This window comes from Aquarana catesbeiana, linkage group LG08, assembly GCF_042186555.1.
Source record: "Aquarana catesbeiana isolate 2022-GZ linkage group LG08, ASM4218655v1, whole genome shotgun sequence".
Classification (NCBI taxonomy): Eukaryota; Metazoa; Chordata; class Amphibia; order Anura; family Ranidae; genus Aquarana; species Aquarana catesbeiana.
In genome coordinates, this window is record NC_133331.1 from 218,170,571 (window position 1) to 218,242,659 (window position 72,089).

The window sequence follows — 72,089 nt, forward strand, 5'->3', positions numbered from 1 at the left end:
TATAGTTATAGGCTCATCCAAACTGCTTTTTTGATTCTGAGATAACTCAGGTAAGGTTATTTTTGAGAAGAAGGATTCAGCCTCTGTAGGATTAAATTCATTGTTTGTCTTGTATAAAGTTGCGAGATGTGAGTGAAATTTATGGACTATTTTAACTGGATTACAAGTATAAACATTTTTTGATAATTTCAAACGTATTGGTTTGAAAGATTTGTTAGTTGAATTTAATGCCCGAGCCAAATATGTACCTGGTTTATTTGTATTCATGTAGAAATTGTGTTTGGGGCGTTTGAGGGATTTATCAACTGACTCAGTGAGAAATACCGTATTTATCGGCATATAACACGCACTTTTTTCCCCTGAAAATCAGGGGAAAATCGTGGGTGCGTGTTATAGGCCGATCCCCCCCCAATTGTGTGTGATCGGAGCGATCGCGGCACTTGCCGCGATCGCCGCCGCCATACACAGCCGTGTGGAAATTCAAATACGGCGCCGAGACTGCAGGGACTCGGCGGAGCGGAGCTACACATAGCCGAGAGTCCTCGGGTTTTCTCGGCGCCGCTTACAGTCCCACCCATAGGGCGGAACTGGGCGGGACTGTAAGCGGCGCTATGTGTATCAGCGCTCCGCCGAGTCCCTGCAGTCTCGGCGCCAAATTTAAATTTACACAGGGCTGTGTATGACGGCAGGGATCACGGCGATCCCACAAAGCTGCACGGGGGGGGCAAGGCTGCATGGGGGCAAAGCTGCACTGGGGCAAGGCTGCACTGGGGCAAGGCTGCATGGGGGCAAAGCTGCACTGGGGCAAGGCTGCACTGGAGAAAAGCTGCACTGACAAGGCTGCACTGGAGAAAAGCTGCACTGACAAGGCTGCACTGACAAGGCTGCACTGACATGGCTGCACTGACAAGGCTGCACTGGGGCAAAGCTGCACTGACAAGGCTGCACTGGGGCAAAGCTGCACTGACAAGGCTGCAATGGACACTGGGGCAAGGCTACACTGACAATTCTGCACTGGGGCAAAGCTGCACTGACAAGCCTGCACTGACAAGGCTGCAATGGACACTGGGGCAAGGCTGCACTGACAAGGCTGCAGATGGACACCGATAACGCTGCATTGATGGGCATTTTAATGTAAGTTTTTCTTCCTTAAACTTCCCTCCTAAAAGTTTTTTTCCTTAAAATTCCCTCCTTAACTTGGGTGCGTGTTATACGCCGGCGCGTGTTATACGCCGATAAATATGGTAGATCGTATTCCAATCTAGATTTTTCCAGATGAGATTTTGTACTCTGAGATGGATTATCTTGGAATGATATGTAGGCTGCATTAAAATTGAGTTCTAGTTTTTTTGCTAGATTTTTGCGTTCCCGTTTAAATAGTGCCATTTGTCTTTGTATTGTACCATGCAAGACAGGCTTATGAGCTTCCCACAGTGTTATTGGGGAGATGTCTGTTGTATTATTAATTGATATGTATTCCTTTAAAGCTTGTTCAATGGCCATCTGATGTAGTGGGTGTTTGAGCATTATGTCCGGTAAGTATCACGTTGGGTCATGCGCTTTTGGTATGGCTGAGGCTATAGTAGTGTATACTGCATTATGGTCAGACCACGGAATCGGAATTATATCTGATGCAATAATTTCTGGTAACATTCCTATTGTTAGAAAAATATGATCTATTCTGGTGAAGGTTTGATGAGGGTGCGAGAAATACGTGAATTTCTTTTTCATTGGGTTACTTTCTCTCCACGAATCTACCAGATTGTATTTGGAAAGAAGTTGAGAAAAAGGTAATCTAGAGGTTATTTTGGATGGTGTAAAAGGTGATTTATCTAGAAATGGGAGGAGGACCTGGTTCGAATCCCCACACATTATCACTGTTCCTATTTTGTGTGTATTAATCACTTGTAATATATGTGAGAGGAATGGTGTAGGTTGTTTGTTAGGAGCGTAGTAGGAAATCACCGTGATTGCTGTATCCATTATATAACCCATGAGTATCAGGTATCTACCTTCTGGGTCTTTCATTTCTGATGATAAGGTGAATGGTGTGGATCGGTGAAATGCAATTAGAGTTCCCCTTTGCTTGGTACAGGCAGAAGCCGTGTAAATTTGTTGATAAAAAGGAGAAATATATTTTGGAGTAGAATCTTTGGTGAAGTGTGTTTCTTGGAGGCGTACTATGTGAGCCTTCTTGTTATGGAAAGTACGGAAGGCTTTGGTCCTTTTTTGAGGGACATTTATTCCCTGAACATTCAGGGAAAGTATATTCAGTGGTGCCATGGCAACAGATCAAATAGTTTTGACTTACTTTTTGTTATGCAGAGCTGACTGCGCAAATCAACCTGTGTGGACTGAAGAGATGAAAAGATAGAAAAGAAACCAGTGAATTCTGGAGTAAAGAGTAAACAAAAAACATGATATTAGATGATACATTGTATAACTTATTTTTTGCAAGTAATCACAATTTACCCGTGAAAGAGAATAAATATCTCTCTCAGGGGAATAAGTGGCTTCGTCACACTCCCACATAATATGGTTGGGAGAATGAGGAGGGCTAATGGGGGTACACGGATCTTCTGCTTACAGGAGAGAAGTGCTATGTCAAAAGACATCAAAATGATGTTTCATTAATTGGAGTGCAGAATATAGTTTTTGTTGAAATTATTTATTCCAGGGTGGTTGTATATGGTTAGTCTTGCCCTAGGCTAAATAATTTAGTTAGAAAGGTACTGTTAATGACTTTGGTATTGATGAAGATAGTTTGAATTATTTTGGGATTTTAACCCTTTTAGAGTAAACAATTACATATTTTATTCATATGTAACTGTTTAGATATGTTAACTCATAAAATTGAGGTTGTATTGCTTCAGATTAGTATAAACAAAAACATAATTCTAGGAACTAGTTAAGTAATAATATATTTGTTTTAAGAAAAAAAAGAAAAAAAAAAAAGAAAAAGCTTCCATTACTTTTGGATTATTGAACATATTTGTCCTAAAAAGTAATAAATCTATTGTTATTACCTGATAATATATAACTGAACAAGAATTTCCTTATTTCACTTATATATTCTAAGGCTATATGAATCAGAAGTAATAAGAAATATAACTGGAATGTAACATGATCCCACACAGTGTATGACTATCAGAATGCAGTTACATTCAGTTATAAATACAGGTTTTTTATTGAGAACCATCTCTTAGTATAATAAATGAAGAGATATCAGGAATTAGGATGTCAGTCCATTGAATCTTCTTGGTCCATGGATGATGTGGCATAACGGCCTCTTTTGTGAGAATGATGATTCCCATTTTGTTCTGGAATTTTCTGGGTGCTGCCTGAAGGTGAAGATGATGCCATTCTTCTGCGTGTGGGGGTGTTGCTGCTTGTGGGTTCTGTCAGATTTAATTTTAAAAGGGTTTGTTGTAGTTCATCTGCTGATCTGCTTCTGTAAATTGTACCTTGGTGTTTAAATCTGACTGAAAAGGGGAAGCCCCATTGATACATAATGTTGTGGCGTTGCAGTTCCATTAGTTGGGGTTTCATGGATCGTCTTTTAGTAATAGTAAGTTGGGATAGGTCAGCAAAAATTTGATAATTGTGTCCTTGAAATTTAAGTTCCTTTTTTTCTCTTGCAGCAATTAGTATTTGTTCTTTCGTTCTGTAATAATGAAATTTTGTGATTATATCACGTGGGGGTCCATCTTTCTTTTTGGCTGTGAGGGCTCTGTGTACTCTGTCCAGTTCTAAACGTTCAATAGGGATATCTGGCTTTAGTTCTTGTAATAGAGCAGTAATAGTAGATTGCAGGTCTGTCACAGTTTCAGGTATTCCCCTTATGCGCAAGTTTGAACGTCTGGCTCTATTTTCGTAATCTTCGAGCTTAGTTTGAAGTATTAAATTCTCTTTTTTTAATTGTTCCAATTCTGTTATATTTTCTTGGGTTGTAATTTCAATTTCATCCATTTTTATTTCTAAGGCTGCGGTGCGGTTTCCCAGCTCTCTTATTTCTTTGGTTAGACTTTTTGTTATTTGGTCTGAGGTTTGTTTTAAAGCCTTATGAAGCATCTTTTCAAATTGTAATAATATTACTGGGGATGCTGAGGAGGCTTGTGGAGAAGTTTGTGAGAGGATTTGTTCTGTATCTGACTCAAATGGAGAGTCTTGCTGTGACATTTTCTGTCTGTGAGAGCGCCCTGATGCAGTATCTTGTGAGGTGACTGGAGCTGCTTCAGCTGCAGTGAGTGCCTGTGAGCTCTTTGTGAGGTGATTTTTATTTCTGCCACAGTTTCCTCCCAGTATCATATTTCCGTCCCAAACTTTCACAGTTTGTTCCCAGGGGCAAAAAGGTTCAAATGGATACCTTTTGAGCCTGCAGGCTCCGCTTTGTCCTTCTCTTCTCAGAGGTGTGGAGCTCTAACAATGCATGTCTGCTCCGCTAGGCTCCGCCCCTCCCCTCGATGTCAGTCTTTTCAATTGATGCTCATCATCACTTTTGATCCTTGTCCCTGATATTTTTCACTTGTTTTTTCACCAGGTTTTTGTACACAATTTCCAGTTATGTTTTTCATTGCACAATTTTTGTTGGCACTTTACACAATCTTTCACTGTGATATCTGGCTTTCATTCCTTTCACAGACACCTTTCTCAATACATTCACTCCTATCCTTCTCTTGGCCTGAATGTCAATCATCTTCCTTGCACTTCATGTCTTCCTCACTCCTTCATTCTGGGTGTGCCCTCTCTTTCGTTCTTTTTATTTCTCCCCCTTCCTTCGTCCTTCCCTCCCCTCCCCTTCCCCCTATCTCCCCCTTTTCCTTTCTTTTTCCCCTCCCCTGCCTTCCTCTCCTCTTATCTTTTCTCTTCTCTTTTTCCTTTTCTCCCCCTCTGTTCCCCCCTTTCCTCCCCCCTCCCCCCACTCCTTTTTCTTCCCTCTTTTGTCTTTTTCCTCTTTTCTTCTCCTTTTACCTCCTCCCTTTCTTTTTCCTTCTCCCTATCCTCACGTTATCCTGTCCATTCCAACCTTTTCCCCCTGTTCCCATTTTTCACTTTGACACAATTTCCTTACACACTGGCCTGTTCTCTCTACCCCTGCTGTCTAGCTTCATCACCATGACTGACACCTGCATTGATCATATGATCTTTCACCTTTATATTTACTTCATTCAGACTTTGGCTGGTATTTCATATCCCCTTCCCAATCGCCGGGGGAGACCCAGCTGGGCTACCTCATTGCTGTACACCCCCCAAGGCTCGGTTAAGCAGCTCCATCACCCTCTTTATCACCCCCATTTTGTATTTGTTTGTAAATGTATTTATGGTATTTATTTTTGTATTTTGATATATTTCTACAGATGTATTGTCCTGATGAAGCGGTAATACCGCAAAACATGTCGAATTATCATGTCATCTGAACCTTTTAAATTATATGTCTTGATGTTCTCTTTGTCATTTTTGTATAAATAAATATTGCAAATTTTATCAGTGATTCCTATTATTAGTCATACCCTTTGTATATGTACCGCAATAGTCCACTTGCTGTCTTTCTATTGGTGAGTCGGAGGTGGGGCCCATACTCCCAAATCTTTTTCCTCTTAAACTAACTTGGACGATGGTACATTGTATTAAGATTTATTTTACTTATCTGATACTGTGAGGCCATACACCCTTTAATGTTGGGCCTCTGTATGTAGCCAGGCTGTGTAAAAGTCTAACACGTGTGGTATCATCATACTCAGGAGGAGTAGCAGAATTAATTTTGGGGTGTCATTTGTGTTATGTACATGCCATGTGAGAGAAGTAACCTGTTATATTGACAATTTGGTGTGAAAAAAAATAAAAATAAAAAAAATCTTAATATTGCAAAGAATTGTAGGAAAAAAATGACAACTTCAAAAAACTCACCATGCCTCTTACTAAATACCTTTTTTTGTGGGTATTTGTACTTTCCTGGTTTGTTAGGGTCTCAAGAATTGAGATAGGCCTCAGTACATCAGGTGTGGTCAGATGTGATCAATTTTCAGTGATTGGCACCATAGCTTGTAGATTCTATAACTTTCACACAGACTAAATAATATCTACTAATTTGGGTTATTTTTACCAAAGATATGTAGAAGTATAAATTTTATATCAATCATGGTTTTATTTCCTACATCCATACTCCTGTTTCTGTTGCTGTCTATATGTCACATGTATATATATATGAATTTACCCCATGCAATGTATTATTGAACTGTTTTAGAAATATCATACTTATGCAATCTTTTACCCATGTCACACCTGTATGTTATGTGTGGGTGGAGCTAATATGAATTATTGTACTGACTGTATATGTGGTTTTAATATTGACATATTCTCTATAATGCTCTTCATTAATAAAATTTGCAATTTTTTCAACTTTGCCTCCACAAAGTCATCCATCTCATTCAAAGTCCCACTTTTCCTTCTTTTTTGTATACATTTTAGGGATGGAGGCACACCGCATATGTGCCTCATCTAAAGTCCCAAATCCCCCCCTTCCATTCGGCAGTATAAATTTTGGCCCAAATTTATGAAGAAAAATTCCTTATTTGCAAAATTTTATAATAGAAATGAAGAAAAATTCATTTTTTTACAAAATTATCAATCTTTTTTCATTTATAGCACAGAAAATAAAAAAACCCAGAGGTGATCAAACACCACCAAAAGAAAGCTCTATTTGTGTGAAAAAAAGGACAAAAATTTCATATGGGTACAGTGTTACATGACTGAGTAATTGTCATTCAAAGTGTGAGAGCACCGAAAGCTGAAAATTGGTCTGGTTAGGAAGGGGGGTTTAAGTGCCCAGTGGTCAAGTGGTTAAACAAAAATTATTGCCAGTAAAAGGCAAAGAATTACCATGAAAAGAAAAATAGTCCATGTTATTTGCTGTATATTGTATGTTTTATATGGCTACAGTTCAGCTTTAACTGCATTCATTACTTAAGAACAAGGTCTTAAGTTGGTCTAATATGTAGTTATGCATGACTGAATGTTTATATTAGTGTGAGGCTTACAAGTTTGAATTACAAAGGTTAACATTTGAGTGCAGGTCTACACTGACGTGACTTAATTCAGTTGTATCAACCAACCTTGTATCCTAATACCAGTATAAAATCTATGCTCAAACATTAGATTATAAGTTTTAAGAGAATATATGGATATAGTGGTTGGACAGTTTTCATAAACAGACACATTTCTCACAATCCCTGGTAATAGCAAAAATGAAGGAAAGAGACAAGGCTCTCTCAAAGAGTACTGGGATTTTTGTTTGGAGATAGTGTGTCTGTTATTAAGGTGAGCACCAAAAACAACAATTAATTAAGAAAATATAAGTTTATTAAAGGGTATCAGATTAAAAACAACACAGCCATAATACATATCTTAGACCGTGAGTTAGTACTTGATGCATGAAATCAGATGTGTGGATATGTAGGGGTGGCCAACATGTTTTGCAAAATGCTTCATCAGGGCACCGCATACATCTATGATTTCATCTGGGTTATATAAGACATAAAACATGTCATTAATATAATATCAAACATACAGTTGCCAATGCATTAACAGAGATAAAAATAGTTTTTATACATACATAATATATATATATATATATACACACACACACACATTACATTTTATATAGTGACAACATAAGCTACATATGCTCACCTCTTCTATAAAAAACGAACGATTTGAACGCAACAATATACAGCCATCCACCCATCAAGGACTACACTACTGGGGCTAAGTCCCAATGGAAGTCAGATCCAAACGGGAGTACTAACTCACGATCTAAAATATGTATTATGGCTGTGTTGTTTTTAATCAGATATCCTTTAATAAACTTATATTTTCTTAATTGTTGTTTTTGGTGCTCACCTTAATAACAGACACACTATCTCCAAACAAAAATCCCACTTCTCTTTGAGAGAGCCTTGTCTCTTTCCTTATTTTTTATTCTAAGTTATTATAAGTTTTAAAATGTGGGTACATTCTTCAAAAGATAGTGCATGGAAATACTATACATATCCATACAATCCCATGTTTTGATATGTTCCATGGTACTATGTTGTTCTATAGATAAGTATGATTAGCTCTCTTCTACAACCACAGAGCAAAACAATGAGCTCAATGAAAGAACTGGGCCCTGAGTCCAAAATACTACTAGCCACAGAGCAAAAAGCACAAGTGTAGAGGAGCAGGTTACACAACCCTGTCTAATATTATATCCACACACAGCCAGCACTAAAAGACAAAATATATGCTACAAATAACATACAATGCTGAAAAGTCCGAAAGCTTTCTGTGTAAAGGTTTCATTCATCACATAAAATTGTCATTGGAGATGGATCCACCACCTTTAACCAAATACATGATCTACATTACAGCATGTGTTCTTAAATCCACATCAAATGTGCTCAAACCATTATCCACTACCACCATAAGAAAGGCTCACTCATCAGATGGGTTGTACCTTAAATTATAAAAGGTCAGATGCCCATTTTCACCATTATTTCCAGATTGTTTAAAGGAAAAAAAGATGAATCCGGATAAAAATATCCAATTATTTCATAAAGGATCTCTTTTTCATAATTTAAACCCCATCTCCATTCCTTTAACCCTTTCATGACTAAGCCTATTTTTGAAATTTGGTGTTTACAAGTTAAAATCCGTATTTTTTTGCTAGAAAATTACTTAGAACCCCAAATATTATGTATATTTTTTTAGCAGAGAATCTAGAGAATAAAATGGAGATTGTTGCAATATTTTATATCACACGGTATTTGTGCAGCGGTGTTTTAAACGCAAATTTTTGGAAAAGAGACACTTTCATGAATTTTAAAAAATCCAAACAGTAAAGTTACCCCAATTTTTTCATATAATGTGAAAGATGATGTTACGCCGAGTAAATAGATACCAAACATGTCACGCTTTATAATTGCACACACTCGTGGAATGGCGACAAACTATGGTACCTAAGAATTTCCATATGCGACGCTTTAAATTTTTTTTACGGTTACCAAGTTAGAGTTACAGAGGAGGTCTAGTGCTAGAATTATTGCTCCCGCTCTGACGATTGCGGCGATATGTCACATGTGTGATTTGAACACCGTTTACATATGCGGGCGCGACTTCCACATGCGTTTTCTTCGCTGTGCGAGCTCGCGGGGACAGGGGCACTTTAAAAAAAAAAAAAAATTTTTCTTATTTATTTTATTTATTTTTAAATTCATAAATTGTGTTTTAAAAAAAAAAATGTTTTGATGACTTTTATTGCTGTCACAAGGAATGTAAACATCCCTTGTGACAGTAATAGGTGGTGACAGGTACTCTTTATGGAGAGATCGGGGGTCTAAAAGACCCCCCCATCCCTCCTTTACACTTCAAAGCATTCAGATCGCCGAAAACGGTGATTCTGAATACTGTGTACTTTTTAAAAACCGTCGCCATTGGCAGCCGAGTAAACGGTAAGTGACGTCATGATGTCGCTTCCGCGTTTACAATTTGAAGGCTGGAACAAAGCCGCCCACAGCTTCATTTCAGCGAGCCCAGAGCCGTCGGAGGCATCGGATTGGTCACCGAGCCTCCGGATCGACCGGGAGGCCCAGTAAGAGCGGCGGGAGGCGGCGGGAGGGGGGGACGTCCCCTTCCGCTGCTCCAGTATAACAGCCGAGCAGCTTTTAGCCGCATCGGTTCATATATTACACAGATAGCCAATCGCTGGCTCTAAACAGCGGTACCTGCAGCTGCGGGCATCATCCCGGTATAACCCCTGAAAGCCGAGTACGCATATCTGCGTACGGTCGGCGGGAAGGGGTTTTAATGTGGAAAGGATATGAACATAAAATTCTATATTTACAGTTCAATACTACAGAGGGGTTGATTTACTAAAGTTGGAGAGTGCAAAATCTGGTGCAGCTCTACATCAGCTTCCAGGTTTTTTTTGTTAAAGCTGAATTTAAAAAGTGTAAGTAAACCACCCTATCATTTTCAGCCAAGGAAGCTGCCATCTTTGCCTATGTTTAACCCCTGCCTGACCAGCAGCCACAGTTGTACTGCGACAGGTTGGCTCCCCTGGGCGAAACAACGTTACCTTAGGTCGGTTCGCCTTTTGACCATTAGGGGGCGCGATGACTGCCAGGCACCTGCGATCGCTCCACACAGAGACAGAATGGAGATCTGTCTGTGTAAACAGACAGATCTCCGTTCTGTCAGGGGTGAGGAGAGTGATCTGTTGTTTATACTAAGTATGAACAACAATCTGTCTCCTCAGGCTGTCCCATCCCCCCCCAGTTAGAATCACTCCCTAGGACACACAATTAACCACTTGATCTCCCCTACTGTTAACCCCTTCCCTGCCAGTGACATTTACAAAGTAAACAGTGCATTTTTATAGCACTGATCGCTGTATAAATGCCAATGGTCCCAAAAATGTGCCAAAAGTGTTCGATCTGTCTGCCATGTCGCAGTCATGACAAAAATCGCTGATCACCGCCATTACTAGTAAAAAAAAAATAATAATAATAAAAATGCTATAAATCTTTCCCCTACTTTGTAGATGCTATAACTTTTGCGCAAACCAATCAATATATGCTTATTGCGATTTTTATTACCAAAAATATCTAGAAGAATACATATCAGCCTAAACCGAGAAAAAAAATGGGGATATTTATTATAGCAAAAAGTACAAAATATTGTGTTTTTTTCAAAATTGTCGCTCTTTTTTTGTTTATAGAGCAAAAAAAAAAAAAAAAAAATGCAGAGATGATCAAATACCACCAAAAGAAGGCTCTATTTGTGGAAAAAAAAGGACGTCAATTTTGTTTGGGTACAGCGTCGCATGAACACGCAATTGTCAGTTAAAGCGACGCAGCGCTGTTTTGCAAAAAATGGCCTAGTCATTGAGCAGCCAAATCTTCTAGGTCTGAAGTGGTTAATTTACAACTGCCATAATGCTGCACATGTAACTAGTTGTGACACCAGCCATTGGATGGTTTGGCAGTTTGGTTGAGAGCAAAACACCAGTGGGAGTGTTTCATTTCCCACACGTGCCAGAAATGAAACCCTTTAATGGCTGGGTTTACTTTTGCTTTGCCAAGCTGAAGTTAAAAGCCAATTGGCTACCATGCAAAGCTACACCAGATTTTACACTCTCCAGTTTTAGTAAATCAATCCCATAGATGTGATTACATTACATAAGTATATTGAGCACTATGATAAACAGCATGCAAGTATAGAAAGACTAATCTGCATATAATCCAACCAGAACATGAAAGCTCTGGCTGCCTTGAGCAATTTTAAGGCTCGATTCACAATTGAGCATTTTTTGGGGGGGGGGGGGGATTTGTTGGGCAGATTTAAAAAATGCAAAATGCGGCAAAAATCACAGTGAAAAACGTGGTAAAAATGCACTACAAGCTTTTCTGAAGCTTCTTAATTGAAATTTATTAAACAAAAAGAGCACAGTTTCTGACCTTTTCCAAAAACACAGAGGCACAAAAAACCACGGGGTGGGGTTCGTCAACTAAGGCAAACTGCTGAATGCCTGGCTTGCCATTTGACAGTTCTTAACTAGGTAAGGGGCGGAGCCCCGCCCTTACCTATACAAGAACTGTTCAGCAGTTTGCCTTTATTGACAGCTGAGTATTTATTTTTCATTTTACGGGTCCAGCGGTGGTGACGGCGGCATGATTGATGGATTTACATTCAGGGGCGCTTTTTATTTTTAATAAAAGGAATTGTCAAAAACTGTCTACTGTTTTTATTCACTTTTTACACTTATTTAGTGAATGGGTAGCGGTACCATGTACCCCATGCTCATTCACATGGGGGAGGGGGGCTGGGATCTGGGGGCCCCCTTGTTAAAGTTGGCCTCCAAATTCTGATAAGCAGACCCCCATAACCACCGGTGTCAGGGAAGAAACCAGAATCAATCCTGTCAGCTTCGCCGTTTCCCTGCGCGCATGCGTGGCGGAACGACGCTTTGGCGCACGCGGTTCAGTTGAACGACACGCGCGCATGCGCACTAGCGCATGCATAATGTGAATCCTCTGCCGGCCTATAAAAGATGCCTGGCTGTTAAAGCAAATTGCTGGTTTGTCTCTCAGCTTTCCTGTGATCTTGTTCCTGTTTCCTGCTGATCCATTACCTGTTGTGACCCGGATTGCCTTGATCTACTCTGATTCTCTCCTGGACCTGACCCCTGGCTTGTTTAACGGACTCTGATTACCTCTGGTGTTTGACCCTCAGCCTGTGACCCGGATCTGTCTTCAGTCTCCAGTGCCTTGACCCTCTGCCTGTTTTTGGATTATTCTGCTGTCTCCTGTGTTTGACCCTCAACCTAGTCTTGGATTTCTTCCAGCCTTATACCCCGGCTTCCAGCCTGTCCTGGACTTTGTTCTCCTACTGACCCGCTGGGTCCAACACCTACCAGCACCTCGCTGACCTTCACGCAAGATCTGCCCATCCTGCTGGTAGCTTGTGCCTCTTTGTGCAATTCACCCTCTGTACCATCTCCAGGGGGTGGAGTGCGCTTAGTCGCAAGAGTGAACCGCTCTCTGCATCTTGGCCTTGGTGAGTACCTTTATCTGACAGTACAGACCAGACATGTCAGAGGCCAACAGAGCATGTTCCCCTCTTGAAGTACTGTGCCAGCAGGTCACGGCCCTCAGAGAAGCAGTCCAGAAATTACAAGAGGGTTACGTCCAGATCGATGGTCACCTTCAGCAACTTGCCAGAACACCTGCACCAGCATCTACAGCTCCAGCACCTACCAGTGGGGCCTCCTCTTCTCAGGTCCAGTCTAGCCCTGCTGTGATGAGAGGCAACGGAGACGCCAAGCCAACCTATGCCTGTACTGCGGAGGGACACGACATTACCTTTGCAACTGCCCTGTGAGTCCTAGTAAGTTGTTTCCACTGTCTATTATGAACTAGCAAGCCACAGGTTTTGCTCAGTCTTACGTCACTCTTTCTGTCTCCCTATAGTTGCCGGAAGAGGAGATTCAACTACTGGCCATCATTGACTCAGGGGCGTGCAGTTGTTTTCTGGACATTTCCTTATCCCAAAAGTTGCACGTTCCGTTCCAGAATAAGAAACAAAACCTTCTGGACCATCTGGCTGATGGATCCCTTCCTTGTTCCGGACCAATCTCACAAGAAACTCAACCCATCCTTACCACCACAGACTCCGGTCACCGTGAGTACTTACGCTTTGACCTCATCAGTTCTCCTATGGTGCCTATTATCTTGGGGCTCCCCTGGCTGCAGGCCCATGATCCCCAAATTAACTGAAACAAGAAAGAGATCTCCTTCTCCTCTACCTATTGCTCCCAGCATTGTCTTATTCCAGCTCCAGCTTCCTGCCTGACAGTGGTTCCCATACCTGACAATCTCCAGTACATTCCTCTAGTATACCTCGAATTCAAAGACGTCTTTGATAAGAAAAAAGCTGACTGTCTACCACCTCACCGATCCTATGATTGCCCTTTTGAACTGTTACCTGGCTCTGAGATTCCTTTCGGACACATATTCCCCCTGTCTGAAACAGAGTTGGAGGTCCTTAAAGCTTACATTGATGAGAACTTGGAAAAAGGCTTCATTCGCCCTTTCTCTTCCTATTTTCTTTGTTGGGAAAAAGGATGGCTCTCTAAGACGTTGCATCGACTATAGAGAACTCAACAAGATAACTATCAAAAACCGATACCCACTTCCACTCATCCCAGAGTTATTCCAGCGTTTCCGGACTGCCCGAATTTTCTCCAAGTTAGACTTAAGGGGCACCTATAACCTTATTCGAATTCATGCTGGTGATGAATGGAAAACCGCCTTCAGGTCCAGATTTGGACACTACGAATAGCTAGCAATGCCTTTTGGGCTGTGCAATGCCCTGGCCACTTTTCATCTAGTAAACAATATTTTTCGAGATTATCTTGACAATTTCGTAGTCATCTGCTTGGACGACATCCTTATTTTTTCTGCCACCATTGAATTACACCAAATCAATGTGAAAAAAGTTCTCACAATCCTCAGGAGACAGACTGTACCTCAAGGCTGAAAAATTGCGAATTTGAAAAAACTATTGTCCAATTTCTAGGGTTTGTCATCTCCACCGAAGGGGTCGCTATGGACCCACAAAAAGTCAAGGCGATCCAAGAATGGCCTGCTCCGGTAGACAAAAAGGGAATGCAACGGTTTATAGGCTTCGCTGACTTCTATCAGATTTATTATAGGTTTTTCATCCATTGTCTCACCCATCACTTAGTTAACCCATCAACACAGTCGTTTTCAGTGGTCCCAGGAGGCTCAAGAAGCCTTTGTCAAATTAAAGACTCTATTCTATGCACCAATTTTACAGCATCCAGACCCAGTTCTGCCATTTGTATTGGAGGTAGATGCCTCTGAAACTGCCACCGGAGCCATTCTCTCTCAAAGACCGGGTTCTAAGGCACTCCTGCATCCTGTAGCCTTTGAATCCCGGAAACTAAGTCCCCCAGAGAAGAATTATGATGTCGGTGACCGGGAATTGTTAGCCATCAAGTTCGCCCTGGAGGAATAGAGATCTGCTGGAGGGTGCGTCCCATCCTATCACAATTTTTACTGACCACAAGTACCTGGAGTACCTCAGGAAAGCCAAACGCTTAAGACCCCGACAGGCACGATGGGCACTTTTTTTCTCCAGGTTCAACTTCCACATCTCATACAGACCTGGTTCCCAAAATGGGAAAGCGGACGCACTCTCCCGGATGTTTCCAGAACCTCCCCAGTTAACGGAGTACAGTACCATTTTGTCACCACAACATTTTTTTCTTCTCACTCAGTCCGATCTGACAGCCGCTATCAAAACAGCATCCAGTCACTGTACTGATCCAGAGGTACCCTCCTTGGAGAGACGCAACAACTTGCTTTGGGCCCGGAATAAGATTTTTGCTCCACTGGAGGTAAGACCTTTAAGTTTAAGAACCTTTCATGATCATAAACTGGCCGGTCATTTCTGAACGCAAAAAACCTGAGAATTAATTTCCCGTTCCTTTTGGTGGCCTGGTTGGAGACGGGACTGTAAAGAATGTGTCTCCTCATGCATCTCTTGCCAGCGCAGTAAGGGGTCTAATGCCAAGTCTTGGGGGCTGCTGAGGCCCTTCCGGAATGGCCATGGGCAGAAGTTTCTATGAACTTTATAGTCGATTTGCCACCCGCAGAAGGATTTACCACCATTCTGGTCGTTGTCGACCGTCTCTCAAAGATGGCACACTTCTTACCCATGATAGGCACTCCCTCTGCTCTGGATACAACCAACATCTTTATTAAAGAGATAGTAAGGCTGCATGGGGTACCTGTTAGTATCGTCTCGGATAGAGGTGTCCAATTTACCTCCAAGTTTTGGAAGGAGATCTGCAAGTCATTGGAAATTAAGGTTTGTCTCTCTTCCGTATACCACCCCCCAGAGCAATGGACAGACAGAGAACAAACCAAACCCTAGAACAGTATCTCCGTTGTTTTTTTCCGGCTCCCAGGATGATTGGTCTTCCCTTCTGCACTACGCATAATTTGCTTACAATAATTCCATACATACAGCTACCAACCAAACACCTTTTTGGTCGAATTTCGGATTTCATCCCTCTTTTCTTCCAGACTCCGTCCCTGAAACCTCAGTCCCTGCCGTTCAAGATCGAATAACCCCTATTCAATCAAACTTCCAGAAGATCCAGGAGACTATGCAAAAGGCTCAGGACAGTTACAGGAAGTACTACGACAAAGGAAGGAAAGGAAACCCGGACTTCAATATAGGTGAGAAAGTTTGGCTATCCGCCACCAATCTCAGGTTACCTTGCCCCTCACTAAAATTGGGCCCTAGATTCATAGGGCCATTCAAGATTAAAAGAATAGTGAATCCTGTGGCCTTTGAGCTAGCGTTACCTAGCTCCTACAGGATACACCCAGTATTTCACGTATCTCTCCTGAAACCAGTGGTCCCCAGTCCATTTCCTGGAAGAGAGGAACCTCCTCCTCCTCCAGTGGAGGTTAATGGAGAGAACGAATTTGAAGTAGAAGCCATACTAAACTGCAGAAAGACGGGTAGACAACTCCAGTATTTGATAAAATGGAAGGGGTATCCCCCAGAAGATAACTCTTGGGAACCCTCTGGGAATCTACATGCTCCACGGTTGATCAAAGCCTTCCACCAGGAACATCCAGAGTTAATGGCAAGTTTGGGCGTCCAGAGGCTGCCCCTTGGGGGGGCACTATCAAGGAAGAAACCAGAATCAATCCTGTCAGCTTCGCCGCTTCCCTGCACGATTGTGCAGTCTCCAGTGCCTTGACCCTCTGCCTGTTTTTGGATTATTCTGCTGTCTCCTGTGTTTGACCCTCAGCCTGCTCTTGGATTTCTTCCAGCCTTGTACCCCGGCTTCCAGCCTGTCCTGGACTTTGTTCTCCTACTACTCTCTGCATCTTGGCCTCGGTGAGCATCTTTATCTGACAACCAGTCAGGGTTGTGGGGATGAGGCCCTTGTCCCCAGTTCCTATCAAGATGGGGATAAGGAGCTTTGGGGTAGGGGGCTGAGTCCCCCGCCCCAAAGCACCCACCTCCCCATGTTGGAGGCATGTGGTCTGATATGGTTTGGGAGGGGCTCACTTGTCCACTGCCTTTCCTGACCTGCCGGGCTGCATGCTTAGATAAGGGTCTGGTAGAGAGACCCTACGCCATTTTTTAAAACTTTTGGGGTGTCCTTTAAAATCCAAAGGGCCTGGTATGGATTGGGAGGGTATTGTATTGCCAATATTTTTTTTCTTTAGAAATATCAGTTTTGCTACAGTAAGTTCCTTCCACGGTACAGATGTGCCACTTTACAGGCAGACTGAGGGGACACCCAGGCACTATATTTAAAGGAATTTTTCTTTTTATTGTTGCACTTTAGGCATCAATAAAATCACTGATCCCACAAAAAACTATCCATATACCCTTTTTATGGCCAATAACTTACATATACACCTTAAAATGGGAACTTTTGACTTTTCAAGTTTGGGTCCCATGGACTTTAATAAGGTTCGCCATTCGGGTCAGAACTTTTTCTCTGTCCGGGGGTATCCAGCCCATCTCTACTCATAATACATCCCTCTCTAGGCACCTCACCCCCCCCCCCCCAAACCCATACAGGCCTGGACTGGGGAAAAAAATAGGCCCAGGCATTGTAGACCAAGCAGCCAATGTTTCCATGGACCAGGGGGAGGGGGAAGGGTTTAGGCATTTGCTGGGGTGGTTGGTGTCCCCCATTTTCTCTCTAATCACAGTGTCCCTTTTAATATCTGCTCACTTTACAGATCTCCAGGTCCTCCTGCCCCCTTACATCAAAGTCCATAGAGCCCCCCCTTACATCAGAGTCCATAGAACCCCCCTTGGAGTTTGCAGAATTTCCACTTACACTGTAAGGGGGAGCTTTGTGAAATCTAGTGTAAAGGGGAACCCCTATTTAAGGGGGCTCTGTCATAAGGGGAACTCTGATGTAAAGGGTGTTCTGGGAACCCTGATTTAGGGAGGGATCTGATGTAAAAGGGGAATGCTGTGGACTCTGGTGTAAAGAGGAACTTTGATGTAAGGTGCTCTGTTCATACCCCCCCCCTTGAATCAGAGCACCCCTTAACCACTTTGCACCGGCGCCTCCTGGCCCTTTAAACGGTTTCAGATGCCAGGAGGTGGGGCTTATGATCATGTAACTGTTGGCTGTCACATGATCAGAAAGCTCCCGATCGCAAGCAGCAGTCGGGAGCTTTCCGTAAGCCGCAGGTAATTGTACCGGGAGGGCACGCGCTGTCAGCACAGCTGTGTTCGCAGTGTGGTATGCAAATATGCTGCCACTTGGCAACAAGGATCACCCACCGAGAGGCTGCATATTTGCATACTGTCGGTGTGAAGGGGTTACATTCATATATACTCAGGGAGGCAGGAGAGAGGGTGAGCTTACTCACCCCAGGTTAGAGGCTCAGGCAAAGGATGTCAGCACTTTCCTTCTCTGACTTTCTGACTAGTGGCTGTTGGCTTTAAACTTCCCACCCACATAACCCCGCAAAGTGTGGGTGGGGAAGACACAAGAGATGAGGGGCAAGAGGAGCAGATGAGCTCTCTACTCTTCTGTCTGTGCAAAGGGAGGAGGGGTGGAAACTGTCAGCACTGGCTCTGAGGCAGAGCTGTGTGTGAGCCAGCTGGAGGAGACAAAAGCACAGCGGCAGGGGAGCGGCAGCTGCGGTCTGTGTTAGCCTTGTCCAGACTGAGGTCACCATTTCCCTTCCGCTGTGCAGCCCTGTCATTAACAGGTCGTGGACCAGGCGGCTCCAGCCCACTGGGCAAAGACCCAGTCTGCCCTATGGCCAGTCCGGGCCTACACAACGCAAACTACATTCCTCCTAGCCACCTCACCCCTTAATCCCTTTCACATACTAAATCCTTCTCCAGCTCCTCAGCCACATCACTTTTTCCACCCCTTGTTTACACTACATCTCTCTCCAACCGCCTTACCCAATCATAACACAGTGCACCCCTCCATGGCCACCTCAACCCCCCATTACAACACATCCCTTCACAGAAACCTGCAGTCTTCATGTCAAACAGGCTTCTAATGCAGACTAAATATGGACTTTTCAATACACATTACACAGGTATGGTCCAATGTTGTCACCATCTAGAACCTCACCTTGAGAAAAGCAGCGAAAGCTGGAGTGCATGTATGTAGACATGACTTGGCTGTAAAGCCTGCAGAAGATCATCAGCACTTAAGATGCAAATACAGATGAAAAAAAAAGATGAAAAAATATTTTATGAAATAATATACGATTATAATACACTGTGTTTTAGCAAACTAAATGTCGATCAGTTACAGATTACATCTATTTAGCTTTTTATGGTCATTGTCAAATGTGTGGAGCAGATCAGGGGGGCCTTAGAAAAAGAAGCCACATTTAAAAGATAACATATAGAGGATTCTGCTGCTAGTGACAAAGCAGTAGAAGCACCCAGGACAGCCTTCCACTTGCACCAGCTGTGGTTTAATGCTAATCAATGTCCCTCTTTTGTGAGGGGGCCGTAAGGCTGGATTCACACTTATGCAGTTTTAGTTCTTTTTGCATTTTGCACTACAGTCCATTTAACATGGTTTCCTATGGAACACTTTCTGTAGTGCAAATCTGCAAAATGCAAAAAGCACTAAAACTGCATAGGTGTGAATCCAGCCTAAGAGAGTAAACTTGCTGGCATGGCTGGAAAGGAAATAACTCCATAGAAACAGATAAATGGCACCAATGGAAAAAGCACTCATGTGACATGACCCTAAAGGCCCCAGATGTATTCAAATCTACATCATTGCATGAACTTATGTGTTAAACATGTAAAAACTGTGCAGTGTGTATAAAAAAAATATAACACATTTTCAAAAACCGAAAAGGTCTAAATGAGGCCTTGGAATACAAATACTTGCCATTGCTTTTAAATGGTTTTGAGTTAATATTTAACAGAATATTTTCAGTAATATTTTATGACAAATTGGAAAAAGAGCAGTTTGCGTGGAATCTAAAATCAAAATGTAATGTAATTTATATATCTTTTCATGTATTAATCTATGTCACATATCTGCTTCTGCACCCTTACACAATAAAAAAAATGCTGTGTTGCAATTAATTAAGAAATTTACTGCAGGCCTTCTCTGCTATTATGCAGATATTCAGCACAAGAGCTGCCAAGCCTTGAAAAATCTTCACACTTCCATTTTCATGAAAAATTACTGGCAACCATTTTGTGTATTATTTCTCAAATATAATCATTCAATTTTTTAATTTCCTCCTGCACTTGGGAATTCTGAAATTAGGTACAAAATGATTCTTCTAGGGGCAACAATTTATAGTTCACTCATCATTTAACCATTTGAAGACCGGACTGTTTCATCCCCTTCCAGTTTAGGCCATTTTTCAGTTTTAAGCGCTGTCACACTCTGAATGACAATTACTTAGTCATGCATTACTGTATCCAAATTAATTATTTTTGTTTTTTTTTAGAAAGATAAAGATTTCCTTTGATTGTATTTAAAGTGATTGTAAAAGGCTTTTTATTTATTTAACCACTATAGCCCCGGAAGGATTTACCCCCCCTTAATGACCAGGCCATTTTTTGTGATACGACACTGCGTCGCTTTAACTGACAATTGCGCAATGTTATACCCAAACAACATTGATGTCCTTTTTTTCTCAAAAATAGAGCTTTCTTTTGGGGGTATTTGATCACCTCTGCAGTTTTTATTTTTTGCGCTATAAACAAAAAAACCTGACAATTTTGAAAAAAAAACAATATTTTTTACTTTTTGCTATGAGAAAAATCCCCCAAAAAAAAATAAAATAAAAATTTCTTCATCAGTTTAGTCCAATATGTATTCTTCTACATATTTTTGGTAAAAAAAAAAAAAATTGCAATAAGCGATTGGTTTGCGCAAAAAATATTACATCTACAAAATAGGGGATAGATTTATGGCATTTTTATTATAATTATTTTTGTTACTAGTAATGGCAGCGATCAGTAGACATGTGCATTCTGTTTCGTCCAAATGCATTTTCGTCCGAATTTCAGGCATTTTCGTTATCGTTTTAACAAACGATAACGAAAGTGCAGAGTCCGAAAAATGAAAGATCCGACATAAACAAATGCTTTCGTTTTCATTGCTACAACAGTTCGATATAGATAGGAGATTCGTCATGATGCTGACAATAACAATCTGTGTCCATCAAACCTGTGGTCGAATGTGACTAACCTTAGCTCTATTAGTCCAAGATTATTCTACATAGAGAGAAAAGATTCGACATAGAGAGAAAAGATTCGACATAGAGAGAAAAGATTCGACATAGAGAGAAAAGGTTCGACATAGAGAGAAAAGGTTCGACATAGAGAGAAAAGATTTGACGTGGGGGAGAAAAGATCGCTGCTGGAATTGGGTGGGGGAAGTAAAATAAAAATAATGATGATGATGAATGTTATTGGCTGATTGTAACCAAAAAGAGGAGGAGCAGTAAAATAGCTAGAACTAAGTACACACGTACTTTGGCTTATGGTGTCTGTTGAAAGTTCTAAGAAGATTCGATGGAGCAGGTAAACTATACGGCATCGTACAGTTTGGCTGCTTCGTCGAATCTTCTTTGAACATTCAACAGACACCATAAGCCTTCAATGACAGATTCGACCTTAATTAATTTGTATTTTCGGACGAATGCAATTTTTAACGAAAAACAAAATTAATAAAAACGAATTTCGGGAGTAACTAAATAAATTTATTTTTCGGACGAAACTGAAATTCCCAAACAAAATATTTCAGTGTGCACATGTCTAGCGATCAGTGATTTTTAGCAGGACTGTAACACTGCGGCGGACAGATCGGACATTTTTGACACTTTTTTGGGCCCAGTGACATTTATACAGCAATCAGAGCTAAAAATAGCCACCGATTACTGTATAAATGTCACTGGCAGGGAAGGGGTTAACACTAGGGGGCGATCAAGGGGCTAAGTGTGTCCCTAGGGAGGTGTTTCTAACTATGGGGGAAATGGACTGACGAAGTAGAGAGAGATCGCTGTTTCTGATCACTATGAATGGCAGATCTCTCTCTACTCCCGACACAATGGGGATCTGTTTGTTTACATTGACAGATCCCCGTTCATGGCTCTCTGTGCAATGATCATGGGTGGCTACAGCCTTTAAAGGGACCGCCGTACCGGTACAGCAATTTGTGCATCCGAGCTAACCTGCCGCAGTATCACTGCAGTGGCTGGTCGGCAAGCAGTTAAACAATAACAAGCTCTGTGCAATAATTTTACATAGAGCAGCCTGAGCATCCTCTTCTGCGGTTCCCTGCCAGTGCTCCTGGCTCGTCATGTGCCCACCATAGCAAGCGGGCTTGCTCCTGAGCTAGCTTTTGTGTGTCCATAGACAAGCAGAGCCTGGCCTGGCTTGATCCTACCCCCTGCTACCTTATCACTGTTTGTGATTGACAATAGCATGGGCAATGGCTTCCACTACTGTCTTCAAGGCAATGAGAAGGGAGGGATCCTCTGTTCTATTGCACAATGCTGGATTGAGATTGGGCTCAAGAAAGTATGGTGAAAAGAAAGGTGGAGCTGGGAGAAGTTACATGCAGAAGGTTTTTCACCTTAATGCAAAGAATCCAGCATGAAGCTTCCCCTGAATAACCACTTTAACACCACTGTTTTTATTTGTTATTAAATAAAAATGGAAAAAAAGGGCGGGAAAAAAAATCTTAGTTTGTTATAAAAAAAACTTTGCAAATAATTTTTTCATAAATTTGGACTAAATGATATTACGAAACGACGTAATGGAGGGGGTGGAATCCCTATGGTAGGAGCTTCAAAAGGAAAGAATAAATGGGAAATGAATAGTGGAGGTATGCTACAAGCCCTCTAACCTTGAAGGATGAAGAGGAGGCCAACCTCCTTTCACAATTAGAATTGGTGGAGAGGCAGCACAATGTTATCATCATGGTGGACTTTAATTATCTAGATACTGACTGGCAGATGGAGCTGCTCACTCCTTTAGGGCCCGGCACATCATAAATGTCTCGCGGGACAATTTTATGTGTCAGTTGGTTAAGGTCCCAACTAGAAGCAAGGCTCTGCTTGAATTACTAATCACAACCAACCCAGAGAGGATAGCAGATGTGGAAGTAGGGGATAACTTAGGTAACAGCAATCACGGGTCACTTATGTTCACTGTTAAGCAGACAAGGTAAGGACAAGCACATTAAATTTCAAGAAAGCCAACTTTACCAAACTGCGCTCTATACTGCACTACATTAAATGAGACGATATTATAGAGACAAAAAAACACAGAAAAAAAATGGGAGTGCTTTAAGAACATTTTAAATTAATGGCATTAGCCAGTGTATTACAAAGGACAACAAATATAAAAGAACTAAGGCTAAACTTGGGTGGCTAAATTCAAACGTAAAAAGGCACATTGAAGGGGGGGAGAAAAAAACAAACAAAAAAAAATGGTCCTTTAAAAAAAATAAGGCCGAGGGAACACCATCAACTATGTAGAACTACAAAAAATGCAATAAGAAATGTAACAGCGCAATCAGGGCAGCAAAAAACATAAAGAATTCCCCAAAAATGTTTAAATATATGAATAGTAAAAAAGCAAAAAAGTCAGAGCATATTGGCCCCATAAAGGATGATCAAGGTATGTTGGGTACAAGTGTCAAGGAGAAAGCAACTGTACTAAATATATTCTTGTCCTCAGTTTTTACTTTGGAAAAGAAGGGGTATAATAGACAAGATGGCATTGTTAGCAACACAGCAGGGACTGGGCCATTGTGGCTAAAAATGGCCAGTGTTCTAAAACAACTGTTAAAACTTAATGTGAACAGATCACCAGGATCAGATGGCCTACACCCAAGAGTCCTAAAAGAAATCAGTCAGGTCATTGCTAGACCACTATTCCTCATCTTTACCACTTCAGCCCCGGAAGGATTTACCCTCTTCCTGACCAGGCATTTTTTGCGCTACAGCACTGCGTCGCTTTAACTGAATTGCACGGTTTTGGGTACACCGTATTTAATTCACTGTAATAGACATCCTTTTTTTCCCTCAAATAGAGCTTTCTTTTGGTGGTATTTGATCACCTCTGTGGTTTTATTTTATTTTATTACGTTTTTTAGCGAGACTGCAACATTACAGCAGACAAATCTGATCCCAAATTACACTTTTTGGGAACCAGTGACATTATTATATTGATCAGCACTAAAAAAATGCACTGATCAATGTATAAATGACACTGGCAGGAAAGGGAGCGATCAAGGGGTTAACTGTGTTCCCTGGTTGTGTTCTAAATGTAGGGGGATGGGCTGCCAGAGACATGACAGAGACCACTGTTCCCAATCACTGGACAGAAGATCCGACATGTCTCCTGTCAGAACAGGGATTCGCCTTGTTTACAAAGGCAGATTCCCATTCTGCCTCTGTCTACAACGATCGCGGGCGACTGGCAGACAAGAGTTCGCTGGACTCACATGCCCGCAATTTCACATGCACAGACCGACGTACAGGTACATCGGTTCGTGCAGGAAAGCCGACCTGTCACAGTATATTTGCGGTGGCTGGTCGGCAAGCAGTTAAGGAAATCTTACTGACCGGAATGGTGCCATCAGATTGGCAAAAAGCTAAAGTAGTACCAATATTCAAGAATGGGCTGAGATACGTACCTGGAAACTACAGGTCAGTCAGCCTAACATCAATAGTTTGTAAACTATTGGAGGGGATAATAAGGGATCATGTCCAATAATTTGCTAATAAGAATAGTTTTATTAGTAGCAAGCACTAGCAGCATGGATATATGAAAGGTCGTTCTTGCCAGACATTAAAGCAGAGTTCCACCCAAATATGGAACTTCTGCTTTAAGTACTGGTGACCCCCTGACATGCCACATTTGGCATGTCATTTTTTTAGGGGAGGAGCGGGTACCCTGTTTTTACAGGCACCCAGCTCCCATTTCCTCCCCTGGCTCGCGGCATGGAAGGGAGATCATCTCTCCCCCCTCCCTCCCTACAATCTTTTTGGACACGTCACAGATCCCAGAAGATTGCCCGGCCATTCACAGAGCGCATTGCGGCTCACACATGCACAGTGCGCACCCAGCTGTGAAGCCACAGCTGGGCGCCCACAGTTAGAATGCCGGCGCCTCGGAGAGGAGCGGGGCTTCCTGCACCTGCATCGCTGGACCATGGGACAGGCGAGTGTCTGATTATTAAAAGTCAGCAGCTACACTTTTTGTATGGGTGGAACTCCGCTTTAACATTATTATACATTATAGATATTACCATTCTATGAAGGAAGTGAGCTGGTAATCTGGATAAAGGAAGGCCTATGGATGTGGTGTATATAGATTTTGCCAAAGCATTTGACAGGGTACACCATAAACACTTATTCCACAAATCAAGGTCTATTGGCATTGACAATCTTATATGTACCTGGATAAAAAACTGGTTACAGGAGCGGGTCTAGTGGGTGGTAATACATAGTGTATCTTCACATTGGTCTGGAGATATAAGTGGGGTTCCCCAGGGTTCTGACCTGGGACCAATTCTATTTTAATTTGTTCAGAAGAGATAAAGAGGTTGGGATAAATTGTTCAATCTCTGTGTTTTCTTATGATACTAATCTAAGCAGTGCAATAACTTAACAACAGGATATAGAAACCTTACAGGAAGGCCTCAATAAATAGAGAAAAGAGCAAACACATGGAAAATGAGTTTCTATTCAGGGAATTGTAAAGCAATGCACCTGGGGCTAAAAATATGAATGTGCGTTACAGGCTAGGGGGAAAACCTCCGGGAGAATCAAGAATGGGAAAAGATCTGTGGGTCCTAGTTGATAGACTCAGCAATAGCATGCAATGTCAAGTTGCAGCAAGCAAGGCCAATAGAATATTAGCATGCATTAAAAAGGGATAAAAGTATAAATTTTCCCAATTTACAAAACTCTGGTCCAGCCGCAACTTAAACATACTGTCCAGCAGTCCAGGGGGGATGTGCTGGAATTGGAGAGAGTCCAGAGAAGGGCAACAAATCTAATAAGGAGGACCTCAATTATGAGTAACAATTGCAAACATTTAATTTACTCTCATTGGAAAAGATACTTAAAAGGGGATATGATAGCAATATACAAATATCTTAATGGTGATTTTTAACATTGGGAGGAAACTATTCAGTCTCAGGTCACTAAAGAAGACATGTGGCCACTCAATGAAGTTGTATGAGAAATGGTTTAACCTTAAATGGTGTACAGGGTTTTTTACTGTTAGGACAGTAAGGATGTGGAACTCCCTTCCACAAATCAGTGGTTTCAGTCGGTGTTAGTGTCACTAATTTAAAACAAAAACAAAAAACTGTTAGATGGACATCTTACTGAACACAATATGCAAGGATATGGGACGTGGTAGAGACACATACTGGAGTCTTTATTCACCCTTACAAACTATGAAACCATAATGGTTTACTTTAAAGCCCCTTGGGCTGGGCCCATCCATTCTGGGGAGGTGGGGGCAACCCTAAGGCCCCCTGGATCACTCAACGGCTTTTAACATTTCTGGCCATGGGATTACCCATTCCACTTTTCAGCAGTAAATATATATATATATATATATATATATATATATTTTAGACCTATAATGGGATTTATGATGATATGTTTTGAAATTCTGAAGATATTTAATGTGTTTTATAGAGCCAAATATCCCCCTGAAGATGATCGTTCATAGGTTGAAACGTGTCGGGATCTTACACCTTCCAGCATTTAGATATGTAACAACGTGTACAATTTTGTGTAATCTTGCTTACATGCTATACTGTGGAATACGTACTGTACTATTTGGCCAGTTTTTAGAAGTTGTATTTTAATTATGACATCTGTTTATCTCTGAATAAATGTACCCTTTTGCTATCCATTCTATACTTTTTTGACCTTACTATATTGCTATGCAAAGCCCCAATGTGAAACTGCTCCATATTACTTTAAAGCAATATTAAACCCATTCCAAAGTTGTAATATATTGCAGGTTATCAGATGTGGGGAGTGCATTTGTTTTCTTTTTTCAGGTTTTTTCCCTCTGTTTTCACCTGATGATCCTACCAATCACACACCTCCTCTATTAGAGTTCCCATGCTCTGGATGAAAGATATAGGGGGTTCTTTTGACAACAGCCGTGTTAATCTGGTGGAATGGAGTGTGAGATGTACTAGCAGATTTAGATACGCTAACAATTTGAAGCTGAACTCTAGTTAACACTTTATAAGCAGTTACTGCAGTTTTTTTGGGATAAAAGTGTTTTACTTAACCCTTTGGTCCTGGCCGTACACAAATATGAGGCCTCTCGGCGCCTGGTCCTTGGTGCCAAGGGGCTGCATATCCGCGTTAAACTGCCCCCCAACACAACTGTGCTGAGAGTGCACAGGCAATTATTTTATCACAATTAATAGAATGGGCAAAAAACAATAAGTTAAAGCGTTGGGTGAAAATGGATAGCATGATATGTAAAGTAAAAATGGGAAAAATAATAATATGGATCCCACCACAATTTAGAAAACTTAGCACAGATACACATGACATCACTAGACATGCATTAAAAGTGTGGGATAACTTGCACAAAAGAGAGAAATGGGAGTATAACTCACCTTTAATCCCATTGAAGGACACAGAATATTTTGCACCAGGGATGGAGACACTGTTTGGGAAATGGATCTTACAAGAGGATACACAATTAAAGGACATGATGGAACAGGGTAGAATCTGTACATATCAGGAACTAAAAAATAAAGCGGAACTCATAGTAATAGATCGATGGCGATATAGTCAATTAAATCATTTTATCGAAACTCTCCCCCAACCCGTTAAATCAGATAAAAACTTACGCCCCCTGGAGAAACTATGTGTGGACAAAGTAGGGAAGAAGGGGATCTCTAAGATTTATAGAGTGCTATTGGAATTGAAGGGAGTAGAAATACCGCCATTTATTAAGAAGTGGAAGTTGGAATTGGACATACAGCTGAAAGAATCAGAGATTGATGTATTATTGAAGCGGATACATGAAACAACTGTTAATTATAGGATGCTCGAGTTAAATTATAAGTGCTTGGCTAGGTGGTATATTACCCCAGACAGAGCACATAAGTACCAGAAGGAAACATCGCAATACTGTTGGCGGGGATGTAAAGAGATCGGGACGACAGCGCATATCTGGTGGCAATGCCCAGAAATAAAAAAATATTGGGGAGAGATTAGGCAAATCATAACCAAAATAATCAATATTGGAGTCCTGGATGATCCTTGGGGATGTTTATTTCACGAGATTAAAATGCCAACTAGGACATATTTGAGAACATTATTACCACAACATTTGAACACAGCTAAAAGCCTTATTCCTAGATGCGGGCAAGTAAAAAAGAGACCCACGTTGCAGGAGTTTAATAAAATAAACAAAATTCAAAGTCTCGAATACTTGAGGTATAGTGAGGAGATGGGATTGGAAGAGTGTGAAGAGAAATGGAGGGAATGGGCAGAATACAAGTGTTCCATAAGGTGTGCTGAGGCAATGGGAATCTAGAACAAAAAGGAGATGTGGCCCCAAAGCAGTTAGACAGCTGGATGTTGAAGAAGTGGAGAAAAGAATACACTAGAACCGGTAGGAGCAAAGGAGAGGGGAGGTGGGGTAAGGGAGGAGGGAGTGTTTTTTGGGGGGGGGGGGGGAGGGGTGGGTACATTAGGGGTTTACATACTTAATGTAAAAAAAAAAAAAAAAGAAATGTGGTGAGTGCATGTTTTCTTTTTTCAGGCTTTTTTTTTGCCTCTGTTTTCACCTGATGATCCTACCAATCACACATCTCCTCTATTAGAGTTCCCATGCTCTGGATGAAAGATATAGGGGTCCTTTTGACAGATACGCTAACAATTTGAAGCTGAACTCTAGTTAACACTTTATAAGCAGTTACTGCAGTTTTTTTCTTTTGGGATAAAAGTGTTTAACTTAACCCTTTGGTCCTGGCCGTACGCAAATATGAGGCCTCTCGGCGCCTGGTCCTTGGTGCCAAGGGGCTGCATATTTGCGTTAAACTGCCCCCAAACCCAACTGTGCAGAGAATGCACACTCTCCGCACAGTTACAGTCGCTTTACTGAAAGCTCCCGATCACTCCTTTGCGATCAGAAGTTTTTGGACCACGTGACTGCCGTGACAGCCAATCATGGCAGTCACGTGATCTTAAGGCGCGCCCTGTCTCCCGACGCTATAAACTTCTTAAAGGGCCGAGAGGTGCCAGTGCCAAGAGGTTAAATAAAAGCTGACCATTGTAAGCACCTCTGTCAGTGGTAAATTGTCTCAACCCTGTAATGGCTATATCTGCAGAACAGTTTAGTGATAAACAAGACTGTTTTCAAAAAGGTCAAGTAATATATAGACAAAAAATACTGTACATTATGAACAGTGCAGCTTAGGGTCCCATAAACATAGTCCCCACAAGTGGCCAATGGAATGCTTTTTGAAATGCTTTTAGCACATTTGTGGAGGATTGTCTCATATCAAAGTTAAATCTGGGACCATACAGTGGTGAATAAAACTATTTATTAAAGAGTAACTCAGGACTTTGTATTTACACAAAGAGGATAAGGAGTCTGCCTGAGGGTAAAAAAAAAAACACCTGAGTGCGGGTCCCTCCAAGTGCCCCCCCACCCCCCTTTTAAACTTACGCAAGCCAGATCTTATTCAGCGATGTGCCCAAGAGCAGCAGCTCTCTCAGCACCTTCCTCCTCATTAGCTCAGAGACAACAATGAGAGTCATTGGCTCGCACTGCTGTCAATCACAGCCAGTGTGGAGGGAACGGGGGGGGGGGGCAGGACAGAACTTCACTCTGGGCACAGAGAGTCAGCTAAGTGCCCCCATAGTGAATGGCTTGCTATGGTGGTTGGCACTCAGCAAGGGGGCTTACAAGAAGAGAACAAACAGGGCTGCTCTGTGCAAAACCGCAGAGCAGGTCAGTATAATGTGTTATTTTTTATAAGAAAGAAAAAAATACTTCAAGAAAATAGTAAAAAATGTCTAAAAATACACTTGAAAAACACAACGTCAGATATAGGATATAGTAATAACTGTTGGATGTTTACACTGGTTATTAAGAATTCATAGTGAACTCTTACCTACTTAACACTGGTAATGCAATGCCAATATAGTATGGAGATAACATTTAATCTGTGGTGCAACACATAGGGGAGTTGATTTTCTAAAGGCAAACAGGCTGCTAACTTTGCAAGGGAATTTTCCCCAGAGCTTATTGAATGTGGTGAAATATCATTTTATAAAGAATACCCAAACACGTGCAAGGAAAAATAGGGTTTGTATAACAGCTTACCTGTAAAATCCTTTTCTTGGAGTACATCATAGGACACAGAGCCTAAGTAATAACTTATTGGGTTATGGGCCACCTTCAGGTTTTGACACTGGTATAGCCAATACAGGAAGTTCACTCCCCTATATAACCCCTCCTCATTCCAGGAGTACCTCAGTTTTTGTACCAAAGCAATATACTTAAACCCCATAATAGAGGGGAGGGACCTCTGTGTTCCATGATGTACTCCAAGAAAAGGATTTTACAGGTAAGCTGTTATACTAATCCTATTTTCTTTATTGTACATCATGGGACACAGAGCCTAAGTAACAACTTAATGGGACATCCCATAGCAATTCTATTTGAGGGGAGGGAGAGACAACCGGTAGGGCACCCCCAGACCTGTGGACTTATACTGCTTCCTGCAGCACACTGCGCCCAAAGGCGATATCCTCATGCCTCCTTACATTCACCTGATAACAATTTGTGAATGTATGTACTGAAGACCAAGTTGTGGCCTTACAGATCTCAGTCATGGAGGCCTGGTGACACACTGCCCAAGAAGCACTAACCGACCTGGTAGAGTGTGCCTTAACTTGAAAAGGGGGAATCTTACCCCTTCAATCATAAGTTTGAATTATAATTTGCCAAATCCACTTAGCGAAGGTGGATGTCCACGCTGCCTGTCCTTTCTTAGGATCCTCTGGCAGAATAAATAAGACATCAGTCTTACGAATCTGAGCAGTTGTCTTTAAATAGATTTTCACTGCTCTCACCACATCAAGACAATGTAGCGAGTTTTCTTCCCTGGAATATGGTTTTGGAAAAATGACAGCAGGACAATATCTTGGTTCAGGTGAAAACCTGAAACCACTTTTGGAAAAAAGCCTGGACAAGGGCGTAACACCGCTCTGTCCTCATGAATAATCAAATATGGCTCTTTACAAGAAAGAGCAGCCAATTCTGAAACCCTCCTTGCTGAGGATATAACAACCAAAAATACCAGCTTCCTTGTCAGAAGGACTAAGGGAATATGCTGCATCGGTTCAAATGGCTGTTTTTGTAACACTAACAAAACTAAGTTCAAGTTCCAAGGGCTTAAAGGTGATTTAACTGGCAGATTAATCCGCATCACCCCTTGCATAAAACCCCAGACTAAAGAATGCGTAGCAAGCAGTCTTTGAAATAAAATCAATAAGGCTGAGACTTGGCCCTTAATAGTACTCAAGGCCAACTTCATCTCTATGCCTAATTGTAGAAAGGCGAGAATTCTGCCTATGATATATCTCCAAGGGTGCCAACCCTTGGATTCACACCAGGAAACATAAGCCTTCCAGACTGTATAATATATAGCTCTGGACGCTGGCTTCCTTGCATTAATCAAAGTAGAGCCAACTGACCCGGAAAGCACACGTTTCTTCAGAACGTGGGTTTCAATAGCTAGGCCGTTAAATTTAGCGTTCGTAAAGTAGGATGGAATATCGGCCCCTGTGAGAGCAGGTCTGGCCTTAGTGGAAGGGACCATGAATCATCCACTGCCATCTTTACGATTTTTGCATACCATGACCTTCTGGGCCATGCTGGTGCTACCAGACTTACCAGCCTTCTTTCCAGCTTGATCCTGCAAAGAAGTTGAGGCAGCAACTTAACAGGAAGGAATGCATAGATCAGTGAGAACTGATCCCATGGGGTCACCAATGCATCTGTTCCACATGCGAGTGGATCCCTTGTCCTGGACACAAAGTTGACTAACTTCATGTTGAATCTGGACGCTATGTCTATGTCTGCAGTCCCCCATCTTTGGCAAATGGTCCGAAAAATGTGGGGGTGAAGAGACCAATCCCACGGGAATAACTGCTGGTGACTTAAGTAGTCTGCCTGCCAATTCTCTACTCCCAGAATGAAGACTGCCGATAGGCACGGAATATTCCTTTCTGCCCAAGTTAGAATATGGTTCACCTCTCTCTGCGCTGAGAGACTCTTGGTGCCCCCTTGGTGATTGATATAGGCCACAGCCGTGGCATTGTCATATTGGATCCTGACAGGACAATCCCTTAACCTGGAAGTCCTGGCTTTCAGAGCCAGACTTACTGCCCGAATCTCTAGGATGTTGATGGGCAAGGCTCTTTCGGTTTTTGACCACTGTCCCTTGACAGTCGTTTTCTCTAGTACCGCTCCCCAGTCTGAAAGGCTGGCATCTGTCATTACTACTTTCCAGATAATTGGTTTGAAGAATTTTCCTTTCAGCAGATTTTGGGTTAGTAACCAACTGAGGCTTTGGGACACTCTTGGGGACAGCCGCATTGGCAAGTCCAAAGCTTGGATCGTTTTGTTCCAAGCAGACAGGATACTGGTTTTGCAACAGTCTCAAATGGAATTGAGCATAGGGGACTGCTTCGAATGAAGCCACCATCTTTCCTAACAACCTCATGCAAAGGCGAATTGAGGGATTTCTTTTCGACCTGACCATCCACACCAGCTCTCGTATGGAGCTGATCTTTGCTGGAGGCAAGAACACCTTTTTCTGGGCTGTGTCTATGATCAGGCCCAAATATTCCAGATTTCTTAGTGGTTTTAAGGAAGACTTCTCTAGGTTGAGAATCCAACCCAGACTTTCCAGGTAACTGGTTGTAATGTGTACACTTTGCTCCAAGCGGGCCACTGACTGGTCTATTAACAATAGATCATTTAGGTACGCCAAGACTATTATGCCCTGTGCCCTTAACCTGGCTAGAGGTGGGACCAGTACTTTTGTGAACACCCGGGGTTCTGTAGCTACCCCAAAGGCTACAAATAGAAAGTGCTGCTGTTCTACTTCGAATCGCAGAAACCTTTGGTGAGCAAGAAATATAGGGACATGCAGATATGCACCCCTGATATAGATGGACGCCATTAGTTCTCTTCCCTGTAGGATAGAAACTACTGACCTACTACTGACCTGATTGACTTAATGCGAAAGGAGTGGATTTTCAGGAATTGATTTAGATAGATTCCTTAGATCTAGAATAAAGCGAAAAAAGAGAATATGGGACTTTAAATGAGGACAGGGTAGTACCTCCATCCCGGGTTCAAGAAAATAAACAGGGAAGACATTGGGACTTTAAATGAGGCCGTTGGCAGGATGGAGTTGAAAATAAAAAGTAGGTTTATTGCATAGGCATCAAAAAATACATAACGCAATGTGTGCATAGAAGGTTGCATGCGCATTCAAGCTAAACAAAACCTGCATAAATATATGCTAATACAGCAGATAACATAACATCTGAGCAACAAATCAGAATTGACATACATCATAAAGGGAGTACATATACAACACTGGGAGGTACATGCTAGCATGATGTAAAAGGTACATATAAAAGTATAATTTCCTAAAAACATTGATCCGGATAGAATCCTATAAAAACAAAAGTAGCTGCATCCATATTGCCCGACGCGTTTCTGTGAATAACACTTCTTCAGGGGCAGATGCAGTGGGGTATCTGTAAATAACAAAATGTGAAACCATCAACCAATGAGCTAAGAGCAACCAGAAAGGACAGCGAGTCGATTTCTGGATACTTACACTATGTACCTAGCTAGGGTGTATCGTAGGGTAGGCACCGGGCTAAAACGATCTGTTCTCCCCCGGAGCTGAGGCGGCCAGGGACCCAACGCAGGACAGGCACACATAGGCATCATCCCCAGAACACAGACCATCACCTCCAACAAAAAACGAAAACCAACACAAAATCATCATGGATATGTATCTGAAATGGATGAAAAAGTCCATTGAGATAAGCCAATGTAGTTGACAAAAAAGAGTATAAGAAGTAAAGTATTACCAAAAAGAGGAACCACTAAATGTTACCTGAATGTGCTTGGGACAAAGGCTTCCCAAAGCCATGGCGTCTGCACGTGTGCGGGAGTGAGGGCTGCGTCTGAGGGAGAAGGACAGGCGCCTAAAATGCATGCCGCCTGCGTCGGCAGTGACCGCCAATGTCACGTAGGAGCCGACAATGCGTGAGGCGGGACTACAACCTGGGCGGTGAGAACCCGCCCATGACTGATGTCACCACGTCCAGCTAGGTCGGATAGTTGGACAACGCGAGTGCCTCCACCGCAACGCCAACTAGTGACGTCGCGTGGAGGAGCGAGGCGTGACGCTGATGCGCTGTGATCCGCCGCCCGATCCCCAAAGGGGGAGGGGGGGGCCGCGCAGAGCGCATCGCAGCTCCGGGTTTGAAACAAAACATAGCCCGGGAACCAGACCCCACATACACTATGCCGGGATGTACCCATAATTCCCAGAGTTCCAGCAGCAATTGTATAGCAGGAAATTGGGTGTACCTGTAAACTGCTTCCATCCCTAATGTATGGCGATGAAAAAGTTGTAATGGGACTTTGAATGAGGCACAAGATAGTGCCTCCATCCCAGGTTAGGGGAGAAAGAAAAAAAAAAAAGGAGCCAGGACCTAGGGACTTAAAATGGGGCAGTTCACAGGGTATAGTACCGAATGTCGGTTTGATGTGGCTTCCAGATGTACATCGCATAAGAAAAGTTGCTCATGCGTACGCATAAGACATGGCCTAAACAATATGTTTTTTTTTTTTTTTTTTTTTTTCCTTTCTCCCCTAACCTGGGATGGAGGCACTATCTTGTGCCTCATTCAAAGTCCCATTACAACTTTTTCATCGCCATACATTAGGGATGGAAGCAGTTTACAGGTACACCCAATTTCCTGCTATACAATTGCTGCTGGAACTCTGGGAATTATGGGTACATCCCGGCATAGTGTATGTGGGGTCTGGTTCCCGGGCTATGTTTTGTTTCAAACCCGGAGCTGCGATGCGCTCTGCGCGGCCCCCCCTCCCCCTTTGGGGATCGGGCGGCGGATCACAGCGCATCGGCGTCACGCCTCGCTCCTCCACGCGACGTCACTAGTTGGCGTTGCGGTGGAGGCACGCGCGTTGTCCAACTATCCGACCTAGCTGGACGTGGTGACGTCAGTCATGGGCGGGTTCTCACCGCCCAGGTTGTAGTCCCGCCTCACGCATTGTCGGCTCCTACGTGACGTTGGCGGTCACTGCCGACGCAAGCGGCATGCATTTTAGGCGCCTGTCCTTCTCCCTCAGACGCAGCCCTCACTCCCGCACACGTGCAGACGCCATGGCTTTGGGAAGCCTTTGTCCCAAGCACATTCAGGTAACATTTAGTGGTTCCTCTTTTTGGTAATACTTTACTTCTTATACTCTTTTTTGTCAACTACATTGGCTTATCTCAATGGACTTTTTCATCCATTTCAGATACATATCCATGATGATTTTGTGTTGGTTTTCGTTTTTTGTTGGAGGTGATGGTCTGTGTTCTGGGGATGATGCCTATGTGTGCCTGTCCTGCGTTGGGTCCCTGGCCGCCTCAGCTCCGGGGGAGAACAGATCGTTTTAGCCCGGTGCCTACCCTACGATACACCCTAGCTAGGTACATAGTGTAAGTATCCAGAAATCGACTCGCTGTCCTTTCTGGTTGCTCTTAGCTCATTGGTTGATGGTTTCACATTTTGTTATTTACAGATACCCCACTGCATCTGCCCCTGAAGAAGTGTTATTCACAGAAACGCGTCGGGCAATATGGATGCAGCTACTTTTGTTTTTATAGGATTCTATCCGGATCAATGTTTTTAGGAAATTATACTTTTATATGTACCTTTTACATCATGCTAGCATGTACCTCCCAGTGTTGTATATGTACTCCCTTTATGATGTATGTCAATTCTGATTTGTTGCTCAGATGTTATGTTATCTGCTGTATTAGCATATATTTATGCAGGTTTTGTTTAGCTTGAATGCGCATGCAACCTTCTATGCACACATTGCGTTATGTATTTTTTGATGCCTATGCAATAAACCTACTTTTTATTTTCAACTCCATCCTGCCAACGGCCTCATTTAAAGTCCCAATGTCTTCCCTGTTTATTTTTTAGATCTAGAATGGGTCTGACACCTCCATTTGGTTTTGGTACCGTAAACAGGTTTGAATAAAAGCCCAAACCTTTCTCCTCTGTGGGGATCTGTATGATCACCCCCTGAGCCAATAATCGGTCTGATGCTTAAAACAGAGATAGCCTTTTCATTGGATCTTTGGGAACATTTGAACTAAGATGGTGAAAACTGCCGAAATTCTAGTTTGTATCCTAGAGACACCGTGGAGATGACCCATCTGTCCTGAATGTCCCTTTGCCAAACTTCTGAATATTTCAGAAGTCTTCCCCCCATTTCATGATGAGGTTTTAGTATTCTGCTTTGCAGATTTGTGGCTCCAGGTCTTCTTTCGTGCCTGGGTCTGACCCTGAGGTTTTTCTCTAGAGTCTGACGACGGAGGCCATCGCCACTGCCTAGAGCTGGATAGCCCTGGTGCCGGAGAAAAAGTTTTAAATGAAGGACATTTATACTTTCTTTTGACTGGCAAAAGAGTACTCTTTCCACTAGAAATCGTTTGGATGTATTTATCCAAATTATCGCCAAATAGTCGCTCCCCATGAAAGGGGAAACTAGTCAGAAGCATGTGTACTAGCACAAGCACAAGGCGGGATGCCTGGTGAATAGAGTCCTTCATAGCGTCTATGGCAAAACATAATGCCTTTGGTAGTTCGGCCAATTCACGGGCCTGTTGTGCAGGGAGCTCTTTAAGAGCCTCTGTGAACTGGTCCTATAGGGACTGACAGATGCCTATTGCTGCGATTGCAGGCTGAGTAATGCCGCGTACACACGAGCGGACTTTTTCGACCGGACTGGTCCGACGGTCTATCCAACGGACTTTTGGCGGACTTCTGACGGACTTTCCAAACAAACGGACTTGCCTACTCACGATCACACCAAAGTCCGATGGATTCGTACGTGATGATGTACGACCGGACTAAAATAAAGAAGTTGATAGCCAGTAGCCAATAGCTACCCTAGCGTCGGTTTTCATCCGTCGGACTAGCATACAGATGAGCGGACTTTTCGATAGGAACTGAGTTCGGCGGAGTTCCGATGTAAAGATTTGAAACATGTTCCAAATCTAAAGTCCGTCAGATTTTCAACCGAAAAAGTCCGCTGCAGGTCCGATGAAGCCCACACATGGTCGAATTGTCCGTCGGACCAGTCTGGTCGAAAAGTCCGCTCGTGTGTACGCGGCATAACAGTCCCTGCCAAGGAAAAAGAGGATTTTAACAGGAATTCCAACTTTTTATCTTTTTTCTACTGGACAAGTTAAACTTTTATTCACACAGGAAATCACAGCGTCAACTGCTGGAACCTTCCATTCTTTGGTGAATTCCTCCTCCATGGGATAGAGAACTAAGAATCTCTTTGGGGGGAGAAAATGCTCATCCGGATGATCCCATTCAGCATAAATGAGCTTTTCTAGTAATGCATGGATCGGAAATGCATGCAAAGGCTGTAAAGGTTTTAAAGAACCCAAAGAAGAAACCGGACTTTCACCTAACTCTGTTAGGATTAGCATTAAAGTGGAGCGAACCATTTCCGTAAGGATTTGTACCTCAGATTGTGAAGCTGAATCAACTGTTTACTCTGCAGAGGAATAATCGGCTTGTTTTACCTCTCGATCGTCTGAGGGCAATACTTCATCCTGTCCCCACTGTTCCCTTGGTAAAGGGTTTGAGGTGGGGATCTAGCATGCTTCCTATCCCCTTGGATGGAGGATGCGATTAAAGCCGCTAATCTTCCTTCTAAGCCCTGCAGGGCAGAGGAAAATGCATCTTCAGTCACATATACAGGGGCTGAAGTGTGAGAAGCAGATGCACCACCAATTGCTTCCAATGACTCACCCTGGCTTGCCATGTCTGGTATCTCCAGAGAGGATGACAGTGTGGAGGCATGACTGGAGTTCCCAGCGCCTGGGGGTGGAATCTTTGGTACCTTTGTGGTAGTTCTGGAAGTCATAGTGCTAAGCACAAAAGCAGAGACACTTAAGAAAAAATACCACTTGCTGATCAATAGTTTTAGAAAAAACAATGCCACCATAAAGATCAGCTTTTGGTGCTGAATAACAATTGTATTTCCTGTACTGGAAATGCCTGTATACACCCCTCACGTGACCCAGCGCTCCAGTGTCCTCTAGTGTGTCAGACTTCCTCTCCTCCATTACTGATACGAGAGGGTCTGTCCTTTAAAAGCCTCAGGTGAGCCTGATATGGCATTAGTCAGCATTTTCCGTCCCTCAGCGTGTGCGTCGAGTGCTCCATGAGGACGCTATGTCCCGCACACGGCGCCGCCTGTTACCAAGCACCTCTCTAATTCCCGCCCCCCCCCTTCTTTCAAAAAATCAAATACGCGGCGCGCGAATGGCATTCAGGTCTGCAAGTGCAGACCCGAAGAGGAGGAGGCTGCGGGCGCCAACTGGTACATAGCCAGAGCAGCGAGTGTACTGCCTAAGCAGAGAATTGGCGCTGCCTGTCACAACAAAACCCTTGCTGGACAGTGTTCACAATGAAGGCAAGTTTAAATATACAAGTATATGTGAAGCCGCCACCGCACCTCTCCGGGCGGGGGGGGGGGGGAGTTTTATCAGCAGAGTGTTAGGCTCCCTAATCTGCAGGATATATACCTGGCTTGCTTAGTTGGAGCCGTTTATACATAAAAAAATGTCAAAAAACTGCTGCTGTACCCCCCCACTGTTCAATAAGAACCCCCACTGACTGCTGGGACCACACATGCTGCTATAGCCAGGAAACAGAGATTCTGAGAAGCAACGTACCAAGGTATGTGTAATTATACTCCTTCTAGAGGAGACTTCAGGCATACAATGTTTAATATATGGAAGAAAAGGCATAGGTGGACTTTTTACAGTTCCTAGGCTTCTTCTCCTACCTTATCCTCGCTGCAGGATACTGCTGAAACAGACAGATTCAAACTTCACCCATCACTGCGGGCTGCATTAGTAAACCTTTTAGACCGGGTCCCTATAATAGGGGTTCCACTCCTTTGGACCTGTATAGCACCCCTCAGGAGCAACCTTAGGAAATGTAACAAGACCAGAAAGAGTCCTGGTTCCTAGGGTCCAGCTCTCAAAGAGAAGCGTTACAGGCAAAACCTTGCTTTTCTATGCGAGGCCCGGGTACCATTCCGTTGCCTCAGTGGCTTGGATGTATCCAGCTGTGGAGATTATTTGAATCCAGCATGGATTCCCCCCAGAGCTCCTCAGAGCACATCTTCACTCGTGATCAACACCTTAGACACTGGCGAAAAAACTGAGGTACTATTGGAAGGAGGAGGCGTTATATAGGGGAGTGAACTTCCTGTATTGGGTATATCAGTGTCAACACCTGAATGTGGCCCATAACCCATTAAGTTATTTATACTTAGGCTCTGTGTCCCATGATGTACGATAAAGAAATAGATTTTTTTGCTTGCACGTGATTGTCAGCAGAGCGTCATCTCATACAAACTCTGGATAAATTGCCTTACAAAGTTAAAGTGTTACTAAACCCACCTGCTTCCACTGACCCCAATAGATTTCCTGATATTTACAGAGCCAGAAGACAGGCTGCACATGCTCGGTTTGGTGTGTATTGCTAAGAGAGATTTGTTTTTCTTGGGGGAGTACATGTGATCAGCACAGGGCCTATCAGCACTGTCCAGACAGAGGATCAGGAGTTCTCCTAGGATTAACAGATTGTGTCGGTGGTCAGATTCCCATGGAGTTCCAACATCCAGATTAATTGGATACACAAAAGAGAGAACCCCCTAGAAGGACTTTTAAGGCACTAGAGTATTGTCGTATTGAGAACATATGCAATTTATTATATATAGTATAACAATAAAATATATTGGAATGGTTACAGCAACTATACACAATCACCACATAGATCAGTGTTTCTCAACTCCAGTCCTCAAGGCGCCCCAACAGGTCATGTTTTCAGGATTTCCCTTAAATGAAACAGCTGTGGAAATTACTAAGGCAGTGAAACTGATCAAATCACCTGTGCAAAATAATGGAGAGCCTGAAAACATGACCTGTTGGGGCGCCTTGAGGACTGGAGTTGAGAAACACTGATATAGATAACAGCGACATTCTCTGAGTTCACCCAACGTGTTTGAGTATTGAATAACTCTTTATTCAGGGGTTAATGAGAAGATTGATCGTATAGCTACAGTATAGTGGTTTAAAGGATCATAAACATAAATATAATCATAAGACAATTAGTATAATATAATATCTTTGCATTAAATATAATATAACCAAAACTCACATATAGTGTGGTGGTGGTGTTACAGATGAAAACAATCCAAAAGGAGATTCAAAAACAGACAGACAGAGCTATGTCCACCAAACCTTTCCGCACCAAGTAGCTGCTGTTTATTAGTATTCTTAAATATTTTGTTAGGATGATTGTAAGTTAAGACCGAAAAATGCCAATGCACCCCAAGGGTCATAGAGCAGCTAGGAACATTGAAGCCAGGTAGCAGGTGCCTCTCTATGGATACAGATAACAGAAAAGATAAAAAATATGGCAAGAAAGATAAGAATTAGACTAAATTAGTTTAGAATCATATAAGTATATATATTATATATCCAGATCATCAACTCATTGGTATACATTTATTAACTTTTTAGTACATCTCATCTGCATATCAGTACACCATCCCTGTACAACAAGCCTGTCCTCACGTGGGTACAGGTAGGAGTTATTATCAATATATACTTATACTTTTAAGATTCTAAACTAATTTAGTCTAATTCTTCTCATCCTTGCCATATTTTTTATCTTTTCTATTATTGGTATCCATAGAGAGGCGCCTGCTACCTGGCTTTAGCGTTCCTAGCTGCTCCATGACCCTTGGGGTGCATTGGCATTTTTTGGTCTTTAAGTGGATGTAAACCCAAATTTTTTTTTATTTTTTTTTATATAATACTGTAGAGTATAAGATTTCCTATCATTTGAGCCCAGTCTTGCAACACAGAGTTAATCCATATCTGAGCAATCCTCTTTTATTGTTCAGTGAGAAAAATTTTGACAAACTGAGAAAAACTTTGTCAAATACTCCCCTTTGCTGTGAGTGACAGCCTAAGACACAGGCATTATTTTTTAATTCCCTCCCCCACTCCTTTCTTCAGCAGCTCTGCAAGGATTGGCTGTTCCACACCTCAGCATGATTTGGCATGCGGAAGTCATGTGGTTACTTTCCTGTCTTTTCACTGGATGTTAGAGATTTTAGCAGAAGTTCAGCAGAAGTTCAGTTTTAGAAATACACAGGAGAAAATGCATATTGACAAGGAGTGTAGAGGTGGGCGGGGAGTCTACTGACATCACCACTCCACCCACTGAGCTCCAGACAACAGACCCACCCACAGAATATGCAGTTTTTCGGGTCTGATAACAGACAGAGGGGAGAAATTTGACAGGTAAGGCATGTATATCCTTATAGATAACCCCTATGGCAGTAGTTTAGAAAGGATGACATTGGGTTTACATCCACTTTAACTTACAATCATCCTAACAAAATAATTAAGGATACTAATAAAACAGCAGCTACTTGGTGCAGAAAGGTTCGGTGGACATAGCTCTGTCTATGTTTGTTTTTAAATCTCCTTTGGAATGTTTTCATCTGTAACACCACCACCACACTATATGTGAGTTTTGGTTATTGTATATTTAATGCAAAGATATATTATACTAATTGTTTGTCTTATGATTATATTTATGATTATTCACCTTTAAACCACTATATTGTAGATATACATCAATCTTCACATTAGCCCCTGAAGAGAGTTATTCAATACTCTGAAACGCGTCGTGAACTCAGAGAATGTCGCCGTTATCTATGTGGTGATTGTGTATAGTTACTGTAACCATTCCAGTATATATTTTATTGTTATACTATATTTAATAAATTGTAGATTTTCTCAATACGACAATACTCTAGTGCCTTAAAAGTCCTTCTAGGGGGTTGTCTCTTTTGTGTATCTAGGGATTCTCATAGGACAATCGTGGGAGAATGAAAACTCCTCGTACAAGCTTTAACCAGACACTATAAACAACTAAATACCATTTTTCATGTCCTGTGTACCGTGGGAGACCAGATATAGTGAATGCAGAGTCCTGGGTTAAGTAACATTTTAACTTTATCTTTTTGCCTTTAGCAAACCTACCCCATTGTCTCAGGTGGACCTGATCAGATGCTCCATTCACCTCTATGGAACGGCGGATGGCAGAGGTGACATGTCCGCTGACATCCACTGATATCCAATCATGTCCATGAAATCCAGATGGATGGAGACCCTATTTTCCATCCGTCTTGAGGATCGGATGAAAACAGACAGGCAGTCCATTTTCATCCAATCTCCCCATGGAGGAGAGCGGGGCTCTGACAGGTCGATCCCCTGCTGAGCGAAGCGGAGTCTGTTGGGCGGACCGCCCGTGTGAAAGGGAAAGAAATGAATAAAACACTCAGTTTGTGAATACTTCTTATAATACTGTATATGCAAACAATGCTTTTTTTGTTGCAAAAAAGTGTTTAGATGAAAGCTCAAAATTTAGCATGTTCAGCCTCCTGTTAAGTGTTAGCCAAAAATAATATATAGAAGTAGGGATGAGCCCGATGTTTGCCTAACAGCGAACATTATGCAGTGTTCGTGGCAAATTCGAAAGTTGCAGAACACCGTTAAAGTCTATGGCAGTGGTCATCAACCCTGTCCTCAGGGCCCACTAACAGGCCAGGTTTGCAAGATAACTGAAATATATCACAGGCGATATCATTTGCTGCTCAGTGATTTCTAGTCTGCATCTCTCCAAGGTAATACATAAAACCTGGCCTGTTAGTGGGCCCTGAGGACAGGGTTGATGACCACTGGTCTATGGGACACTAATATGAAAAACCAAAAGTGCTATTTTTAAAGGCTTATATGCAAGTTATTGTCATAAAAAAAAATGTATGGGGACCCAGGTCCTGCCCCAGGGGACATGTAGCAATGCAAAAAAAAAAAAGTTTTTAAAATCGCCTATTTTTTTAGGAGCAGTGATTTTAATAATGCTTAAAGTGAAACAATAAAAATGAAATATTACTTTAAATATTGTGCCTGGGGGGTCTCCTTAGTATTCCTGTAAAGTAGCGCATCTTTCCAGTGTGTAGAACAGTACCACAGCAAAATTAAATTTCTAAAAGGAAAAAAATCGAATTTAAAACTTCTTGCGGCTGTAATGAATTGTTGGATCCTGGCAATATAGATAAAAATCATTGAACAAAACGGCATGGGTCCCCCCCAGTCCATTACCAGGCCCTTTGGGTCGGGTATGAATATTAAAGCGGAACCCCGCACCGAAATAAAAAAAAGGAGTGGGGGTCCCCCCCAAATCCATGCCGGGCCCTGCAGGTCTGGTATGGATATTAAGGGGAACCCTGTGCCAATTATTGTTTTTAAATGGAGTAGAGGTCTCCCCAAAATCCATACCAGACCCTTATCCAAGCATACAACCTGGCAGGCCGCAGGAAAAGGGGGGCCCTCCTCCTGAACCGTACCAGGCCACATGCCCTCAACATGGGGAGGGTGCTTTGGGGTCCCCCCCAAAGCACCTTGTTCCCATGTTGATGGGGACAAGGGCCTCATCCCCACAACCCTTGCCCAGTGGTTGTGGGGGTCTGCGGGTGGGGGGCTTATCGGAATCTGGAAGCCCCCTTTAACCACTTTCTTACTGGGCACTTAAACCCCCCTCCTGTCCAGACCAATTTTCAGCTTTCAGTGCTCTCACACTTTGAACACTCTACCCAAATGATTTTTTTGTCCTTTTTTCCATACAAATAGAGCTTTCTTTTAGTGGTATTTGATCACCTCTGGGTTTATTTTTTGCGCTATAAATGGAAAAAAGACCAAAAATTTTGAAAAAAAATAAAATATGTCTTAATTTCTGTGATAAAATTTTGCAAATTGTTAATTTTTCTTCATAAATTTTGGCCACAATTTATACTGCTACATATCTTTGGTAAAAATAACCCAAAATTAGTGGAAATTATTTGATCTGTGTGAAAGTTTTAGAGTCTACAAGCTATGGTGCAAATCATAAAAAATGTATCACATCTGATGTACTGGTGTCCTATCTCATTTCTTGAGACCCTAACAAGCCAGGAAAGTACAAATGCCCCCCAAATGACCCCTTTTTGGAAAGTAGATATTTCAAGGTATTTAGTAAGAGGCATGGTGAGTTATTTGAAGTTGTAATTTTTTCCCACAATTCTTTGCAATATTAAGATTTTTATTTTTTTATTTTTATTTTTTCACAAAATTGTCATTGTAATAGCTTATTTCTCTCACATGGCATGTGCATACCACAAATGACACCCCAAAATACATTCTGCTACTCCTCCTGAGTATAACGATACCACATGTGTGGGATTTTTTGGCCACATACAGAGGCCCAACATGCAGGGAGCACCATCAGGTGTTCTAGGAGCAAAAATGACTCAATCACCTATTACACTTTTGAAGGCCCTGGAGCACCAGGACAATGGAAACACCCACAAAATGACCCCATTTTGGAAAGCTAACACCCCAATGTATAATCTATGAGGCATAATGAGTCTTTTGAACAGTTCATTTTTTTCCAGAAGTTTTTGGAAAATGTGGAAAAAAATGAAAATGCATTTTTTTTACACAAATTTGTATGTCTATAAGATATTTCCAACACATAGCAAAAACGACACCCCAAAATACATTCTGCTACTCCTCCTGAGTATTACAATACCACGTGTGGGACTTTTTTTACTGCCTGGCCACATACAGAGACCCAACATGCAGGGAGCACTATCAGGTGTTCCAGGGACACATAGCATGCACATACCAAGAATTACACCCCAAAATACATTATGCTGAGCAAAGTGTAAACAAAAGATTACCTGTGGTTGTAGTAGCACAGTTGTACACAGGAGGATAGCACTGGTCCAGGCAGCAGGCAGGGACTTGGTCAGCAACGGCAAACACAATTGTCCAGGCAGCAGGCAGGGATACTGTCCATATACAGTCCAGGGTTAGTGCAGGCAGAGATATTGTCAGAAGTGCCATAAATATTGGTCCTGGTAGTAGGCAGGAACATGTGGTGTGGTCAGTGCAACAGGCAGGGACATAATGGCAGTAAGTCCTACAGGCAGCAGTAGGGCCTCGTTCAGGACAGAATGGGGACAGGGGTAGAGACTTCTCCCTCCCAAATCTCTTTGAAGCCTCCGAGTCTCCAGACCCTAATCTAGAAATGAGAAAACAAAAAAATTGTTTTCTTCATCCAGAAAAACAATTCTGGAGCCCCTCACATATGTGAGACCCCTGTGTTGAATCCCACTAGTCCAGTTGCAGGGTACAAGATCAGTCCAAGAGGCAGGCAAATATCATGGTCAAACAGTCCAAGGTCAGTTCCAGGTCAGGCAGAGGTATGTACAGAATCGTTAGGCAGAAGCATGGTTGAATAACAGTCCAGGGTCAGTTCCAGATCAGGCAGCGGTATGTACAGAATCGGCAGGCAGAAGCGTGGTTGAATAACAAGCCAGGGTCAGTTACAGAGCAGGCAGTGGCATAAGGGGTGTGAAGGTGTGTGAAGGCAGAAACTGAGGATTAAGTTACCATACTTCACTAATAATTTATTGGAGTATGGTAACGCCGAAAACATTCACCTATGCAGAGGCCTGGTTCGGAAGGACATTGGGCACCGTAATAAGATGTGTCTCTTCTGACTCCTGCTCTGGTACACACCTTACTTTTTATTTTTACGTCGTTGGCCTGTTGGTCTGGGAGGAAGTCTATCTAGAAAGTGGCGTTCGGAGAGTCGACTAAGAACATCTGATGGGATGTTTTCTGGGGGGCCGTTCGGGAATATAAGGGCAGTGTAAATTTCCCCATGGTAGCCAAGGAAGCGTTTGGTGTTTTGGGTGGAGTTGCGGTAAATGACATATGAGTTGTATATGGCCAATTGAAAAAAATAAATTACGATTTTCTAATACCAATGGTATGTCCGTCTTGTGGCAAGGTATGGTTCCAACATTTGGTCACTGAAGTCGACTCCCCCCATGAACAAATTATATTCATAAATGCACTTTGGTTTTTTGATGGGGCCATTTCTTCTAGGGATTTCCACGAAGGTATCATTGTGGATTGAAGAAAACATGTAGACATTTCTTCTGTCCCTCCACTTCACTGCCAAAATCTCCTTGTTCTGCAGACTTGCCGTTTCTCCTTTCCTCAACCTCCTATTGACAAGACTTTGAGGAAAGCCCCTCCGGTTCCTTTTTACGGTGCCACATGCAGGCGTCTTCTTCCGGTGAAGGTTGTGGAACAGGGGCAGAGATGTGTAGAAGTTGTCTACATACAGGTGGTAGCCTTTTTCCAGTAGGGGGTATATCAGATCCCAAACAATTTTCCCGCTTGATCCCAAGTAGTCCGGGCAATTAGGGGGTTGCAGCTGGGTGTCCTTCCCTTCGTACACTTTAAAGGCATACATGTACCCTGTGACTCGGTCACATAATTTGTACACCTTCACCCCATAGCGGGCCCTTTTGCTGGGGATAAATTGCTTAATTTTAAGCCTGCCGCTAAATTTAACAAGGGACTCATCCACACATATATGTTGGTCCGGGGTAAACAGCTGTGGGAATACTTCAGAAAAATAATTTAATATTGGCCGAATTTTGAAAAGCCTGTCATAATTTGGGTCATTTCGGGGAGGACACTGGGTGTTATCGATGAAATGAAGGAACCTCATTATCAGTATCTGGTTCTGGGCATTCCCATACAAAATGTGAGGCCTAAAAAAACCTTCAACTCCTCCACCGTTAGGTCTCTCCACTCGTAGGGACGGGCATAATAGGACGTTGGATTATTTAAAATAAATTGCTGTTCATAAAGGTTGCACTGGGCCACAATATTTGATAGCATGTCCTCTGTAAAAATGAAATAAAAAAAATTGATTGGGGAAATATTTTCCGTGTCCACCTGGACTCCTGGCTAGGCAGTGAAAGGGGGAATGTTGGCTTCTCCTGAATTAGGAGAAAGCCACAAAGGGGTTTTGAAGGGCATAGGGAAGGCTGGCATGGGTCCTTGGCCTTTCTTGCCGAGGTACTGCGGTGCTGGTGGATGGCACTGCGGTGCTGGTGGAAGGCACTGCGTTGCTGGTGGATGCCACTGCCTCCTCACTAGAACGCCTTCGTTTGGTGGGCCGAATATCTTCCTCCTCTGAGTCACTCAGTGTGCCATTACTGAGGACTGGCTCATAACTGATGTCCGACTTGAAATGGAATCCGAACAAGAGAGCTCACCGTTGCTCTCGTCGGCCTGGGAAAGAATCTGGTATGCCTCCTTGGCGGAAAAGACTCTTTTGGACATGCTTGCTGATGATGATGCGACTTCACAGGTGTGTGCTAAGCCTGCACTGATGGGCACTGATGAGGCGGTACTGATGAGCACAGATGGGCACTGAGGTGGCACAGAGGGGCACTGATGAGGTGGCACAGATGTGCACTGATGAGGTGGCACAGATGAGGCTGCACAGATGTGCACTGATGAGGCAGCACAGATGTGCACTGATTACACAGATGGGCACTGATGAGGTGGCACAGATGGGCACTGATGAGGCTGCACAGATAGGCACTGATGCGGCTCAGATGGGGACTGATTTATGGCACAGATATGCACTGATGAGGTGGCACTGATGAGATGGCACAGATGGGCACTGAGGTGGCACAGATGGGCACTGATGAGGCGGAACAGTTGTGCACTGATTGATTGCACTGATGAGGTGGCACAAATGTGCACTGATGAGGTGGCACAGATGTGGCGGTACAGATGGGCACTGATGAGGCGGCACAGATGGGCACTGATGAGGTGGCACAGATGGCCACTGATGAGGCAGCACAGATGGGCACTGATTGGCACAGGTGGGCACCGATGAGGTGGCACAGGTGGGCACTGATTGCAGATGTGCACAGATGTCTGGACACTGCTCACCAATGGCACAGATGTGCACAGGTGGGCACCGATTGGCACAGGTGGGCACTGATTGGCACGTATCCCACTGTACTGTTTGGGTACTGTCTGGGCACTGTTTGGTCACTTTTATCACAGTAAAATGTGTTGTAACACTCACAGAAGGCACAGATCGCTGCAGCTATCCTCTCTATCCTCATACGCGGTCTCTGTGTGAGGAGAGAGAGACGGCAATGAGAGATGATCTCATATGTTTACATTTGAGATCATCTCTCATTGGCACCGGCGATTGCGCCGTAAACGGCCACTGTGATTGGCCATTTACCACGATCTGTGACTGGCTGTGTCCAAGGTACACGGCCAGCACAGAATTTCCCCGATGCACGTACGTGAGCGCGCACGGGGAACGAGGAAAGGGAGGACGTCCTATGACGGCCTCCCGGAGATTGAGGTCCACGCTGTAGCCATCATTCGGCTATGGCCTGGACCTCAAGTGGTTAAACAAGGGGACCCCCTGATCCTGCCCCCCCTATGTGAATGGGTATGGGGTACAATGTACCAAAAAATTTTTAAAAATAGTAAAAATGACAAGAGACAGTTTGGGTCAAATCCTTTATTAAAAAAATAAATAAAAATTTCCCCTCGATGCAAATTCATCGTTCATCACACCACCCGACTAACCGAAAAAAACAAAAAAAAGCAACTCCACCTTCCCAGGAGGCTCATGCCGACTGAAGCCTCTTCGCGATGACAGCTATTATATAGCTGAGGGCGGGGCCACCCTGTGACATAAATGGGTGGCCCCACCCCCTCTGACACCCCGTGATGTCAGAGGAAGGCGGGGTCATCCGTTTATGTCCCCGCCCTCAGCTATATAACAGCGGTCATTGTGAAGAGGCTTCAGTCGGCGTGATGGAGGAGGATTTACATCGGGGGGACATTTTTATTAATAAAGGATTTGTCCCAAACTGTCTCTTGTCATTTTTACTATTTTTGACACTTTTTTTGGTGAATGAGTAGGGGTACAATGTACCCATTCACATGGGGGGTGGGATCTGGGGGTCCCCTTGTTAAAGGGGGCTTCCAGATTCTGATAAGCCCCCTTCCTGCAGACCCCCACAACCACCAGGCAAGGATTGTGGGGATCAGGCCCTTGTCCACATAAACATGGGGGGACCCCAAAGCAACCTCCCCATGTTGAGGGCATGTGGCCCGGTACGGTTCAGGAGGGGAGGTGCTCTCGCCCCCCTTTTCCTGCAGCCTGCCATGTTGTGTGCTTGGATAAGGGTCTGGTATGGATTTTGGGGGGACCCCTTACACCAATTTTTAAAAAATTTTGGGACAGGGTTCCCCTTAAAATCCATACCAGACCTGAAGGGCCTGGTATGGATTTTGGGGGGACCCCTACGCATTTTTTTCCTACATTTTGGTGCAGGGTTCTCCTAAATAATTCATACCAGACCCAAAGGGCCTGGCAATGGACTGGGGGGTAACCCATGCCATTTTTCAATGTTTTTTATCTATATTGCCAGGATCAGACAATACATTACAGTCGCAAACAGTTTTAAAGTACTTTTTTTCCTTTAGAAATGTCATTTTGCTGTGGTACTGTTCTAAACAAGGGAAAGATGCGCTACTTTACAGGAATACTAAGGACACCCCCAGGCACGATATTTAAGGGAATATTTCATTTTTATTGTTTTACTTTAAGCATTATTAAAATCACTGCTCCTGAAAAAGCGGACGTTTTTAAAACTTTTTTTGCATTGATACATGTCCCCTGGGGAAGGACCCAGATCCCCATACACTTTTTATGGCAATAACTTGCATATAAGCCTTTAAAATTAGCACTTTTGATTTTTCATGTTCGTGTCCCATAGACTTTAACGGTGTTTGCTTGTTCATACGGATTTTTTGCCTGTTCTGGTGCGAACCGAACTGAGGGGTGTTCAGCTCATCCCTATATAGAAGTAGTATTTCTACTTTATTTGCAAATGACAGCTACCCGCTGTCGATGTTTCCTAAGGAAGTAGCAACTGCTGGCACCCATTGCATTGTTAGTAACCACCTCACTGGCTCATTTACTTGAATGGCTGGAAATCCCTGGCACCCTAAGCAAAAGGGGTGAGGGCATCAGTGACATCACTGCCCAAATATCACTTCCATGTTAGGATAATCCCTCCTGCTGTCAAAATATTAAATCAAAACAGTACAGCGTCAGCCACACGCAGCACCCAAAAAACATATGTCATGTGCATGAGGTCCTTTTAAAAGCCACAATACTTGGCTAGATTTTATTGATACAAATCGAATACCTCATGCTAACAACAAAGATGGAGAAACCTCCACTGCTGGCTATTGTACTGAGCTTCAATTACCAACTGGCTCAGTGGTCCTTCCAGGGTGACCATGGCTCAAATTTTGTGTTTTGCTCTTCTGCCCTCTTTCACTAAACCCCACCACCCCCAACAATCAACTTATTTCCATCCCAAAGTACATTTCCAGGCAACAGTCAGACCCCTGGCTCCACAGCAGCCAGTAAAAGTAGTCACGCCGATCATTTCCATCAGGCAAGTCATTACATTCCTAAAGTCTGTTAAAAACTGCTGCTGAGTTTGTCAGAGTATAATTGCAACACTTGCACACAGCTGCACTCCCATCATCTTTGACTCTCCTCTCATAATCCTCTAACGTAACAGGTTACGGTATGTCCAAGTAACATGTCTACCACCCTGGACAGGCAGAGTCAATGCACCTATGCACAGCATTACTTATTGTCTCTGACTTCCTCTCCACAGTGTCAAACAGATATCCCATAAGGTTTACAAGCATGCCAAGGTCAAAGATTTGCAGTGGAATAGAGGAGACTTGGAAACTGACCTAAAGTCAACAAGTTCCCAGGAACGCTCATGACCTATAATGCAAGCATATGTTCACCTCTTTAATGCTATGGGTCAAAAGGTAAATGTTCCATGGTTTACTTTATACAGCTACTAGCCTTACCCAGGACATTGGGGGGGAATAGCAAGTTGGTATTAACTATTCTGAATGGGTCATGTCTTGGTTTCGAAGTGCAGGTACAGCCCTATGAGCCACTGCCATATTGAGCCTATGCACAAAGAAAATCAGCTTTCTCCTTATGGTCTTAAATTTATTGTGTGTGTGTAATCTAGTACAAAGGAATTTGAAATGTAAAATATAAGTAAAGCAGCAGAAAGGTACTTTTTCTTGCACAACATTTTTAATGTGAGTGGAACCACAAAACAAATGGCATAGATTCTCCTACTACCAGTGTTACCATGGCTCATCTACTCATTGAGGTTGGTTTACAATATCCCTCAGCTAAGTTTTGTAACACAAACTCAACCCAGTATCATGTCATTGCATCACGTTCCCAACTTCAGCCTCTGGTGTAATCCTTCCACGTAACTCGTATCTATTGAAATAAGATTCAGATCAGCAGCATTGTTTGACCTAATTTTAGATGATGGTTTTATGGCATGGTATGGTGGTAAAACAGATCACCCTCTCAGTAAAATGAGAAAAATGAAGTTTTGAGGAAATTGGTGACAACTTACTGGCCCATGACATGTGTATTTGAAGAGCTTTTCTCTGGGTTTTCTATTGTTTAAATTAGAAAAAGTAGCAAAAAAAAATAAGACCATCTCAGGAGGAGTTCGAAGCGATCAACCAACAGGTCGTTTCTGTAACTGGCGATCCTTCTTCGGCAGCTTCAAAAATTAGCTTCAGTGGATATGGGCCATAGATTTTACGGAATATAAATACTCATGTCAAATTCTTCCTCATGCATTAGAAGCACTCACATTTAAAACTGAAAATTCACCCATAACACCTACCTGCCCAGTTTTTCTGTTTTTCAAAGAAATGTTGTAATTACCTAGTCTACCTCAGTCCCTTCTGTCACAACACATGCCTCAGGAAGTGCTCCTATACCCCTTAATTAAATATGCAAGGATCTCCAAGAACTCAGACTACCTCAGATGACAGAGACTTCAGAATAAGGTAAATTGACTGTACTTTCTCACTTTAAAACATAGCTCCAGCATTTGATGAATACGATCAGCTCTTCGGTGTTTACTCATGGGTTTTTCTTGTCTGGACTTACTTTTTAATAATGCAACAAGAAATATGAGAAGTTGACAATTTCCCAGCATCAGGTTGATCTTTGCACCAACTGACAATCTAACAGGAACTACTTTACCATCGAATCATTGAGGCTCAGACTAGAAAATTACATCATTTGATTTGTTAAATGTCAGGCTCAGACATTATGCAATAATACCACATACATTACCCACACATTTATGTGTTTACCTAATTCACTCTTGTGCTTAATACACCACGAACATTTCTGAAAGAATGGGAATTTTGCATTATATAAGGAACTACAAGGAATCAAAGCATTTAGCTACTTAGATCCTCACAAACAATGCAACTCTGAGCTGTCCTGTGAAACTACAGTACTATGAAAGAGTTCTTTATGAAGATTCAAATGTGTATCTGCTAAAGTTTAATGCACCAGCTAGTGGAAGTTGGCTAGTGGCCAGCCTTGCGTTGAAAATTATTTACAGTAGAAATGACTAAGCACTCAGTGCTCCGATCTATGAAATGAATCAGAGATGGGAAGCATGTTACTTTGGGCATTCTGGATTTAGTAGCTAGTAGTCTCCTTTCGGTTATTACTATACTGTTCTTAGATGGGAAATGCTGGAAGAGGTGGGTGACACAAGATCAGGCCATGCTTGGGGAAGTAAGAACTAGGATTAACCCCCTACAAAAGCATCCGTATCAGTCTGTGCATATCTGACATTGTCACTGTTAATGTCTGTTACTCAGAGCCATGTCTATGTTAATATCTGCTCTCTGAAACAACATCTACATACATTCCAACCTTCCAGCTATTGCTTTTCACAAAATAGTCTTTTTTGTTTATAGTGAAACACCATATATTGCTGAAAAAAATTATTTAATGTTATATATAATGTTGTACTTTGCAATAATTTTAGCAGACTTCATTACAGGTTCTGACCTGCAATTATCGCTGTAAATACAGAGATAGTTGCGCTAGCTTCCTGAAATAGATTGCCTACCACAGTATTGTAAAAAAAAGTTCTATGTTGACTTTTGGGAAAAATTAGAGACAAATCACAAGAGAAGGGAATAGAATTAATACATACATACATACACACACATATATATATATATATATATATATATATATATATATATATATATATATATATATATATATATATATCTGTAGTGAAGGTTTCTCCTAAATATGTAACAGTAATAATGAATTATATGCAAGCATTTGGAAAAAGGTACTGCCATGGAGGACATGTACCACTGCAAACAAAACAAAAAACAAACTGTTCAGCAGAGAGAAGCTCTTTTAATAAGGTTTTTAAAGGGCAACTGTAGTGCTTACCCCCAAAGATCCGTTTGTTGCATTGGGTCCCCTGTTCCTGTGCCCACTAATCTACAAACACCACTACACTGTCCAACACACCCAAGCTCAGGAGTGTTTTTTTTTTAAACCCAAGCAAGACAAAAAAATCTGACAGCAGTAATAAGCAATAATGAATGTGAAACAGTACAATACAGTACAGTAAAAAATAATGTAACAAATTATGCACACAGCTTCAAATTGTGGGGCAGGACTCAGAGCTTGGCATCTATGAACTAAGCAGGGTCTTCTTTAATGGGAATGTCACTTCAAAGTCTGACATGAGTAATGTCTCTCCCACCCCACTGGCCAATGGTCTCTTTATTTACGTTGGCTTGCATCGGAGCTCAAGTCCTAAGTTGGACCACTCACCCCTTCCAAAACAGGGAAAAACGTCTGCAGCCACTAGCAGACCTGGCTACACAACATTAAAAATACACAATTCCTCAAACATGTTAAAATGATGCCTTAAAACTTGCTTGTGAAGTGATGCACCTGTGGAATGTACTCCAGCAAAAGTGAAATTAACCACTTATACCTCCTTCCTGCCCAGGCCAATTTCCAGCTTTTAGCGCTCCCACACTTTGAATGACAATTGTGTGGTCATGCAACACTGTACCCAAATGAAATAGTTTTTTCTTTCACACAAATAGAGCTTTCTTTTGGTGGTATTTAATCACCACTGAGTTTTTTTTTTTTTTTTTGGACACTGGTACTACGATCCAAGAGACCGATAGTGCCACCAATGGGTAAACCTTTTCATGACAGTACCCCCCCTCAAAGGAGCGCCCTCCGGACGCTCCAACTAGATGAAATTGTCCAAAGTTTATGGCCTCAAACCGAACAACAGATGAGGGCACATCAGGCTGGGCATTGGGTACTTCAGGCTGGGCATCAGGCACTTTAAGACTGGGCAGCAGATACATCAAACTGGACAGCAGGCACATCAGAGCAGACAGCGGGCACATCAGAGCAGACAGCGGACTCCGGGTCGTCGATCTGGGCAGCAGGCTCCGGGTCGTCAAGCTGGGCAGCAGGCTCCGGGTCGTCAAGCTGGGCAGCAGGCTCTGGAACATTAGGCTGAACAGCGAGCACCGTAAGGGCAGGCTGGATCACAGGCACCAGCTCAACAGGCTGGGTAACGGGCCCTGGACCAGTGGGCTGGGTAACGGGCCCCGGTTCAGTGAGCTGGACACCGGGCACTGGCTTAACGGACTCCGGTTCCGCAGACTGGGTAACGGGCACCGGTTCCGCAGACTGGGTAACGGGCACCGGTTCCGCAGACTGGGTAACGGGCACCGGTTCCGCAGACTGGGTAACGGGCACCGGTTCCGCAGACTGGGTAACGGGCACCGGTTCCGCAGACTGGGTAACGGGCACCGGTTCCGCAGACTGGGTAACGGGCACCGGTTCCGCAGACTGGGTAACGGGCACCGGTTCCGCAGACTGGGTAACGGGCACCGAAACTCCAGGCTGACACACGGGCACCGAAACTCCAGGCTGACACACGGGCACCGAAACTCCAGGCTAACACACGGGCACCGAAACTCCAGGCTGACACACGGGCACCGAAACTTCAGGCTGAGATACCAATATCAAGACATCCGGCTGGAAGGCAGGCAACGAGACACCAGGCTGGAAGGCAGGCAACGAGACATCAGGCTGGAAGGCAGGTACCAGGACATCAGACTGAGAAGTGAGCACATCAGATGGGGAAGTGGAGACATCAAGCTGGAAGGCAGGCACCGAGACATCAGGCTGGAAGGCAAGCACCAAGACATCAGGCTGGAAGGTGGGCACAGCAGACTGGAAAGCGGGCACAGCAGACTGGAAAGCGGGCACAGCAGACTGGAAAGCGGGCACAGCAGACTGGAAAGCGGGCACAGCAGACTGGAAAGCGGGCACAGCAGACTGGAAAGTGGGGGGGCGTGTCCGGACGTATGTGAGGGAAGACGTGTGGATGCTGAGCTCCACACAGGCACGATCAATCCGCTGCCATCACTGTCCTATTTCTCCTTTGGAAGACCCCAGCGCACCTGCCCTGCTTCCTAGACCCACCCTGCTACATTCCAGGGTCTTTGTCGGATTTGGCTGCCTACTCTGCATCCGAGCCTGCGGCTCGTCCCACTCCATAGACACCCGCCGCCATCTCGGGGCCTGTGGATGGCTCGGAGCCCTCCGTCTCTGGTCCCGGAGACCCGAGCAACAAGCGGACGCTCTGCCCTGCTCACCTGACATCCGTGCTGTCAGAGACCGAGGGCCAGGTGAGCGTAGGAGAAAAGTCGCCTGCAGATCCTGTCCTTCTGCTCCAGATCCCCGTGGCCTGACGCTATCTTGCGGCCTGCCGGCATGTTCTCTGCTTACTGGTCGCTGCAAGTAATAACTCTCCCCCCTCGTGTGTGCCCAAAGAGACTCCACCAGTCACATTACCGGGTTACTGAGGCCTAAACCCGATCATTCATTTTCTGATCTGTGAAGAGTGGAGTTTACCCGGCAGGCTGTGCCCATCAGGAAAGTCCGTGGCTCCGGCCTAGGCCTGGAAGTGGTCGGCCATCTTGCTACACCAGATAAACCCACTCCAACTCCATTCCACCTTAATTAATCATCCGCACAGTTATTGCCTCTCCAGAATTAATACACAGGAGGATTATTATCCATCTCCCATAGTAACTTACAGGCTCTCCTTTGCAACTCACTACTATATTCGTTTCTTGTAATACGACCGTAGTATCTATGTAATCAGATGTGAATGAGGTGAGCCCTGTCCAGTTATCAGCCTTACAGCTCCAGCTATGCCCGCCAAGACACCTAAAACCCGTTCCACATTAGGTAAAAGCTCCGGAAAAGGGTTGAAATCTCACACGGTTACCTCCCGGGGAACGCAAAGGTCAGGTCAGAACCTCAAGACCAAGTGTCTCCCCTTCCTCCCATGCTGCCTCTGTGAGGGAAAGCTCTCCTGCCTCCTCTTATTGTTCAGATCTTATGGATGATCCTGGATCCCCCGCTGGCTCTGAAATGATGACTCTGATGAGTGGTCTTAAAAAAAGAACTCGCTGGAATGTTTCACAGTCTGGAGAAATCCATTAAGAAAGAAATTACAGCGGTGAGAACTGACATGTCTCACCTCCTGGTCAGAGTTGAGGAAACGGAACAGCGTCAGGACTCCCAAGCATCAGCTATAAAAGAATTGCAGGAGACTGTCACTCAGCTGGCTTTTGCCCATCGTGCCTCTCTTTACAAACTCGAAGATCTCGAGAACCGTAATCGTAGAAATAACTTACGAATCAGAGGGTTACCAGAAGCAACCAGAGACAATGATCTAGAGCCATCAATCCGAGGCATTTTCAATACAATACTGGGAAACCCGGTCACTGACCCAATACGATTTGATCGTGTACTTTGCGCCCTCAAAACGCGAATTCAGAACAGCCCAGGGACGTCATATGCCGTCTACACTACTTTTTTTTTTTTTAAATAGTTTTTATTCAAGTTTTGTCAGTTTACAAAGATATACACCATGCTTACATATAACAGTAGATATCATAAACCAAAATATAAACCATAGACGCTAACAGTTACTTATATCTTTACAGTCTTAATACAATTCCCTGAAATGTGAGGAATAAAACAAGGCAGAAGGGGCTGTATGCCTCCGCCAGCCACCCCATTTGGGAACTAACTGTGGCTCGACTGAAGCACAGCCTCCGCACGCCTCTTTGTTAACAGCAGTATTAACCAGTTTATATCTGTTAGCGTTCTTGTAACAAGAGCGTATAGTTAGAAACTAATAAAAGAAACTAAAGTGTATATAATACAGGATCATTTCAGAAGCCATATGGAAAGGGATGGTCATGGGTCTTAAAAAAAAAATAAAAAACATCAGATGTGGTGTCAATCATTTACGATAGTTATCGTACCACTTTATCCAACTTTGCCAGCGTGGAAGAAATGTAACATACTTTCCATTAATGGATGCTAGCATCTTTTCGTAAGTGTAATGCAAAGACAATGTAGTTACCGCCTCTTCTATGTCTGGAGGGTGCAGCGATCTCCATTTTCTTAGTATTACTAATTTGGCTGCTAGGAATAAGTGAATAGTAAATTGTCTGTGTAGTGGTGGGATATCTTCTATACCTATGTTTAGTATAGCTAATGATGAAGGGTTCCGTATAGTTAGATTCGTTATTTGACGTAGGATTTTGAGGATGTGGGACCAATATGACGTCAGGTGTGCACATCCTCATAGGATATGATAGATAGTGCCCGGTTGTCCACAATTCCTCCAACAGGTGGAAGGTGTGGAGCAGTTGAATTTAGCTAGACGACATGGTGTTAAATACCAACGCTGTATGATCTTATGTGAGAGTTCCCAGAGGTTGGTGCTATTGGTATCCGAGTGGATATATTGTATAGCCTTGTGCCATTGTTGTGGGGAAAAGGGGTCATTAAGATCTTTTTCCCATGCTAGCATGGAATTTGTTTTGATGAATATGTTTTTATCATGGAGATAAGTGTAGAATAACGATATACCTCCTTTACGAGGAATTTTGGCCGTGAGATATACGTGAATCTGCCAAAATAACTTATAATTGACGTTATGTTTTTTGAAGTAAGTAGCAATTCTAAAATGTTGAAAACGTTCTGAAGAAGGCAGGTTATAAGTCGTTTGTAGAGTGTCAAACGAACTGACTTTAGTGTCGGAGTGTAAGTCCGAAACCCATTGTATTCCCTTCGCTGTCCACCTATTCAAGGGTATGTCTGGGATCAATAAAGTCAATGATGACATAGGGATCGACAAAGATATAGTAGGAGATGATCTAGATTTAGTTGTTATCAGTGTTTTCCATGAGTTTAGTGTTGCTAGAATCGGGAGAGAGAGGTCAGAGGGTTTGGACTTTAGATGCATAGAAGCTAACAAATAATTATAGATGCTTCCTCCTGGTATATTAGATTGTTCAATAGAACACCAAAGAGGCTGTTGGAGATGGGGGAACCACCCTCTTAGTTGTGCTAGGATTGCAGCTAGATGGTAGTCAGCAAATATTGGGAGACCAACCCCTCCTGCTGTTTTTGTTTTACGGAGTTTGGTTAGGGCGCTTCTGGCTTTTTTGCCATCCCATAAATATCTAGAAAGTATGGATTGTAAGGTATGAAAGTGTTGTCGTGGGACGAGGATGGGAACTGTATGAAATACATATAGTATTTGTGGCAGAATTTGTATTTTGAAGGCAGCCAGCCTGCCTGACCATGACAATGTGTGTTTGCTTAGGGATTGGAGACCTATGTGCAATGTACGTATTAACGGAAGGTAATTAGCGTGAAATAGTTGTGAGGGGTAGGAAGTTAGTTTAATCCCTAAGTAAGTTATTTCTTGTGAGTCCCATACATATGGGTAGTTATTTTGCAAAATTGTTCTATCGGGTGCTACTACTCCAAGATCCAATATGTAAGATTTGGTTTCGTTCACCTTGTAATATGATATCTTACCATAGTCATGTAAAAGTTGAGAGACGTGTTGTAGGGAAGACACCGGATTAGTCAACATGAGGAACACATCATCAGCGAAGAGACTTATGACGTGTTTACGGTTATGGAAGACAAAACCTTGTATATTAGGGTTTTGTCTTATGCTGGCTGCGAGGGGTTCCATTAAGAGGTTGAAAATGAGAGGGGATAATGGACAGCCCTGACGGGTGCCATTTCTGATCTTGAAAGGTTTAGATAGCATACCAGAGGTATATACCCTAGCTGATGGTGAGGTGTATAAAGATAGTATTGCAGACAATATGTGACCTGTAAAACCAAATTTTTCTAAAGTGGTTGAGAGATAAGTCTAATGCACTCTGTCGAACGCCTTCTCTGCATCCAAAGCAAGAAGCAGAGAAGGCGTCCCATGCTTCCTGGCTGTATGAATCACATCTATTAGTCTTCTGGTAGCATCAGATGTTTGCCTACCTTTGGTAAATCCAGATTGATCTGGGTTGATTATAGTGGGGAGAATGTCAATAAGCCTCATTGCTATCATTTTAGCATAAAGCTTTAGATCAGTATTCAATAAGGATATCAGTCTAAAGTTTTGAGGAACATCCGGTGTCTTCCCTGGTTTAGGCAACGTGACTATTAATGCTTCTAACATCTCAGGTGGAAAAGAAGACGAAGCAGCAGCAGCCTCAAATACTGTTAAAAGGTGCGGTCCTAAATAGTGTTTAAAAAGCTTATAATATTCCCCTGTCAAACCATCCGGTCCTGGAGACTTATTGATAGGAAGAGTGTCAATTACTGTCAGTAATTCAGATAGTGAGAAAGGGGAATTCAAGGCTTGAAGTTGAGAAGCGGAGAGTTTAGGTAGATTAATATTTTCTAAGAACTCATTTATAGCTCTTTGTGATGGCTGGACAATATGACTGTCATGGTTAAGGTTGTAAAGGGACCCGTAGTATTCGCTAAATGCATTAGCAATGCCTTGGGGGTCAAATACTTTTTGTTTGGAAGTAGGGCTAATGAGGAAAGGTATTTTAGTTTTGAAGCGTTGGCCTCGTAGTTTACGGGACAGTGCTTTGCCAGCTTTGTTGCTGGTCGAATAGAATAACATTTTTAGTCGTCGTTCCTTTTGTTCAAAGGAATGAAGTAATTCTAACCTGAGAGCGTGTCGCAGGTCTGTCAGTTTTTTGCTAACCTGGCTTGTAGGGTTTTTTTTATCTAGATCTTCTAGAGCTTTGATATCTGCGTAAAGAGTATCAAGCCGCTGCTGCCTCTGTTTTTTAAGCTTTGTAACTAATTGAATAAATATGCCTCTAATGTACGCCTTGTGGGCATTCCAAAGCACATACGAATCATTTGTGGAAGAGGAATTGATCTGGAAGTAATCAGACAAATGGTTTTCTAGCGATTTCTTAGTGGTTGTTGTTTGTATTACTTGAGGGCTTGCGCGCCATATGTATGCCCCATTAGTAGGATAATTATCTCCTAGTGTTAGGAGGATAGAAGCGTGATCTGACCAAGTAATATTATTTATTTTAATTTTAGTCACTTTTTGAAGCAACCATTTGTCCATTAGGACCAGATCGATCCTCGAATAAGTGCAATGCCTATAAGAGTAAAATGTGAAGTCCCATTCATTAGCATGTTTACAGCGCCAGCTATCAAACAGATCATGCGATCTTAGGAAGAAATTCAAAGAAGGAGATTTTTTTGAATAAGTCGAGGTAGAGTCCATGCTGGGATCAGGAGTAATATTGAAGTCTCCACAAATTATAAGGTAACCTTGTTGGTTTCTTTTCAGCTTCTTCATCAATCTGTTCAGGAAATTAATTTGTTTGGTATTGGGAACATATACATTCACAAGAGTATAACGGGTAGAGTTGATATCACAGATAATAATAAGGTATCTGCCCGCTATATCGGATATTTCGGAATGAAGGTGAAATGATATAGAGTCTTTGATAGCTACCATAACCCCCCTTTTTTTCGCATTCATATTGGAGAAAAAGTAGTGTTGAAAATTTCTGTGAGAGCATTTTGGTGGTGTTGCGTGATGGAAGTGTGTCTCTTGAGCGCACAGAATATCGCATTGGGAAGAGTCAGCTTCTTTCCAAAGAGATGCTGTCTTGGCTGGGTGATTTAAACCGTGGGCATTGATGGATAGTATTTTAACTGGCATTGTGTATATAGGAGGGTATGCTGTATGACGAGGATGGGTAGTACTCACGCTTGATGGATTTCTTTTCCAGGATGGCTTTGCGTCTGGAGTGTCCCTCAAGGTGGACAAGCGGGTCGCAGGGTTGGTAGGTTCCTTTCCATAAGAGCATATATGGGTACAGCTCTGCAGATGGTGGTTGATCCATAAAAACTATGCAAAACAAGTAACAGAACAAATGAAAAGGAGAAAAAAAGAAAGTTACAGGGTGATAGGAGAATCCACACGGGGATTCTTGATCCATAAGCACTGTTCAATAGGTTGGAGGGGTATTGGAAGTATTTCCAAGTGTGCCTTCGCCGGGGGGTTGCGGATATAAGAATTGAATGGATCGCTTAGGAGCAATCTGGTATTGGAGCAGGTTTTTTGTCACTCTTCTTTCGTTTCACCACCTGCCATTCTGCCTGTATGTGCGACGGAGGATCGACTTGTATGGGAGACGGATATGTCTCCGACAGTATTCCCCATGTCTGAGGAAGTGCAGACCTTCTTCCATGGTGGAGACCGTGGTGGTCACGCCGTTATGAGTGATTGAAAGCGCAGCCGGGTACTTCCACCTGTGAAGTATGTGATGGTTGCGTAGCGCTTTAGTAATGGTAGCTAGATTGCGGCGTTTTTGGAGGGTATGTCTAGACAAATCAGGGAGTAGCTGAAGAGAGGCATATTTAGGTGGGCGCTGATCAGGCTTGCGGAAGGAGGCCAATATAGCTTCTTTTGCTTTGTAAAAATGGAGCCTTAGTAGAACATCTCTGGGTACATCATCTGGTAAAAAGGATGGTTTTGGTATTCTGTGCACCCTATCTACTGTGAGCTCCAACGCAGACATTGCAGGGAGCATTGCTGTGAATAATTCTTGGACATATTGTGGTAGTTGTAGTGCAGGGATGGATTCAGGAATGCCTCTTACTTTTAGGTTATTCCTTCTGGATCTGTCTTCGAGGTCAGAGAATTTGTCTTTGATCCAGGAAACTTCATCTGATTGAATGGTATGAGCATCCACCATTGCATTGAAAGAGGATGCATGTGAATCTAGAGTAATCTCAATCTGATTTACCCTTTCACCTAGTGAGTGCACTTCTGCCTGACACTTTTGTCCTGTTTGCAGCATGTCCTGATGCAGAGATGATCTCAGGGACATTAACATCTCCTTGAGGACAGTGTCTGAAACTGGCTGCCCTGATGTAGGGAATCCCTCTATGGGATCAGGGGCTGCTGAGGCCTGTGACTGTGAGGTAGTGTGGGCGCTTACCTCCATGTCATGCAGCGGCCTAGTATCCTGAGAAGAGGATGTCCTCTGTCTAGATTTGGCAGGGCTTCTGGTGGTTGGGGTGGACGCCGCTGAGGACGATCCGCTGCGTGGATGCCCTGGGTTGGTGCCGTTCAGACTGGGAGGATAGGCCGTGGATGCGGCCTGTTTCGATCCGCGCTTCGGCTGGGCGCCATTTTGGTTAGGCCGCACTAAGATGAAGTACCCCGGCAGCTTGCGGAGCTGCGGCGGCGGCGGTTCTTTCCTTCTCCGCGGCATCTCTGGAGGTGGTTTGTGCTCCAATGTGGCGGATGGAGGAGGATGGCTCTTCTAAATGCTCCGATGGAGATGGATTTCCCCGGCGATGTGGCGGAGCTCAGAAGTTAAGCGGCCATCTTCGGGCTCGGACGCCACGCCCCTGTCTACACTACTTTGAAGACAAAAACGCCATCATGACAAAAATGCGGAACACTCCTAACATTGACTTTGATGGAGCAGTTATTACCATATTCCCTGATCTGTCCAAGGAAACCCTCGATCGCCGCAGAGCACTAAAATCGCTCCTTGAACATTTGCGCACAGACGGGATTGTGTATAGATGGGGTTTTCTGGCCTGCCTGATTGCCACCAAAAATGACCGTTCCCATACCCTTCGCTTCCACAAGGAACTTCCTACCTTTCTACAGGATCTCCATCTTCTGCCTGTAGAGCTTCCAGGTTGGCAGAAAATACCATCAAAGAGACAGCGCACGTCAATCCCTGGATCCGCACAAAAACATGGCTGAGTGATGTCTTTTTCTACTCATTCCCATTCCCTATATGCTGATACCCATTTTTTCAATGTTCTATTGGTCTTGGTTAAACACTTGGAACTCTTTATCAGCCTCATTGGCTTAGAGGATTCAGACCTGACATTTTTTTTTTTTCTTTCTTCTATTGGGTATCCCATTTCTCAAGTTCAGTCTCACTGGGTCCAATTGGTTCAGCTGCACATTCTCTTACAGGTTTTGTAAAGTTTAAGTTTCTGTTGTTATTGTTATTGCCTTGGTTCTTATAATTTCCCTTCCTCCTTTTCTAGCTTATCGCTGGAGCTCGTTTCGCATAACTATAATGTAGTCTATTAACAGGCCGAGAGCTGGCGGGGCGCATTGCTCCCCCACGCCTCTTCCTCGGTGCGTCCCCCGCACCCCCCTCCCTTTTGGGGTTGGTGAGATCAGGCTGCCCACAGGGTTTCTAATCCAAGCTCTTATTGGAGTACTGGATGGCCGCCTGCTCTCTCTCTCCCCACAGGGACCACTGCAGATTTCTGCGTATTTCACCTGTACCACCCACGATTGTGTTAATGCATGTACATGCCTTCTTTATGTGCTTAACCCCTCTTCTTATACTTTTCCAAACTATCTCCCCCCCCCCCTCCCCCTTCCCGGTTGGCATGGGTGGAAATATAAGCGGAGGAATCCCACTCCACTGTACCAATGGCTACTTTGACAATCACATCTTATAATGTCTGGGGTCTTAATGTCGCCGCTAAATGGCACCAAGCAGTACGTGAGCTAAGGCAAACCGCCTGCTCTATTTCCTTCCTTCAGGAAACGCACCTAACTCACACTACACCGGTCAAATTGACCTCACCCCACTTTCCACAGTGGTACTATAGCCTTTCGGATACCAACAAGGCCAAGGGAGTTGCCATTGGGTTCAGTAGTGGAGTACCTTTCCGGTTATCTGATATGCTTGCTGATGATTGTGGTCGTTTTCTCTTTCTTAAGGGCTTCTTAGGCAACACCCAGTGTACGTTTGCAAACATTTATTGTCCAAATCATAATCAACCAACTCTTTTTTTTCACAAACCCTCACTAAATTATCACAATTTGATAAAGGTATTATTGTCCTTGCAGGTGACATAAACATGCCTCTTGACCCAACAATGAATACATCCCAGGGCCGCTCGAACATATCATTTAAACACTTAGCCTTTGTTAAGAAAAGACTCCTTTATTATCAATTAATAGATGTCTGGGGCCTGCTCCACTCTAAGGATAAAGACTTCTCAAACTTCTCCGCGACACCCCAGTCCTATTCTAGAATAGATAACATTTTTCTAGATCACTTTCATCTTCCTCTCCTCAAATCTACTCATATAGGTACTGCAACTATATCTGACCACGCACCTGTGACAATGTGCATGACCATGCCCACTTTAACTCATAACACCAATAGCTGGAAGCTTAATGATTCTCTTCTCTCTAACCCGACTGAAGTTTCCATGTTAGCCTCCCACTTGACGCAATACTTTAAAGAGAACATCCCCTCTGTGGCTTCTCCATCGCTGGTGTGGGAGGCTCATAAGGCCACTATGAGAGGCCGTTTAATTGAACTAGGAGCGAGGAAAAAAAGGGAGCATGGTCACCAAATTGCACAGATATTACAGCAAATAACAGACCTTGACAAACAGCATAAGCTTTCCCTCCATAGCACTCACCTCAATGCCCTCACACTTAAACTTGAAGAACTGAAAAATCTCCTAGACCTAGACACTAAACGGAAATTTCAACGCATATCACAGAAATTTTATGAATGGGGCAATAAACCAAGTAAACTACTTGCTAGATCCCTACGGGCTAAACAAACGAAGTCATTTATCCCTAAAATTAAACTCCCAACAGGGAAGCTTGTCCATGCAATCCCACACATTGCCAAAGCTTTTAAAGAATTTTATGCAGATCTTTATAATGTCACAAGTGGTCTATCCCCCCCTTTCCCCAACAGAGAGGCGTAAGCATATGCTTTCTTATTTGAAGGCGGCAAATCTCCCTAAACTATCTAGGTCAGCCCTTGCGGAAATGGAAGCGGATTTTTCAGTTGAAGAATTTCAGGCAGCTTTGAAATCCTCCCCTTCAGGTAAAGCTCCCGGGCCTCATGGGTACACTATTCTATACTATAAAACATTCCAAGAGATTTTGCTCCCTCGCCTTACAGCCTATGCTAACTCAATCTCCCAATCCTCAGGCCTACGCCCGGAATCCCTTTTAGCCTACATTACTGTTATACCTAAACCCGGTAAAGACCCCACCCTTTGTAGTAGTTACAGGCCAATTTCATTGATAAACATTGACGTTAAATTATTTGCCAAGGTGATGGCTAACCGTATACTCCCCCTATTGCCTAGTTGGATCTCGGCAGATCAGACAGGTTTCATGCCACACAGAGAGGCTAAAGATAACTCCTTATGTACAATTTCCTTAATTCAGTATGTTCAGAGATGTTCCCAGCCCACCCTACTCCTTTCTACTGATGCTGAAAAAGCATTTGATAGGGTGGACTGGAACTATCTTAAGATGACTTTACCTCACTTTGGTTTAGGACCAAAGATGTATCACTGTATTTCTTCTCTCTACTCCGCTCCCTCTGCACAGATTCGTATAAACGGCTCACTGAGTGACCCCTTCACCCTACACAATGGCACTAGACAGGGTTGTCCCCTATCCTCCCTTCTTTGTTATTACTTTGGAACCCTTCCTAGCCACGATTAGACATAACATTAATATACATGGCATTCGAATAGGTGATAGAATTCACAAATACGCTGCCTATGCCGATGATATACTCTTTTTTATCCAACAGCCACGTATCTCTCTTCACAACTTAATGTCAGCTTTTTCCACCTTCCAAACGATATCTAACTTCAAAATAAATCTATCCAAGTCCGAAATTTTGAACATAAACCTTTCCAGAGCAGAGGCGGCCTCTCTAAAACCCTTATTTCCCTTCAAATGGGAACAGACCCACATGAAATACCTGGGTATATTCCTCACACCTAAACTGCATTCTCTTTTCAAGTATAATTATATCCCACTATTAAATAGTATTAAAGAGGATTTATGAAAATGGGCCAGTCTGTCACACTCCTGGATGGGGAAAATAAACATCATCAAAATGAACATACTCCCTCGCATACTATTTCTTTTTCAGATGATCCCATTGGGGGTGCCTGTGGGGTTTTTTACTATCCTGCAAGCGATGGTCTCCCGATTTGTTTGGAGGAACAGCCACCCCCAGAATATCCAGAGACGTTCTTTTTCATTCTAAGTGCTCTGGGGGACTGGCACTCCCAAATTTTAAGACATATTATCATGCGGTTATACTTTCTAGACTTACTGACTGGAAATATGCTATTAATTTGAAACTATGGGTGCAAATAGAATACTCTCTGAGTGGTGTAGATCTCTCTGCTGTCCCCTGGATACCTCGAGCTTATAGGAATATTGCCCACACTGCTTCAGCACTTACCACGTCCTCACTAGACATCTGGGATGCCCTACATAGGAAATTTTCCTGGAGATATGACTCCCCACTGATGCCCCTCTTCAATCCCACTATTTTTTACCAGGCCTACTGGATCCAGGTTTTAAATCCTGGACCTCAGAAGAACCTTTTTTGTTACATCATATCCTCCACGCTAATGTAATTAAACCTCTTCCTGAAATCCTCTGCTCTAAACCGATTACATTTTTAGATAAGTGGAGATTTCACCAACTACAACGCTTTCTACGATCGTTCCTTCACCCGTTAAGAGGCTTACAAGATCTAAATAGCATAGAAGAAATATTTTACCCAAAAGATCCCCCATTACACGCTATTTCACTATTCTACAAAGCTCTTACTGACTTCCCTAATTCTCCATACCCACACTTTCTGGCTAAATGGGAAATAGATTTAGACTCCCCAGTTACAAACACACAGAAAGATAAAGTCTTAAAACTCACCCATGTCTCCTCACCCGCTTCAAAAATAGCAGAAGTCAATTACAAATTACTTACCATATGGCACTATACCCCAGCCAAACTGCACCAAATGTTCCCCGACAGCTCCCCATTGTGCTGGAAGAGCTGTGGGAACAAAGCTACTCACGCTCATATTTGGTGGTGCTGCCCATTCATTTGCCCCCTTTGGACCAAGGTTCTCAACCTTATATCTCAGATTTCAGATGTCAATCTCCCAAATGATCCCTGGACCATCCTCTTTCATGCTACTAAAGAATCCATTGTTTCCTATAAACGTTCGCTCATACCCCATCTGCTGAACACTGCCAAGGCCCTAATTCCCACTTTTTGGGGTCAATCCACAATCCCGTCCATAAAAAGTTGGTTACAGAAGGTCGCAGAGGTTCACCATTTGGAAGACATAACTCATAGCATCAGGGGTACTTCTCAGAGACACTCCTTAACATGGGCACCATGGATAAAATTCATATCTTCACCCTTCTATAAAGATATTTTAACACAACCAGAATGAGTCTGCGAATATCTCCTCAGCCACTGGTTATGGTCTCTTACTAACTAACTTAATTCTAGGGATCTATCTTCCTCTGAATGTGGTTTATTCTTCGTCCTGAACAACTATATAGCAACTGATATCGTTACTCTAACATAGATCGACACTCATGCCAACCCCCCTTTTTTTTTTGTGTTCCTCTTTCTACCCTCTCTCACATCCCTATCTCCATACTCTCTTTCCTTTTCTCTACCCATCTTCTTTCTACCTCTCTTCCTGAAAGTATTTTCTAATAACCCATTCTATTTTGTTGCAATATTAATGTCTGGATTGAATTTCTTTTCTTTCTTTGTGTTCACATAGATGTAAGCTTTTGCTTAGTTTTTGGTTATATCTGTTTGTTCAATTCCTTTTTGCAGTTACAAGGGCAATCTTTTGAATACTGATATATGCTTGGACTATGTGCACTTTGAATTCCTTGTATTCTGCTCATAAGATTGCTTAGCATATGTTATAGGTTTACTTTCTCCTTTATATTAATCTTTAATAAACAATTATTAAACAAAAAAAAAAAAAAGGGAAAGTGGGCACATCAGACGGGAAAGCGGGCACCAAGACTTCGGGCTGGAAGGCAGGCATCATGACATCAAACTGGAAAGCGGGCACATCAGGCTGGAAAGCGGGCACCAAGGCATCAGGTTGGAAGGCAGGCATCGAGACATCAGGCTGGAAGGCAGGCACATCAGACTGGAAAGCGAGTACATCAGACTGGAAAGCGGGTACATCAGACGGGAAAGCAGGCACCAAGACGGGAAAGTGGGCACCAAGACTTTGGGCTGGAAGGCAGGCATTAGGACATCAGACTGGAAAGCGGGCACATCAAACTGAAAAGCGAGCACATCAAACTGGAAAGCGAGCACATCAAACTGGAAAGCGAGGACATCAGACTGGAAAGCGGGCACATCAGACTGGAAAGCGGTCACATCAGACTGGAAAGCGGTCACATCAGACTGGAAAGCGGGCACATCAGACTTGAAGGCAGGCACTGAGACATCCGGCTGGAAGGCAGGCACTGAGACATCGGGCTGGAAGGCAAGCATTGAGACATCAGGCTGGAAGGCGGGTACATCAGACTGGAAAGCAGGCACCGAGACTTCGGGCTGGAGGGCAGGCATTGAAACATCAGGCTGGAAGGCGGGCACAACAGACTGGAAAACAGGCACATCAGGCTGGAAAGTGGGCACATCAGGCTGGAAAGTGGGCATCAAGACATCAGGCTGGAAGGCGGGCACATCAGACTGGAAAGAGGGCACATCAGACTGGAAAGAGGGCACATCAGACTGGAAAGAGGGCACATCAGACTGGAAAGCAGGCACATCAGACTGGAAAGCAGGCACATCAGGCTGGAAGGCAGGCACATCAAGCTGGAAGGCAGGCACATCAAGCTGGAAGGCAGGCACATCAAGCTGGAAGGCAGGCACCGAGACTTTGGGCTGGAAGGCAGGCATCAAGACATCAGATTGGAAAGCGGGCACATCAGACTGGAAGATAGGTACTTCAGACTGGATAGCAGGCACTGGGTTGGCAGGTTTGAATGGGTCATCAAGTTCAACTGGCATGAACGCAGGCTGGAACAGGTTGGTTGGTGTGGAGGCAGGTTGGGTTACTGGCAGGATGGTGTGGGTCGGGAAGAACTTTTGTTTCTTTTTTGATTTAGCCACTGCAGCTTTGTACGTAGGTGCAGGGTCGTAAGAAAAGTATGTAGCTGGGCAAAAGGAAGACCAATGAACAGTGGCTGGAGGAGGGTTCTGTGGGGTTGTTACAGGTGGAGGAGAAGAGGCAGGTGGATTAAAGGCAGGATAGGTGCAACACTTGGAGACTGGGTAGTAGTATTTGGTAGGGAGCTGAGTAAACTGGGCTGTAGCGGAGGTTGCCAGAGGTGACGGGGAGAAAGATTTTTGGGAAGGCAGGTGATTAATGGCAGGGCTGGAATGTTGAGGCTTAGCTAAGTGCAGGAGGAGATCTGACCATGTCTGTAGCACAGGTTGAACAAACGCTGATTCCCACCCAGCCTGACTAACCAGGGATTGCACTGAATGGATGCAATCAGACAACACCTGCTGTGAACAAGCGGAATAATGTTCCATAAAAAAGGCTGGATCATCTTCTAATAACCATACCAGGGATTCAACTTGGCCATAATTGAAGGGGGGAGAAAAATCATCGCTTCCTTCAGGATTGCATGACAGGGCTGGTTTTGCACATAACTGGATCAGGGGCTGAACATCTTCAAATGACATATACCCCCAATCCATTAGGGAATGAGCTGATCGGATAGTTTCCATCAGCTGGTCACTAGTCCACCCTTTTAAAATCTGGCGACAATATTCACCATCATTTTCTGCCTGCAGGGAATAATAAATGATTTAATTGAAACCCATATTAGCAGAACTAACAACCCGGATGGTTCCTCAATGCAGCCATGGCTGGTCAGGGGTGGCCTTGGTATACTGGCAGGAGATTTAGAAGACCAGACTGTGTGGACTGGAGGAAACCAGAAACGCATGTAAGTGAAAAAATGATGGTGTTTATTAAACAGGTGACAAGTAAGAGAAATATAAACAGTGCAAAAACCAACCACAGACCCAAAAAAACAAATAGTATATACAAAGTAAATGGAGATACCAGAATCGTAAACAAAGCCAGGCCGAGGTCATACACAGGGAGGTCAGCAGATGGGTAAGGACGAGAACCAACAGGACAGGGAGAGGATGGATGGATAGGCTGCAGGGCAGGGATCAAAGGGAATAAAGAGGGACAAGTACAGGATGGGCTAGGGCTAAGGATCGAATCAGATCAGGACAAAAACAGGTTCACGGTCAGGATACAGGCAACAAGGTCAGGATGCAGGGAGAAAGACACCAAGGCAAGCATGTGAGGGCTTGCCAGGTATTTATAAGGCTGCAGTAATTGACCTCACGTTACACCTGAGCGCAGAGGGTGCTGTCTGCTCCACACTGCCGGAGTACACCTGCTGGTGGACACTGGTACTACAGCCCAAGGATGCAACAGTGTCACCAGCAGGTGAGTCCTCTTATTACAGGTCCTAGGTGTTGGAAGACACCCGCTGGTGGACACTGGTATTGCGATCCAAGAGACCGGCGCCACCAACGGGTAAACCTTTTCATGACACCCTGCAGGGCGCACACACTGTGATTATCTGAGTCAATGAGACTTGGGTGATCACAGATCAGAGTAAGGGGTCGATCCCGACCCCTTACCACATGATCAGCTGTCACCCAATGACAGCTGATTACACGATGTAAACAGAAGATCGGTAATCGTTTTTTTCTTCTCACGCTGACAGCATGAGAAAAAAAGCCAATCACCAGCTTCTGTTGAAGGCATGCCTCATTTGTGCCCACCAGTACCCCCTCTGCCAGTGCCACCTGCCAGTGCCCACAGTGCCACGAATCAATGCCTACAGTGGTGCCAATCAGTGCCTCATCAGTGCTGCCTATGTGTCACCTATCATTGCCGATCACTGCCACCCATCAGTGGTCATCACTGCCACCCATCAGTGTCACCTTATTAGTGCCCACCATTGCCACCCTATTAGTGCCCATCAGTGCCGCCTTATCAGTGCCCATCAGGGCAGCCTATCAGTGTCCATCAGGGCAGCCTATCAGTGCCCATCAGGGCAGCCTATCAGTGCCCATCAGGGCAGCCTCATCAGCGTACATCAATGAAGGAGAAAAATTACCTGTTTGCAAAATTTATTACAAAATATAAAACGGTTTTGTATTTTTTTTTTTATTTCTGTCTTTTTAAATTTTTTTAACAAAAAATAAAAAAGCCAGGAGGTGATCAAATACCATATAATATATGGTAACACAATATTTGTGGGAAAAAATGATAAAAATTTCATTTGGGTAGAGTGTTGTATGACCGCGCAATTGTAATTCAAAGAGTGACAGCACTAAAAGCTGAAAATTGGTCTGGGAAGGAGGGGGGTTTAGGTGTCCAGTAAGCAAGTGGTTAACATCCCTTATAAACCTTACTGTAAGTCCATATTTACACTTGAGTGTTGCAGTAACACGTGTTAAAATGCACATTTCTACATGCAGCATTTTTCTGCAAACTACATGACCTGGCATGCAATACTCTGACATTGATGCAGTGGTGTGGCTCCAACAAACCTAAAGCAGTATGAAACCCAAAAGCACACGTTATATTGCAGCTTACCATTTCATAGACGTGGTGACTGCATTTGTTTCCTTTTTTTTAGGCTTTCTTCTTTTTTCATCTGGTATTCCAGCCAGCAAGTCTGCTGTTTTTCAAAAGCACAAGCTCTCCAACAGAATGTATCAGTTTACCTGAATGAGAGAAACCACTTCACACTGGCAGGGGTGAATACAATGATCCACTTTTGTTTATTTATGTAAACCTTTATCCCAAAAGGAACAAAAATGGTTTATTGTAACTGATTATAAAGTGTCAGCTGGAGTTTAGGGTCAATTAGTTAGTG